This window comes from Triturus cristatus, chromosome 9 (assembly GCF_964204655.1).
Source record: "Triturus cristatus chromosome 9, aTriCri1.1, whole genome shotgun sequence".
In the NCBI taxonomy this organism is placed as follows: Eukaryota; Metazoa; Chordata; class Amphibia; order Caudata; family Salamandridae; genus Triturus; species Triturus cristatus.
This window is the reverse complement of record NC_140592.1, coordinates 248,016,839-248,088,927: the sequence shown is the minus strand read 5'-3', so window position 1 is coordinate 248,088,927 and position 72,089 is coordinate 248,016,839.

Sequence of the window (72,089 nt, the reverse complement as noted above, 5' to 3'; positions counted from 1 at the left end):
GTCAAGGTATCTGTACCCTGACCCCTTCTGTCACTTACATTTCATTTCCCCTCCTGGTAACCGTATCCTGATGCACAAAAAGGTGGCCTCTACTTTCCTCTCATGTTCAGGCCAGCAAATCACAGCACTTCTGTTGGCGTATGTACCGTGATCCACAGAGGGTCTGCGGCAGATTTGCTTCTCTAGATATAAATAAATACTTTTACTTTAATAGCTCCAGAACTACTGCACAGATTTACATCAAATTACAAAGGGCACTTCTTTGAACCAATATCGACCTTTCTGTCACATTTGGAATTCTGTTCAGTGGTTCGGGCTGTATATGTGTCTAAAACTAAGTTAAAGTGTTTACTGGCACAAACACCAACCCTCTGCAACACATTTTGGCCAACAGGCCTTGATCAAGCATGAGGGAAACTGATAACCATGCACCCTTTATCACCAAAAGTAAAAAGACATGGAAAGAAACATCAAAGATGGACTAGCCCAGCAAACTAAACAGCGTCGGTCATCTTAAAAGGGAGACATTTTTAAGTCCATCTGCAGGCCTCACTTTTGGTGACAAAGGGTGTATAGTTTTCAGCTTTCCTGTGTGTTATCAAGGCCTGTTGGGGGCTGGTGGCTGTTCCAATAAACACTTTAACTATCCTTCCGAGTGCACGTACATTTGAGATTTCATCAGTGATGTAATATGTGACTTCATCAGCAGTGCATTGGGGGCGCGTGAGTTATAGTTAGCTGAACTAACTATAACGGGGTCATTTCACTGGTTTTGTACAAGTGAAATGTCCAACTAACTATAACGCCCCTGAAACCTATATTTTTTTTCAGTGAATTTCTAAGGTTTTTTAAATGCTAATTTCTAACTATAACGTGCCTGAAACCTATGGTTTTTTCAGTGAATTTCAAAGTTTTTTTTAAAATGCTAATTCCTAACTATAACGTGCCTGAAACTTATGGTTTATTAAGTGAATTTCAAAGGTTTTTTAAATGCTAGTTTCTAACTATGCCTACAGAGGTAGGACATGTGAAGAAAGAAGAAAAAACGCACAAAAAACAGCAAAAGAAATACAGAAAGAAGCCACAGAAGTCCTCAAAGACAAAGAAAAGTGTAGGAAGAAGCAAGACATGTGCAGAAAGAACCAACAGAGGAGCAGAAAGAGGCCTTGTTACAAAATCATCCTGTGCCCACAACTTTTTCAGACGGGTACTGGTGTTAACTGACTCTGACTAACCAGGCCTAGAGCAAGTGGTATGCTAAAAGACACTTAGAATACAGTTAAAACACCTACATACGCTAGGGAACACTATGTGTTGGGGTACCCCTGTGATTAGCATGACCTCCTCTGTAAGCCCCTAGTACATAATAGGGCAGGGGGATTAAAACTACCTCTTAAAACGCACCACGGGGTGCATTTGCACACTGGTGAAGGGAGGGGGGCCTGAGGTGAAATGTGTGCAAACACGCCCTGTGGGCGTTCTCAAGTTGGGGGATGAATTCCCCTTGAATCCTGAGGGTCCCTGGGGGCCAACTAACCCACCAGGTATGTCCAGTAAGTGCCACAGAGTTGCATTGCAGAGAGGTGTAAAATGGAGCATGGCCTCGGACCACCTCTCTGCAATGCAGTTCGCTGGTGCTTACTGGAGGTACATGGTGGGCTAGTTGGACCCAGGGACTCTCAGGATTAAAGGGGACTTAATTCCCCAACGTAAAATGCTCCACAGGGTGTGTTAGCAAACGTCACCTCAGGCCTCGTCCCCTCCCTTCACCACTGTGTAAACACGCCATGTGGCTGTTTTAAGTTGGGAGATTAAGTCCCCTTGAATCCTGAGGGTCCCTAGGGTCCAACTAGCCCACTAGGTAGCTTCAGTAAGCGCCACAGAGCTGCGTTGCAGAGAGGTGTAAAAAGGGGCATGGCTTGGACCACCTCTCTGCAACGCAGCACAGTGGCGCTTACTGGAAGCACATGATGGGCTAGTTGGGCCCCAAGGGGCCCTCAGGATTCAAGGGGAATTATTTCCCCAACTTAAAACGCACCACAGGGCGTGTTTGCACACGTCACCTCAGGCTCCATCCCCTCTCTTCCCCACTGTGTAAACGCGCCCTGTGGCCGTTTTAAGTTGGGAGATTAAGTCCCCTTGAATCCTGAGGGTCCCGAGGGTCCAACTAGCCCACTAGGTACCTCCAGTAAACGCCACAGAGCTGCGTAGCAGAGGTGTAAAAAGGGGCACAGCCTGGACGACCTCTCTGCAACGCAGTGCAGTGGCGCTTACTGGAAGCACCTGGTTTGGTAGTTAGCCCCCAGAGGCCCTCAGGATTGAAGGGGAATTATTTCCCCAACTTAAAATGCTCCAGAGGGCGTGTTTGCAAACGTCACCTCAGGCCCCATCCCCTCCCTTCCCCACAGTGTAAACATGCCCTGTGGCCGTTTTAAGTTGGGAGCTTAAGTCCCCTTGAATCCTGAGAGTCCCTAGGGTCAAACTAGCCCACTAGGTACCTCCAGTAAGCGCCGTTGCATAGAGGTGTAAAAAGGGGTACGGCCTGGACCACATCTCTGCAACGCAGCGCAGTGGCGCTTACTGGAAGCACATGATGGGCTAGTTGGGCCCCAAGGGGCCCTCAGGATTGAAGGGGAATTATTTCCCCAACTTAAAACGCACCACAGGGCGTGTTTGCACACGTCACCTCAGGATCCATCCCCTCCCTTCCCCACTGTGTAAACGCGCCCTGTGGCCGTTTTAAGTTGGGAGATTAAGTCCCCTTGAATCCTGAGGGTCCCTAGGGTCCAACTAGCCCACTAGGTACCTCCAGTAAACGCCACAGAGCTGCGTAGCAGAGGTGTAAAAAGGGGCACAGCCTGGACGACCTCTCTGCAACGCAGTGCAGTGGCGCTTACTGGAAGCACCTGGTTTGGTAGTTAGCCCCCAGAGGCCCTCAGGATTGAAGGGGAATTATTTCCCCAACTTAAAATGCTCCAGAGGGCGTGTTTGCACACGTCACCTCAGGCCCCATCCCCTCCCTTCCCCACGGTGTAAACACGCCCTGTGGCCGTTTTAAGTTGGGAGATTAAGTCCCCTTGAATCCTGAGAGTCCCTAGGGTCAAACTAGCCCACTAGGTACCTCCAGTAAGCGCCGTTGCATAGAGGTGTAAAAAGGGGCACGGCCTGGACCACCTCTCTGCAATGCAGCGCAGTGGCGCTAACTGGAAGCACCTGGTGGGCTAGTTGGCCCCCAGGGGCCCTCAGGATTGAAGGGGAATTATTTCCCCAATTTAAAATACACCACAGGGCGTGTTTGCACAAGTCACCTCAGGCCCCATTGCCTCCCTTCACCACTGTGTTAACGCGCCCTGTGGCCGTTTTAAGTTGGGAGATTGAGTCCCCTTGAATTCTGAGGGTCCCTAGGGTCAAACTAGCCCACTATGTACCTCCAGTAAGCGCCACAGAGCTGCGTTGCAGGGAGGTGTAAAAAGGGGCGTGGCCTCTGAACACCTCTCTGCAGCGCAGCTACCTGGCGCATACTAGAGGTACCTGGTGGGCTAGTTGGCCATCAGGGACCCTCAGTATTGAAGGGGAATTCATTCCCCAACTTACAACTCACCAGGGGGTGCGTTTTCACAATGGTGAAGGAAGGGGGCGGGACCTGAGATGACATGTCTGTAAACACGCCATGTGGCGTGTTTTAAGTATGGGTGTGTGAGTGGCTGAGTGATTGACAGTAGGTGTGTGTGAGAGGTTGTATGGGTGTTTGAATAGGTGTGTAAGTTGCTGTGTGGGTGTGTGTATGCATTTATGGATGTGTGAGTGGGTGGGTGAGTAGTTTTATGGGGCTGTGTCTGAGAGGTTGAATGGCTGTGTCAGTGGGTCTGTGAGTGCTTGTATGGGTCTAGGAATGGTTGTGTGAGTGGTTTTGTAGGTGTGTGAGTGGTTGTGTGAGTGTGTGAACAGGTGTGTGACTGGTTGTATGGGTGTAAGTGGGTGTGTGACTGGTTTTATTGGTCTAGGAGTGGCTGTGTGAATGGTTTTGTGGGTGTGTGTGTGGGTGTCTGACTGGTTGTATGGGTATGTAAGTGGGTGTGTGACTAGTTGTTTGGGCATGTAAATGGGTGTGGGAGTTGTTGTGTGGGTGTATGACTGGGTGTGTGAGTGGTTGTATCGATTTGTGAGTGGGTGTGTGAGTGATTGTATGGGTGTGTAAGTGGGTGTGTGAGTGGTTTTGTGGTTCTGTGAGTGGGTGTGTGAGTGGTTCTGTGCATGATATCATCAGTGATATCACTGTCTATGTCATGAGTGATATAATATGTGAGGTCATAACCAGTGCAATGTGGGGCTGTGAGTTAACTCCTGAATTTCTGATGATGTGTGTGTGTGAAATCTGAACCTCGCTGTAACGTCCCTGTAACTTTTGATTTTTTCAGTGTTTTTCAAAGGTTTTTCAAATTCCATTTCTAAAGTGTTATGTATAATGGTTTGTTTTTAGTGAATTTGTAGGGTTTATCTTTAACACTGTGTATTACAATTAATTATGATTTTTTATTTCGTTTTTTAACTGTAGACTTTTTTTATAAACATACTTTATAGTCATTTAAATACATAAAAATTAAATATGTACTTATTGTAAAGTTTATGGAGTGTTGTATTGTAATTAAACACATTTTATTTTTCTATAACTTTTTGGGTGCCTTAAATATAGATGGAATACTACTCTATGGTTTTTAACCCTGATCAGGTGATCAGAATGAATCTGCAAATCTGAATCCACGGATTAGTCGAAAATTAAAAATTAACAATTAAAAAAAAACCAGATATGTACACCCCTCCATTCTCATTAATGAGATCAGTGTGAACATAGTTACAGGTATATATAGACAACATTCTATCTGTGTTTTCCAATAAAGTTACCCATTTTACGACTTTCACAAATCTGAGATTCTGCACGCCGAATTTGTGAATTCACACAAAACCAAATCCAGTCCTTGTGTTCTGACTGAATATATGAGGACCCTACTCATGCACATGGAAAACCACATCCAAAACCACCTACTTCTCCAGTGAAGTCTTTAGAAGGAGGACTGAAAACCATTGGTGCTCTGCTTTTACACAATGGTTGAAACTACATCCTCTGTCCAGGATGAGCATCCGCAAACTGTTGAGGATGAGGAGGAAGACACACCTTGTTGCAGAAAAGAAAGTGATGTCTGGAAGCACTTTACAATACATTCTGGTGAAAAGAAAGTAACAGCAAAATATGTGCAGTGCAATACTTGCAGCAAGAAGTTTTTCAGGGGCACTGCTAAGAAGTATTCACATGCGACAAGCTCTATGTGGAAGTACCTAAAAACAATTCATGAAAGGGTCTACAACAGGATGATGCAGGAGAAAGCAAGTGCAGCAGGACAGTCGATCTCTACATCAGACTTGGGAGAACCATCATCAGCTGCAGTCAGTACAATACCAACTTCCTGCGAAAAATTGAGAGACATGGTTATTCACTGTGTGAAGTGCCAAATGCTTGTTTCTGTAAAAGTGCATTCTGTGGGTGCATTCTGGGATACAGTGAAGAACCATCACTGTTATTTTTTTTTTTGCTTCCAGTGACCACATAAAGTTTTTTGAAGAATGAAACCAGTTATTTCTTTGCATTTACCTATCCTTATGCTTTTCAATACCCTATTTACTTTTTGTTCAAAACTCCTGCTAACCACCTCCTCTCTCAGTAGTAAAGTAGGTAAAATGGGTGGCAACCCTTTACCATGCGCTCTTACTTATGCTGCTCTAGTTTACAAATCACAGGCTTTCTTTCATCTTTCTTTTTTTGTTATACCACTTCTAAATAGTCAGTATTCCTTTAACCCTTTCCATGTTTCCTGTGAAGAAGCCCAATTTGGCTGTTTTTTTCTGCTAATCCTCCACAACGCTCAGAAAGGCCCCACATGTAACTCTGCGGTGGATTTGCAAATCTATGCGGGAGTCCAGTAAACCATTAACAATACTATTATAAGTTTGTATTAACATTTAAGTTTTTAAGATAGTGCTGATTTAGAAAACAACTCCTCCATAATAAGGAATGTGTCTAAACCACTCTACTTTTATGTTTGAAAGTACAGTCTCTTCACTACCTTTCCCCCACACAGCTTTAGTTCAGTTTCCATAGCAACTGTGGGTGCCACTGTGGGTATGGGTGTGTTTGTCTGTGCTTGTCAGTGGTTGTGAGAGAGTTTGTATGGGCAGCAGAGTGGGTGTGAGAGCATCTCTCTGGGTGTGTCAGTGGGTGTGAGAGTATCTGTATGGGCATCACAGTGGGTGTTAGAGTGTCTGTTTGAGTGAGTTGTGAATGTGCGAGTGTTTGTATGGGATCAAGGTGAGCGTAAGAGTGGCTGTCTGTGTGTGCGTCACTAGGCATGAAAGTGTTTGCATGGTCATCAGAGTGGGTATGAGAGTGACGGTGTGTGAGTGAGTGTGAGTTTATCAGTATGGGTTTCAGAGTGGATGTGGGAGTGTCTAACTGGGATTTACAGTGGGTGTAAGAGGGTCTGTTTGGATTTGTGACTGGATGTGAGAGTGTTTGTTTGGTTGTCACAGTGAGTATGAAAGTTTCTGTATGGGTGTCAGAGTGGATGTATGAGTATTTATACTTATATTTTGATTCACAAGAAAGTTGACTGATCCATTGCTAATTTACATGGGGGCCACAATGAGCCCCACGATGGGTGCAATTTCCCATAGGGATTTTGAACATGACTACAGAATTTCACCAGATTTGAGAAATTTGACAATAATGTCTGAGACTAGCCTCTCAAGTGAGAAGGGCACTGGAAATCAAGTAAATAAAAATATGAAAGTGCTGCTCTTCATTCCATACACCATTGGCACTGGAGAGTATATCTGCAAATGTTTCTGGTCTGCACGTAGCTAAACATGGAAAACAAAATGAACATGCCAGCATGGTCCAGGGAGAAGGAGCTTCAGGAAACCAATGTCGGATCACACTGCTTCACCTCCCAGCGGGTCGCGCCTGAGCATTGTGGTCAATGCAGTTCACCAAGCATGTGTGCTTGTAGGATTGTCTCGAGTAATTACAAAGTTGTACTGGCCATCTCTATACACGTGTTTCTGGATCATTATCCATCATCAGTAGAGATTAGGCATCAAATATTTGGGGTTGCTGAGCAGGCTGCCAAAGTATTCTCAGGTCACAGTATCTCTCAAGGCGCGCAGGTGCCTCTCCATGAGCTTGTGAGCTCAACCGGCTCGAGGGAGCCTTTTAAACAGTAAACCAATGTGGGATCACACTGCTTCACCTCCCAGTGGGTCGCCTCTGAGCATTGTGGTCAATGCAGTTCACCAAGCATGTGTGCTTGCAGGATTGTCTCGAGTAATTACAAAGTTGTACTGGCCATCTCTATACACGTGTTTCTGGATCATTATCCGTCATCAGTTGAGATTAGGCATCAAATATTTGGGGTTGCTGAGCAGGCTGCCAAAGTATTCTCAGGTCACAGTACCTCTCAAGGCGTGCAGGTGCCTCTCCACGAGCTCGTCAGCTCAACCGGCTTGAGGGAGCCTTTTCAACAGGAAACCAATGAGGGATCACACTGCTTCACCTCCCAGCGGGTCGCGCCTGAGCATTGTGGTCAATGCAGTTCACCAAGCATGTGTGCTTGTAGGATTGTCTCGAGTAATTACAAAGTTGTACTGGCCATCTCTATACACGTGTTTCTGGATCATTATCCATCATCAGTAGAGATTAGGCATCAAATATTTGGGGTTGCTGAGCAGGCTGCCAAAGTATTCTCAGGTCACAGTATCTCTCAAGGCGCGCAGGTGCCTCTCCACGAGCTTGTGAGCTCAACCGGCTCGAGGGAGCCTTTTAAACAGTAAACCAATGTGGGATCACACTGCTTCACCTCCCAGTGGGTCGCCTCTGAGCATTGTGGTCAATGCAGTTCACCAAGCATGTGTGCTTGCAGGATTGTCTCGAGTAATTACAAAGTTGTACTGGCCATCTCTATACACGTGTTTCTGGATCATTATCCGTCATCAGTTGAGATTAGGCATCAAATATTTGGGGTTGCTGAGCAGGCTGCCAAAGTATTCTCAGGTCACAGTACCTCTCAAGGCGTGCAGGTGCCTCTCCACGAGCTCGTCAGCTCAACCGGCTTGAGGGAGCCTTTTCAACAGGAAACCAATGAGGGATCACACTGCTTCACCTCCCAGCGGGTCACCCCAGAGCATTGTGATCAATGCAGTTCACCAAGCGTGTGTGCTTGCAGGATTGTCTCGAGTAATTACAAAGTTATACTGGCCATCTCTATACACGTGTTTCTGGATCATTATCTGTCATCAGTAGAGATTAGAAACACTTGAAAATATCGGAGCGATCTACCAGAGACTGCATTACCCAGAATGCCAGGGGCGAACCTTGCCTGAGATGTCAGCGGTGTGCTCCCACATCCTGTTGTCTATTTAAAGTACTCCCGTGAGTCACTGAGCTGACGAGCTCGTGGATGAAGCACCTGCGCGCCAGTGAGAGGTACCAGACCGGATATAATGTTTGGCAGCCTACTCAGCAAACCCCAAAATACAAGACTGTATTCTCAACTGATGACGGTTAATAAACCAGAAACACATGTCTAGAGATCAGCACTATCTGCGCCAACCTTGGCGAAACACTTGAAAATATCGGAGCAATCTACAAGAGACGGCATTACCCAGAATTCCAGGGGCGAACCTTGCCTGAGAGGTCAGCGGTGTGCTCCCACATCCTGTTGTCTATTTAAAGTACTCCCGTGAGTCACTGAGCTGACGAGCTCGTGGATGAAGCACCTGCGCGCCAGTGAGAGGTACCGGACCTCATATAATGTTTGGCAGCCTTCTCAGCAAACCCCAAAATACAAGACTGTATTCTCTACTGATGACGGTTAATAAACCAGAAACACATGTCTAGAGATCAGCACTATCTGCGCCAACCTTGGCGAAACACTTGAAAATATCAGAGCGATCTACAAGAGACTGCATTACCCAGAATGCCAGGGGCGAACCTTGCCTGAGAGGTCAGCGGTGTGCTCCCACATCCTGTTGTCTATTTAAAGTACTCCCGTGAGTCACTGAGCTGACATGCTCGTGGATGAAGCACCTGCGCGCCAGTGAGAGGTACCGGACCTGATATAATGTTTGGCAGCCTTCTCAGCAAACCCCAAAATACAAGACTGTATTCTCTACTGATGACGGTTAATAAACCAGAAAGACGTGTCTAGAGATCAGAACTATCTGCGCCAACCTTGGTGAAACACTTGAAAATATCGGAGCAATCTACAAGAGACTGCATTACCCAGAATGCCTGGGACGAACCTTGCCTGAGAGGTCAGCGATGCGCTCCCACATACTGTTGTCTATTTAAAGTACTCCCATGAGTCACTGTGCTGACGAGCTCGTGGATGAAGCACCTGCGTGCCAGTGAGAGGTACCGGACCTGATATAATGTTTGGCAGCCTTCTCAGCAAACCCCAAAATACAAGACTGTATTCTCTACTGATGACAGTTAATAAACCAGAAACACGTGTCTAGAGATCAGCACTATCTGCGCCAACCTTTGCGAAACACTTGACAATATCGGAGCGATCTACAAGAGACTGCATTACCCAGAATGCCAGGGGCGAACCTTGCCTGAGAGGTCAGCAGTGTGCTCCCACATCCTGTTGTCTATGAGAAGGAGCTTCATTCAAGTCTATAGATTTGGGTTTTAATCCCCCTTTGAAAGAGTAACCACTTCTGGCACAAGTTCCAGAGGAAAGGCTGCTTTATTGGATGCATGCGAAAACGTTTGATAGACAGAATGCAGAACAATGTCATATATTCACCCCAATACAGAGATCTGGGCCTAAATCCATCGTTCTTTTGCTCACCATGCCATTCCAGTTTGAACCCAGGCATACGCACATCAGGCTTGACCCTTTGCCCAATGGCAACAGTACAGCCTGAACTGCCAGGCCAGGTTCTCCCTGGACTGGAAACAAGCATACTAGGACTGGTTTCGGAGTTTAACTCCTCATCAGCCAGGATAGCTTGACTCCAGTGGCATGGAGAGAACTAGGACATCTAGCACCCAACTTCCATGGCGTGAGTCTCCCTCATCTTCCTCCTGTTGTACTTCAGGTATGGAGAAATTTGGTGGTATAAAGTGCTGATTAATTTTAATCATGGTTAATCTCTCCTTGGGGTGAAGATTGGTCCTTCTCACTGTGACTACGGCACCTGCAGCACTGAAAACACCCTCAGTGGAGTCCCTGGCTGCTGGATAAGCCAAATAGTTTATTGCCAGCCTGCTGACCACTGGCCATTGACCCCTCTTCTCATACCAATACACCAATGGGTTTTGTTGGGTAATTCAGATAGGCCTGGAACATCCACTCACTGATCATTGGTGCTCCACCTTACTCAACCTCTTATGCCTTAACCTCTGCACTGCACTTAAGCCCTGCCAGCAGAAATTATTCTTTTGCAGATTTTGGGGCTGATGCTCTTGTTCTCGTTGTTGATGGTGTTCTTGTTGTTGGTTTTGGCTGCTGTGAGCCAACCGCACTGCCATCAGGCTCTGAACTTGAAGGATGCCCTGCAGAACTTGTGCCCTGGAGGAGTGGGCCTCTAATCCCGGCCATTCTTTATCTAGCTTACTGGCTTGCTTAGCTATCCATGTTTTTTAGTTTGCAACTTCCGTGTCTGAAAAAGGAATTAAACTAGACAGTAATGGTTTGTACCGTGGATCAAGAATTGTAGCACAGATGTAATGTTTGGTTGACACAATGTCTCTTTGCACCCTCACATTAACAGATAAGCTCTTCATCAACTCACACGGGGCCGCGGTGCTTTGTTCTGATTAAATACAGGTCCAACTGCTCCAAGCAGCTTCATCCTCGTTGACCGCCTATGTTTCTCCCCGTCTGGGGCCTCGCTGAACACGGTGCATCCCCCGCTGACTCGTGGGTTCCACCAAGCTGCATCGCCCTTCTGCTGACCAACACCGCGTTATTTCACAGCGGGTCTAGTGCCGACGGGAGCCTGCTGACGATCACACGGCCCGGGAAAAATAAAGGTACAAAGTGATAAAGCTGGTTAAATCATACACATGGAGCTGGGGAGTCTGGATGCAGCCTGCCTGACTTTAAAATGGCGGCCGCCGCTGACCTAAAAGCGCTGTGATGCAATTGAAGGAACACAGTATACAGCAACCATCGTCTCCTTTTCCTTTCCTTTTTACACACGTGTGGCTTTCTACTTCTTTTTCTTCCTTATTGCCCCGGCCATCTTGAGTAAAGGATTGCTCCCTCTTAATGCCTCAACTCGATCTCCAAAATGGTAGCAACCTGGAAATGCTAATAGAAAGAGGACTGTATATAGAAATAGAAAAGGACTTTACAGCTATTAGATGAGCTTAGGCCACTAAGACGACAGCCATCTTGGAATGACTCGCTATAGCGCCAATGAATGGAAATGTGGTTTGTGAAATGACATGAAATAGTACTTTTTCCATACACCCTAACCAAATGATATAGAATTAAATAAATTCTATTCCAGAGAAGGATATTTCCCAAACGATCACAATCTAAGGTACTAAAAGATAGCAAAGACATTGCAGAAACTACAGAAAGACCCAGGGGGCAAGGGGATACATTAAATTAGGACACAAGAAAACAAAGGAGAGGAAAGAAACCTACAGGAATGACATGAGACCTGCAAAGAGCCGGAGACAGGTAATGACATCAAAGTGAGGTCACCACTGCCGGAACACTCCGGAGAATTATCTAACACTGTTCAGTAAATATGGTTGGAACCAATTTAAAATCAGCAGGCATAAACTCTTACGTCATAAAGTACCCAACTAATCTATCTAAGAATGCAGCCAAAAAAATCAAACACAATCTAATTAGAAAAAACCCAGACACACTGATCTCTGGCCCCTACATTAATCTAAACAAAGGCATCATTGTAAATGAATTGATATTTTTCACCAGAAAAAAGGCTAAATGGCACACTTTCATTACGAAGATGCTCAACATAATAAATATAAGCGATATCCCACATGGTACAAAACTATTGATCGTCCCGTCACCAAGATTAAGAGTGGATCTATGCATACTATCTACAAGAACGGTATTGTGCTTATACAAGCAGCCAACAATGAGTTAGAAAAATTCAACAACCTGTTTTAAACTTTAAAAGAGTGTGTAGATAACTCAAAGTTATCTACTCAACAACACCTGACCACACAAGCAGCTACCCTATCCACCAACAACACTACCACCACAGACATCACAATACCTAGAGACCCTCAAGAACCAAAACCTACAATGCTGCCAGGAGACACAACTTTGACAGGGGGCACATTGGACGGGAGTGATACCGAGACAGGAGAAAAATCTATACTATATGCTAATACCGCCCCAACGCTGTTACAACGGGAAGAATCAGCGCCTCTCCCCCAGGACTTGACTTCTCCCACACGTAGGCCCTTCAACGGGAACCTCCATCCAGAAATAAAAAACACCCTATTTGAGGTGGTTTTCGAGGAGATTTGGATGCTTCTCGAGGAGAGAATCTTCCCCAGATTGCAGCCGCAGTACATCCTGCATGTTTGGGATCATGTACAGCAGAGAGCATCTGTCAAGGCATGCCCAAATAATGTGTTGGCAACAGCAAAATCTCACAGTTGCGTGTGGATGGCTAGCAAATCTCGCGGCAACCATGAACTGCTCTGAATCTCTCATGGGTGATCACGAGTACCTGGCAAGTCACTCCCACATGCGCGAAAAGACATTTCAAGTGCACTAATAAAAAAAAACTCTGCTCCATGCAGAATGCTGAGTTTATCTGCAATGCCGCATTCTCCGTGGAACACGGAGTTGCCGAATTGCGCAAACTCCATGAGTGGTGTGGAATTTTTCACCCGGATCTAACATTAAAAAACAACTTCAGCACTGAATCCAGAAGATATTTTTAACATTTGAAATAAGTGTTACCTTTGTGAAATGGCCAAACAAAGGAAACAGGCTTTCAGTTTATACAAATGCAATGTTGCCGTAATTGTTAACACACATTGATTCCTAATGTAATTTTAAAAATAAATCTGCTTTTTTCCTTGTACACACATTTTATAAAGGAATTTTTGCTTTATATTATTTTCTGTGACATAAGTTTACTTTTCAAAACAACAAATCAGAACCATTCTGAGGTATTATACAGTTCCTGGAGAGAAGTGAAAATGGTTCAAAGAAAAGATCATAAATGAAATCGGAGCGATAAGGGGAAATTACAAGACTATGAGCAAATAATTTGTAAAGATGCTCCCTACATGCATTAGATAACGATAACAATGAACCAAAGTTTGAAAGACTTGAAGCAGGTGAAATCAGAACATTTGGAAAATGTTTTGAGAAACAACTTCATGATCTGTTCTATTTACATAGATACAATAAAACTATTGCATATCTCTTTTCAGCATCTTCAGGAGCAGGTGAAGAGACATTGGCCACAAAGGTGGAGAAGCACCTGGCCACGGTGTTTCAGGTGGTGAGTTCACGGACACCGATGGACACAGTGGTATGGAGAGTGTGGGGACTGAAACGGCAGCCACCAACTTGTCAACATCTTTGGAAGCCTCCACATGTGACCAGTCCCTAGTGGCGGTGGACCCCACAGGAAGGTTACCAACTGCTTCCTTGTCCGCCAACAAGAGACCCACCTTCACCCTCCCTCTTGCTCCCCCATTGGTTAAACCCAGACCCCTAAAAGGGCTAGGGTCTCCTTCGCCACAAGCACCTCACTCCCTGACCATGTCACCCCAGCTGTGCTGTGTGAGAAGTACATTGACCTCTCACATAGCATCTCTGCAGGCCAGACTTCCATCATGAATAGCACCAGGGCCTTCGTTTGCTAAGATAAGCTCCTGACTGACTGCAGCCTCCTAACCAGCACAACCTTCTGCCCCAACTCAGGTTCCTTGCTCATCCCAAATCCAAATTCCCACCCCTATCCCAAGAACACTTACTTCTTTGAGGCACCCACTCAAACAGACACAAGGAACACACTCACACATCCATGTAAACACAAACACTCGAAGAATCCCAATCAAACACCCAAACAACAGACAACCACTAGTTACACTACACCCACAGGCACCATAACACCACTGCACCACAACCACCAGCACACCCACAAGCATCACAACTACCACCACACACACAACCACCACAACCACTATCACACTCACAACCACAAGCACACCCACAAGCACCACAGCCACCACAACCACACCAAGCACCAACAGCACAGTTATCTATCAAACACACTCACGGAAAGCACCCCTACAAACAAAACAACACCCACCAAACCCAAAGACACACACTCACCCAAATCCAAAACACTTGGCAAACCACACACATCCAAACATACAACAGAAACACATGCAACTGCAAAACATACACCCACATACACCACAACCACACCAACCACCTTAACAGCACACTCATCCAAAACAAGATACTCACACACAAGCATACCTACAAGCATAACAATACCCACCAAATGTACCTACTCATCTGAACACAAAACACCTGCCAAAAACCACACACCCAAACATAAACATACACAAAGCCCACATAAAACTGCACAAAATACAGACACAAAAGCATCACCTATTCCAGCTTTCTCTACCTCCCAAACCCAATCTTCTCTGATCCCTCCTACCTGTACTTCTCCTCCTGAATTTAGGTCTCCCAAACCCCCGTGAAACCGAAACCCACCCCTCCCAAGAAAGACCCTTGAGGTGCCTGCTCTGTGCCCACTAAATGTCCCTTCCTGAGGAGGTCCCCCTTAGGCAGTCAGTTTAGGAGGCAAGTTTTGAGCAACAGTCCAGCAGTCTCACTCACATGGACCGCAGTTGGACCCAGCAGATTACGCTTGCCTCTGTGCACCTTGATCTATACGCCACCCCAACTGCATAAGATTTACCTGCCTTGAGAAAGCCCTGGCCTGCTGGCCCTCGGGTGAAACACATGTTGGCTGTTTCTCCGTTTCTGCACATGTCTTCAAATAAAGAGGAAAAGAACACCATAAAAAGGAGTGTATATGACGTCTAGAACTGAATTGGGGGATTCAAGTACCCCTGAAATCCGCATTTAAAAGATCACAATACCAATCACACAGCTCATTCTTTTTAGTATAACTGCTGGGTAGACACTTGTGCAGTACTATGTAAGATTTTGGTCACCTTACCTAAATAAGTCATGATTATAGGGTTATTTATAATCTTTTTAATAATCATCTTTTATGTTTGTTTATTTTGATATTGTACTGAAACATCTAGTTATTATTGTAAATTATAATCTATATGAATGAATTTTCTATTTTGAAGCAACTTTGAAAATGTATTTCGTTTACTTCATTTTGTATATATTTACTATTCCAAGATGGCATTCAGTTTGTGAAGTATGTTGATATATTTGATGGAAATTGTCCTTCCTTTCTGCTTATTGCTCCATTTCTTAAAAAGTGTTTCTTTATCACTGTTACTCCACCCGTGAGAAGGGGTTTGACGAGACACATTGGATAACTGTCTCTACATGATTAAATCTTGACATTAATTCACCTCCATGAGTGTGCTTGTCTTTGGCTTGCTGCCATTCTCTGGATTTGTCATGAGTTACTATCCTAACATGACAATCTGCACCTCACTATTTAGGTCCGAGTGTCTTAAAATTAGATCATGGTTTATGGATATATATATATATGTATATATATATATATATATATATATATATATATATATATATATATATATATATATATTTATTGAAAAAAACAAAGGTTAAAATAAAGTTATAGTTAGGTGAATTTTTTAGTATTGAAGTAATATTTTAAAACTCTAAAAGCCAGAGAAATTCACAGTAATTATAACTTGTGCCCTAAGGTAATTATAACTCGCCCTACAGAATGCACAGTTTTCCCATCAATAATTTAAATGCAAATGTTGCAGTGATATTGTCAGTGATGTCATAGAAGAGGTCATGAATGGTGTAACGTGTGGAGAAATTAGCAGTGCATGGCGAGGGCACAAGTTATAATTACTTTAGAGCATGAGTTATAGTTACTTGAGATAGCAATTACTGCTGAATTTCTATGATTTTGTGTGTGTAAAATCTGATCCTAACTATAACGTCCCTGTAACTTTAGATTTTTTATTGACTTTCTATATTCTTTTAAATTATGTTTCCTAACTATAACATTCCTGAAACCTTTGTTTTTTTCAGTGAATTTCTATGTTCTTTTACTGCTATTTCCTAACTATAGCATCCTTGTAACCATTGGTTTTTAGTGAATTTCACAGTTTTTTAATATAAATTGTACTATGATTTGACCCATAAGTTCAATTTACTACTACACATGTTCACAAGTTGCTAAATACATTTTATTCACACATTCATTCTTATTTATATATTTTGAAACAATTTTTATTTTTTAAATAAGGTAAGATAAGTTAAGTAGTCTTTCTATAAATGCCATGCACCAATTCTTTTTATTATTTCAAATAATTTTATGGATCCGCAGATCTGTCATGAATCCTCATACAAATAAGGGGTCTGATGGTTATTTTGCACACATTTACTACAAACACATGCAATTTTAATTTCTATATGTCCATCACTGCCTATGTGTGGGAGTAGCCGAGTGAGTGACTGTGTGGGTGTGTGAGTGGCTATATGGGTATGTGAGAGGCTATGTGAGTGTGTAAGTGGTTGTGGGAGTGACTATGTGGGTGTCTGAGTAGGTGTATGAGTGTTTTTGTGGGTCTGTGAGTGGATGTGTCAGTGACTGTATGGGTGTGTGAGTAGTTGTGTGGGTGTGCGAGTAGGTGTGTAAGTGGCAGTTTGTGTCTGTGAGTGGACTTGTGAGTCTCTGAGTGGGTGTGTGAGTGGCTTTATGGGTTTGTGAGTTGTTGTATGGGTGTTTATGTGGTTGTATGAGTGGGTGTGTGAGTGGCTGTGTGGGTCTGTGAGGGAGTATGTGAGTGGTTTTGTGGGTCTGTGGGTGGGTATGTGAGTGGCTGCATGAGTGATTATGTGGATGTATAAGTGGGTGTGTGAGTAGGCGTGTGTAGGTGAGTGGGTCTGTTAGTAGGTGCGTGTATTTTTTTATTGGGGTCTGGATCCACTATTCCTCTTAAATCCATTTGCATGCGGTGGATTTGTGGATCCTCATGCCCTAAAAAAATTGCTAGACAATTATTTGCCCTTGAGGGTTGCCTTACAGAGCCCTCCAACAGTCCTATGGGGTCAAGGTATCTGTACCCTGACCCCTTCTGTCACTTACATTTCATTTCCCCTCCTGGTAACCGTATCCTGATGCACAAAAAGGTGGCCTCTACTTTCCTCTCATGTTCAGGCCAGCAAATCACAGCACTTCTGTTGGCGTATGTACCGTGATCCACAGAGGGTCTGCGGCAGATTTGCTTCTCTAGATATAAATAAATACTTTTACTTTAATAGCTCCAGAACTACTGCACAGATTTACATCAAATTACAAAGGGCACTTCTTTGAACCAATATCGACCTTTCTGTCACATTTGGAATTCTGTTCAGTGGTTCGGGCTGTATATGTGTCTAAAACTAAGTTAAAGTGTTTACTGGCACAAACACCAACCCTCTGCAACACATTTTGGCCAACAGGCCTTGATCAAGCATGAGGGAAACTGATAACCATGCACCCTTTATCACCAAAAGTAAAAAGACATGGAAAGAAACATCAAAGATGGACTAGCCCAGCAAACTAAACAGCGTCGGTCATCTTAAAAGGGAGACATTTTTAAGTCCATCTGCAGGCCTCACTTTTGGTGACAAAGGGTGTATAGTTTTCAGCTTTCCTGTGTGTTATCAAGGCCTGTTGGGGGCTGGTGGCTGTTCCAATAAACACTTTAACTATCCTTCCGAGTGCACGTACATTTGAGATTTCATCAGTGATGTAATATGTGACTTCATCAGCAGTGCATTGGGGGCGCGTGAGTTATAGTTAGCTGAACTAACTATAACGGGGTCATTTCACTGGTTTTGTACAAGTGAAATGTCCAACTAACTATAACGCCCCTGAAACCTATATTTTTTTTCAGTGAATTTCTAAGGTTTTTTAAATGCTAATTTCTAACTATAACGTGCCTGAAACCTATGGTTTTTTCAGTGAATTTCAAAGTTTTTTTTAAAATGCTAATTCCTAACTATAACGTGCCTGAAACTTATGGTTTATTAAGTGAATTTCAAAGGTTTTTTAAATGCTAGTTTCTAACTATGCCTACAGAGGTAGGACATGTGAAGAAAGAAGAAAAAACGCACAAAAAACAGCAAAAGAAATACAGAAAGAAGCCACAGAAGTCCTCAAAGACAAAGAAAAGTGTAGGAAGAAGCAAGACATGTGCAGAAAGAACCAACAGAGGAGCAGAAAGAGGCCTTGTTACAAAATCATCCTGTGCCCACAACTTTTTCAGACGGGTACTGGTGTTAACTGACTCTGACTAACCAGGCCTAGAGCAAGTGGTATGCTAAAAGACACTTAGAATACAGTTAAAACACCTACATACGCTAGGGAACACTATGTGTTGGGGTACCCCTGTGATTAGCATGACCTCCTCTGTAAGCCCCTAGTACATAATAGGGCAGGGGGATTAAAACTACCTCTTAAAACGCACCACGGGGTGCATTTGCACACTGGTGAAGGGAGGGGGGCCTGAGGTGAAATGTGTGCAAACACGCCCTGTGGGCGTTCTCAAGTTGGGGGATGAATTCCCCTTGAATCCTGAGGGTCCCTGGGGGCCAACTAACCCACCAGGTATGTCCAGTAAGTGCCACAGAGTTGCATTGCAGAGAGGTGTAAAATGGAGCATGGCCTCGGACCACCTCTCTGCAATGCAGTTCGCTGGTGCTTACTGGAGGTACATGGTGGGCTAGTTGGACCCAGGGACTCTCAGGATTAAAGGGGACTTAATTCCCCAACGTAAAATGCTCCACAGGGTGTGTTAGCAAACGTCACCTCAGGCCTCGTCCCCTCCCTTCACCACTGTGTAAACACGCCATGTGGCTGTTTTAAGTTGGGAGATTAAGTCCCCTTGAATCCTGAGGGTCCCTAGGGTCCAACTAGCCCACTAGGTAGCTTCAGTAAGCGCCACAGAGCTGCGTTGCAGAGAGGTGTAAAAAGGGGCATGGCTTGGACCACCTCTCTGCAACGCAGCACAGTGGCGCTTACTGGAAGCACATGATGGGCTAGTTGGGCCCCAAGGGGCCCTCAGGATTCAAGGGGAATTATTTCCCCAACTTAAAACGCACCACAGGGCGTGTTTGCACACGTCACCTCAGGCTCCATCCCCTCTCTTCCCCACTGTGTAAACGCGCCCTGTGGCCGTTTTAAGTTGGGAGATTAAGTCCCCTTGAATCCTGAGGGTCCCGAGGGTCCAACTAGCCCACTAGGTACCTCCAGTAAACGCCACAGAGCTGCGTAGCAGAGGTGTAAAAAGGGGCGCAGCCTGGACGACCTCTCTGCAACGCAGTGCAGTGGCGCTTACTGGAAGCACCTGGTTTGGTAGTTAGCCCCCAGAGGCCCTCAGGATTGAAGGGGAATTATTTCCCCAACTTAAAATGCTCCAGAGGGCGTGTTTGCAAACGTCACCTCAGGCCCCATCCCCTCCCTTCCCCACAGTGTAAACATGCCCTGTGGCCGTTTTAAGTTGGGAGCTTAAGTCCCCTTGAATCCTGAGAGTCCCTAGGGTCAAACTAGCCCACTAGGTACCTCCAGTAAGCGCCGTTGCATAGAGGTGTAAAAAGGGGTACGGCCTGGACCACATCTCTGCAACGCAGCGCAGTGGCGCTTACTGGAAGCACATGATGGGCTAGTTGGGCCCCAAGGGGCCCTCAGGATTGAAGGGGAATTATTTCCCCAACTTAAAACGCACCACAGGGCGTGTTTGCACACGTCACCTCAGGATCCATCCCCTCCCTTCCCCACTGTGTAAACGCGCCCTGTGGCCGTTTTAAGTTGGGAGATTAAGTCCCCTTGAATCCTGAGGGTCCCTAGGGTCCAACTAGCCCACTAGGTACCTCCAGTAAACGCCACAGAGCTGCGTAGCAGAGGTGTAAAAAGGGGCACAGCCTGGACGACCTCTCTGCAACGCAGTGCAGTGGCGCTTACTGGAAGCACCTGGTTTGGTAGTTAGCCCCCAGAGGCCCTCAGGATTGAAGGGGAATTATTTCCCCAACTTAAAATGCTCCAGAGGGCGTGTTTGCACACGTCACCTCAGGCCCCATCCCCTCCCTTCCCCACGGTGTAAACACGCCCTGTGGCCGTTTTAAGTTGGGAGATTAAGTCCCCTTGAATCCTGAGAGTCCCTAGGGTCAAACTAGCCCACTAGGTACCTCCAGTAAGCGCCGTTGCATAGAGGTGTAAAAAGGGGCACGGCCTGGACCACCTCTCTGCAATGCAGCGCAGTGGCGCTAACTGGAAGCACCTGGTGGGCTAGTTGGCCCCCAGGGGCCCTCAGGATTGAAGGGGAATTATTTCCCCAATTTAAAATACACCACAGGGCGTGTTTGCACAAGTCACCTCAGGCCCCATTGCCTCCCTTCACCACTGTGTTAACGCGCCCTGTGGCCGTTTTAAGTTGGGAGATTGAGTCCCCTTGAATTCTGAGGGTCCCTAGGGTCAAACTAGCCCACTATGTACCTCCAGTAAGCGCCACAGAGCTGCGTTGCAGGGAGGTGTAAAAAGGGGCGTGGCCTCTGAACACCTCTCTGCAGCGCAGCTACCTGGCGCATACTAGAGGTACCTGGTGGGCTAGTTGGCCATCAGGGACCCTCAGTATTGAAGGGGAATTCATTCCCCAACTTACAACTCACCAGGGGGTGCGTTTTCACAATGGTGAAGGAAGGGGGCGGGACCTGAGATGACATGTCTGTAAACACGCCATGTGGCGTGTTTTAAGTATGGGTGTGTGAGTGGCTGAGTGATTGACAGTAGGTGTGTGTGAGAGGTTGTATGGGTGTTTGAATAGGTGTGTAAGTTGCTGTGTGGGTGTGTGTATGCATTTATGGATGTGTGAGTGGGTGGGTGAGTAGTTTTATGGGGCTGTGTCTGAGAGGTTGAATGGCTGTGTCAGTGGGTCTGTGAGTGCTTGTATGGGTCTAGGAATGGTTGTGTGAGTGGTTTTGTAGGTGTGTGAGTGGTTGTGTGAGTGTGTGAACAGGTGTGTGACTGGTTGTATGGGTGTAAGTGGGTGTGTGACTGGTTTTATTGGTTTAGGAGTGGCTGTGTGAATGGTTTTGTGGGTGTGTGTGTGGGTGTCTGACTGGTTGTATGGGTATGTAAGTGGGTGTGTGACTAGTTGTTTGGGCATGTAAATGGGTGTGGGAGTTGTTGTGTGGGTGTATGACTGGGTGTGTGAGTGGTTGTATCGATTTGTGAGTGGGTGTGTGAGTGATTGTATGGGTGTGTAAGTGGGTGTGTGAGTGGTTTTGTGGTTCTGTGAGTGGGTGTGTGAGTGGTTCTGTGCATGATATCATCAGTGATATCACTGTCTATGTCATGAGTGATATAATATGTGAGGTCATAACCAGTGCAATGTGGGGCTGTGAGTTAACTCCTGAATTTCTGATGATGTGTGTGTGTGAAATCTGAACCTCACTGTAACGTCCCTGTAACTTTTGATTTTTTCAGTGTTTTTCAAAGGTTTTTCAAATTCCATTTCTAAAGTGTTATGTATAATGGTTTGTTTTTAGTGAATTTGTAGGGTTTATCTTTAACACTGTGTATTACAATTAATTATGATTTTTTATTTCGTTTTTTAACTGTAGACTTTTTTTATAAACATACTTTATAGTCATTTAAATACATAAAAATTAAATATGTACTTATTGTAAAGTTTATGGAGTGTTGTATTGTAATTAAACACATTTTATTTTTCTATAACTTTTTGGGTGCCTTAAATATAGATGGAATACTACTCTATGGTTTTTAACCCTGATCAGGTGATCAGAATGAATCTGCAAATCTGAATCCACGGATTAGTCGAAAATTAAAAATTAACAATTAAAAAAAAACCAGATATGTACACCCCTCCATTCTCATTAATGAGATCAGTGTGAACATAGTTACAGGTATATATAGACTACATTCTATCTGTGTTTTCCAATAAAGTTACCCATTTTACGACTTTCACAAATCTGAGATTCTGCACGCCGAATTTGTGAATTCACACAAAACCAAATCCAGTCCTTGTGTTCTGACTGAATATATGAGGACCCTACTCATGCACATGGAAAACCACATCCAAAACCACCTACTTCTCCAGTGAAGTCTTTAGAAGGAGGACTGAAAACCATTGGTGCTCTGCTTTTACACAATGGTTGAAACTACATCCTCTGTCCAGGATGAGCATCCGCAAACTGTTGAGGATGAGGAGGAAGACACACCTTGTTGCAGAAAAGAAAGTGATGTCTGGAAGCACTTTACAATACATTCTGGTGAAAAGAAAGTAACAGCAAAATATGTGCAGTGCAATACTTGCAGCAAGAAGTTTTTCAGGGGCACTGCTAAGAAGTATTCACATGCGACAAGCTCTATGTGGAAGTACCTAAAAACAATTCATGAAAGGGTCTACAACAGGATGATGCAGGAGAAAGCAAGTGCAGCAGGACAGTCGATCTCTACATCAGACTTGGGAGAACCATCATCAGCTGCAGTCAGTACAATACCAACTTCCTGCGAAAAATTGAGAGACATGGTTATTCACTGTGTGAAGTGCCAAATGCTTGTTTCTGTAAAAGTGCATTCTGTGGGTGCATTCTGGGATACAGTGAAGAACCATCACTGTTATTTTTTTTTTTGCTTCCAGTGACCACATAAAGTTTTTTGAAGAATGAAACCAGTTATTTCTTTGCATTTACCTATCCTTATGCTTTTCAATACCCTATTTACTTTTTGTTCAAAACTCCTGCTAACCACCTCCTCTCTCAGTAGTAAAGTAGGTAAAATGGGTGGCAACCCTTTACCATGCGCTCTTACTTATGCTGCTCTAGTTTACAAATCACAGGCTTTCTTTCATCTTTCTTTTTTTGTTATACCACTTCTAAATAGTCAGTATTCCTTTAACCCTTTCCATGTTTCCTGTGAAGAAGCCCAATTTGGCTGTTTTTTTCTGCTAATCCTCCACAACGCTCAGAAAGGCCCCACATGTAACTCTGCGGTGGATTTGCAAATCTATGCGGGAGTCCAGTAAACCATTAACAATACTATTATAAGTTTGTATTAACATTTAAGTTTTTAAGATAGTGCTGATTTAGAAAACAACTCCTCCATAATAAGGAATGTGTCTAAACCACTCTACTTTTATGTTTGAAAGTACAGTCTCTTCACTACCTTTCCCCCACACAGCTTTAGTTCAGTTTCCATAGCAACTGTGGGTGCCACTGTGGGTATGGGTGTGTTTGTCTGTGCTTGTCAGTGGTTGTGAGAGAGTTTGTATGGGCAGCAGAGTGGGTGTGAGAGCATCTCTCTGGGTGTGTCAGTGGGTGTGAGAGTATCTGTATGGGCATCACAGTGGGTGTTAGAGTGTCTGTTTGTGTGAGTGAGTGAATGTGCGAGTGTTTGTATGGGATCAAGGTGAGCGTAAGAGTGGCTGTCTGTGTGTGCGTCACTAGGCATGAAAGTGTTTGCATGGTCATCAGAGTGGGTATGAGAGTGACGGTGTGTGAGTGAGTGTGAGTTTATCAGTATGGGTTTCAGAGTGGATGTGGGAGTGTCTAACTGGGATTTACAGTGGGTGTAAGAGGGTCTGTTTGGATTTGTGACTGGATGTGAGAGTGTTTGTTTGGTTGTCACAGTGAGTATGAAAGTTTCTGTATGGGTGTCAGAGTGGATGTATGAGTATTTATACTTATATTTTGATTCACAAGAAAGTTGACTGATCCATTGCTAATTTACATGGGGGCCACAATGAGCCCCACGATGGGTGCAATTTCCCATAGGGATTTTGAACATGACTACAGAATTTCACCAGATTTGAGAAATTTGACAATAATGTCTGAGACTAGCCTCTCAAGTGAGAAGGGCACTGGAAATCAAGTAAATAAAAATATGAAAGTGCTGCTCTTCATTCCATACACCATTGGCACTGGAGAGTATATCTGCAAATGTTTCTGGTCTGCACGTAGCTAAACATGGAAAACAAAATGAACATGCCAGCATGGTCCAGGGAGAAGGAGCTTCAGGAAACCAATGTCGGATCACACTGCTTCACCTCCCAGCGGGTCGCGCCTGAGCATTGTGGTCAATGCAGTTCACCAAGCATGTGTGCTTGTAGGATTGTCTCGAGTAATTACAAAGTTGTACTGGCCATCTCTATACACGTGTTTCTGGATCATTATCCATCATCAGTAGAGATTAGGCATCAAATATTTGGGGTTGCTGAGCAGGCTGCCAAAGTATTCTCAGGTCACAGTATCTCTCAAGGCGCGCAGGTGCCTCTCCACGAGCTTGTGAGCTCAACCGGCTCGAGGGAGCCTTTTAAACAGTAAACCAATGTGGGATCACACTGCTTCACCTCCCAGTGGGTCGCCTCTGAGCATTGTGGTCAATGCAGTTCACCAAGCATGTGTGCTTGCAGGATTGTCTCGAGTAATTACAAAGTTGTACTGGCCATCTCTATACACGTGTTTCTGGATCATTATCCGTCATCAGTTGAGATTAGGCATCAAATATTTGGGGTTGCTGAGCAGGCTGCCAAAGTATTCTCAGGTCACAGTACCTCTCAAGGCGTGCAGGTGCCTCTCCACGAGCTCGTCAGCTCAACCGGCTTGAGGGAGCCTTTTCAACAGGAAACCAATGAGGGATCACACTGCTTCACCTCCCAGCGGGTCACCCCAGAGCATTGTGATCAATGCAGTTCACCAAGCGTGTGTGCTTGCAGGATTGTCTCGAGTAATTACAAAGTTATACTGGCCATCTCTATACACGTGTTTCTGGATCATTATCTGTCATCAGTAGAGATTAGAAACACTTGAAAATATCGGAGCGATCTACCAGAGACTGCATTACCCAGAATGCCAGGGGCGAACCTTGCCTGAGATGTCAGCGGTGTGCTCCCACATCCTGTTGTCTATTTAAAGTACTCCCGTGAGTCACTGAGCTGACGAGCTCGTGGATGAAGCACCTGCGCGCCAGTGAGAGGTACCAGACCGGATATAATGTTTGGCAGCCTACTCAGCAAACCCCAAAATACAAGACTGTATTCTCAACTGATGACGGTTAATAAACCAGAAACACATGTCTAGAGATCAGCACTATCTGCGCCAACCTTGGCGAAACACTTGAAAATATCGGAGCAATCTACAAGAGACGGCATTACCCAGAATTCCAGGGGCGAACCTTGCCTGAGAGGTCAGCGGTGTGCTCCCACATCCTGTTGTCTATTTAAAGTACTCCCGTGAGTCACTGAGCTGACGAGCTCGTGGATGAAGCACCTGCGCGCCAGTGAGAGGTACCGGACCTCATATAATGTTTGGCAGCCTTCTCAGCAAACCCCAAAATACAAGACTGTATTCTCTACTGATGACGGTTAATAAACCAGAAACACATGTCTAGAGATCAGCACTATCTGCGCCAACCTTGGCGAAACACTTGAAAATATCAGAGCGATCTACAAGAGACTGCATTACCCAGAATGCCAGGGGCGAACCTTGCCTGAGAGGTCAGCGGTGTGCTCCCACATCCTGTTGTCTATTTAAAGTACTCCCGTGAGTCACTGAGCTGACATGCTCGTGGATGAAGCACCTGCGCGCCAGTGAGAGGTACCGGACCTGATATAATGTTTGGCAGCCTTCTCAGCAAACCCCAAAATACAAGACTGTATTCTCTACTGATGACGGTTAATAAACCAGAAAGACGTGTCTAGAGATCAGAACTATCTGCGCCAACCTTGGTGAAACACTTGAAAATATCGGAGCAATCTACAAGAGACTGCATTACCCAGAATGCCTGGGACGAACCTTGCCTGAGAGGTCAGCGATGCGCTCCCACATACTGTTGTCTATTTAAAGTACTCCCATGAGTCACTGTGCTGACGAGCTCGTGGATGAAGCACCTGCGTGCCAGTGAGAGGTACCGGACCTGATATAATGTTTGGCAGCCTTCTCAGCAAACCCCAAAATACAAGACTGTATTCTCTACTGATGACAGTTAATAAACCAGAAACACGTGTCTAGAGATCAGCACTATCTGCGCCAACCTTTGCGAAACACTTGACAATATCGGAGCGATCTACAAGAGACTGCATTACCCAGAATGCCAGGGGCGAACCTTGCCTGAGAGGTCAGCAGTGTGCTCCCACATCCTGTTGTCTATGAGAAGGAGCTTCATTCAAGTCTGTAGATTTGGGTTTTAATCCCCCTTTGAAAGAGTAACCACTTCTGGCACAAGTTCCAGAGGAAAGGCTGCTTTATTGGATGCATGCGAAAACGTTTGATAGACAGAATGCAGAACAATGTCATATATTCACCCCAATACAGAGATCTGGGCCTAAATCCATCGTTCTTTTGCTCACCATGCCATTCCAGTTTGAACCCAGGCATACGCACATCAGGCTTGACCCTTTGCCCAATGGCAACAGTACAGCCTGAACTGCCAGGCCAGGTTCTCCCTGGACTGGAAACAAGCATACTAGGACTGGTTTCGGAGTTTAACTCCTCATCAGCCAGGATAGCTTGACTCCAGTGGCATGGAGAGCACGGGACCCACGTCTGGGCATTACCGTCATACTCGGGGTGACAAATGCAAAAACAACATTTGATGGACAGAATGCAGAACAAAGTCATACATTCACTCCAGTACAGAGACCTGGGCCTAAATCCATTGTTCTTTTGCTCACTATGCCATTCCAGTGTGAACCCAGCCAATGCAAATCAGTCTTAACTCTATGCCCAGATCTCTTGACTGGGGGTGAATGTTTTGATTTGTTCTGCATTTCATCCATCAATTGTGTGTCTTTTGCTTTCTCACCCTAAAAGCGCTGGGTATGCCCAGACGTGTGCCCCGGTCTCACTGTGCCACTGGATTCAAGCTATTCTGGCTTAAGAGGGGTGAAACCCCAAAACCGGTCCTAAGATGCTTGTTTACGGTCCAGGGAGGACTGAACTGGGGTGGCATGGTGAGCAAAAGAATGATGGATTTAACCCATATTTCTTGACTGGGGGTGAATGTTTTGATTTGTTCTGCATCCCGTCCATCAATTGTGTGTCTTTTGCTTTATTGGATGCAAGCAGACCTCACAATCTGCAGCTAGCCACATACTCTAATCCTAACAATATCTCTAAAATTGATAAATAATTCCATTTCTCCACCCCTTAACTTTACCCACCTCTAATGGCTCTACAGCTATCACAATGTCATCAATGTTCAAACCTAAACACGTTTCTTTAATAACTTCAGAAACTATATCATTTGTTGTTGCCTTTTGCTGCTTTCTTTCCCGCCTGCCAGGACTAGGCCCATGCTAACTCCTGTGGTAAATAATTTAATTACCGGGACTTAATTTGATACAGAAACATAATAAAATAGCTCAGTAAATAAGAGGCAGAATCCGTGGTATTAGAGGTTCGGAATGGGCTTTATTCCAATGGTCGATTATAATCGGTTGCTCCAGGTTCCAGCACCACGAAGGTTCAGGAAGTGAAGTACATACATTGTTGATAATTATTCACTTTTATACAATAGGCATTACAGTGAGGCCAATGCAAGAGGCGTAACAATTGATAGCAAAGATAACATTTCACATGCGTAGCTGAAGGAGGCGTAATTGGGTGTAACAAGGAAAACGTCATTGGTTATGATGTCACATATGGGTGGACCTATAAAATAATTTCGCAATGTCAGCAGAAATACTTGGCAGAGATGCGCGCGCAGCAGCATGACGTATGGTTGACGTGCGACTAGGGGGTGAAGGGGACTTGACATTTAGCTCTACATGTGGCGACAGAAGTCTGGAGGGTCAAGTCAACCTAATCCCAAATCATATCTAACATCCTATGTTTAAAGAACTATGTTATCCAGAAGAGAGGTCTCTTAGAGTAGAATCTTATTCTATACTGACTATACTGACTGTTAGTGCGTGTACAAGCGTCTAAGTGTCTACACTAGATGCGAGGGCAGAAATCTTCCATAATAATAAGGCTATGAATTACTTGCATAAAGACGGAGAAGCCGGGCCTTTGCTCGGTAGCTGGCAGGATGTTTACTTAAACTACTAGACAGGAATGCATTGGATAGGGAGTGGAGCAGATAATTTACGAAGGTGAAATACAGTTTCTTGGCAGGCAACAGGCTGATGTCAGGCTTCGTGAGCCGCGCAGGGAATGAGACAAAGTTCATGGTCACAGATGCAGGCTCAGGCTGGAGCTTTAGAGGCAGAAAACAAGAAAAGCTTGATGACAGAATCCGGGCCTACTTGCCTGGACTGTAAGATGGCATAAGTGAACCTTATAAAGCCGGTGGCCTTTCATACTTAGGAATGGAATATCCGGCCTATTCATGGCGGATCTGAAAGAGGACATGTTGATGGTGGACGCACATGTGTTTGCGTCTTCATGACTGGAACTGGAGGGAGCATACATGTACTTGTGATTCATACATGAAACCGTTGGGGTCCAAGATAGGGGACATAACTGATCAGAAAAATCCATATTTCCACATTCCCTCCTTGTCCCCTACTTGCCCGTCAAGAGATATCAATCTTCATCAATCCATTGATCTGTTCATATAGCATCATTTGTTCTCCTTTTTTCTTCTGGGACGAATGAAATCTTGGTGATGGGACACACGATGTGGCACACAGACCACAAATCGCTGGTCCACATTGTAGGCATAGACAGCAACTGAATAGTATGAGAAAGCCAATACCTAGGAAGGATAGGACCTTCCATCCAAAGGTAGATAATACATTCCAAAACCAACCGGACCAAGTCCAGGTGCCTGGATTCTGGTGTATCTGGCTTACAATCTTATGAAGGCGAGTTATGGCTTTATATACAGAGGGCGAATTTTCTGGTATGAAAATGCAACAACTTGATCCGATGACCCTACAAGCTCCGCCCCTATCGGCCAGGATGACGTCAAGGACAAGACGATTTTGAAGCACAACAATCCGCATAGCAGACTGCTCTTCTGTTAAATTGCCTAAGGCGGAAATAGTTTCGTTCACTACTGCTTCAAGGGTTCTGGTTAATCTACGTATCAGCTTACTATTAGTAACTGTACCTATATAGGGAAAGAGACCTTTATTGAAATCTGTGTATTTTTCCCATGCTGTTTCAGTGTAATCGACTATCGGGAGATCTCTCCTTACTCTAGTATATACTAAATGAGTATTTCTGTGATAATCAGGAGGAGCTAGAAAAACAGGCGGCAAAAGAAATCCAATGTAGCAAGTACCATCCCAATCTAGAGGCAAACGTACATATGCCGTCTGACCACATATGAAATAGGAATGGCGGAAAGCTCTAAATGTAGACTTGCCTTGATCACTAAATTCTACTACAGTGGTGCATCTACTATGGCCCATATGTATGGAACCATTCTTTCTTACACATAATTCACCTTTGACTGGAAATATTGACATAGCGGGCAAAATTGGAGTAGCTTCGGATTCGACATTTAGGATCATAAGATTAAGCGTAAAATTACCTAATCCATACACTTCATTTTCTAGATCAGTTCCTGTTCTCTGGGGAAATCCCTCCTTGTTAGGATAGCAGACCTTAAATAAAACTAAATTCAAATTTCTCCATACCCAGTTATCTTGATAAACTGCAGAATTCGAATCTAGGGAATTGATTAAGCTAAACCATGCTCCACAGGAACCGTTGTGTGTGAACGGGTATGGAAAGAGAGGTAGAATTTCTTTATAATTCTGATAGGGAGGGAGTCGGCCACATATCCAACAATTTGTAGCATTGCTAACCTGATGGGAATGATGTAACATACTAATAAACGTGTTATTGCGCAGCGCAAATCTATAAGACAACTCAAGCGGAGGTAATTCACTAAAAGAATGTTCAGCAGTAACATTATAAACGTGTCTAAAAATAGGATAATATATATGCAACAATATACTTGCAGTAATTATTAAAAGACTTAAGGAAAACAAAATTAATAACGTCACTGTACAATGACTACGCAGTGATTTACAGTACGCCTGTCGTTTCAACATTTTTCGGGTGTATTCTCTATTCAGGTCCAAGGGATACATGTCAGAGACAATTCAACCGCTTCACCTCGGAGAGGACTTAAACAATCAAATTGCTTGACTGATTGGACCTGAGTTTTAGTTTATAAAGTTCGGAATTACTCTTTTCAACAAAAGGAAGTTTTGAGTCAATGGGTGAAGACACACAAGGTGTGGTGTTTACGTCCGATGGTAGTCCATAAAATTTCTTGATATGACTTGAATGTATCCAGCCTTTTCTGCCCTCGATCTTCACGGCTGTCCTTGTGGTGAGCAAGACCAATTTCGGTGACTTCCACCTAGGATCCAGCTGAGTCTTTCGATCAAAGTTCCTCACTAAAACGAGATCCCCCGGAATTTCGTCATGGGGTTTCACCTCAGTGTTGTCGGGACAGGCTGCAGCTACCTGTGAACGACAAGATTGTAGTGCAGACATCAAGGAAGCCAAATAATCTGTCAGCATATTACAGTCAACATCAGTTATTTTGCGAGGTATAGGCGTCCCCCACATATTTGGTGGTCTGCCGAAGATCACTTCATACGGGGATAGCCCTGTTCGAGAGTGTGCTACCATTCTTGTGTAAAAGAGTGCAACTGGTAACGCTACTACCCAGTCGACACCTTTCTGTCTGCATATTTTGGACAATCTAATTTTCAGGGTCTGATTATGTCTTTCTACAAGACCTGCTGCTTCGGGGTGTCGGACACAGTGGAATTTCCACTGATAGCCTAACAAAAGTGAAACGTGTTTCATTAATTCGGATGAGAACGGCTGGCCGTTATCTGAGTGAACAACACGTGGTAAACCGTATCGTGGGAAGAATTCTCGAACCAACTGTTTGGCAGTAGTCGGGGCCGTGTAATCTGAAACCGGGTATGCCTCCGTCCAACGGGAAAGAGCACAGACAACTACGAGAACATATTTGAATCCTCGACATCGTTCCATCTGGATATAATCCATCTGGAGGACTTCAAAAGGGTGATCAGGAGGCTGAAATCCACCCTGTTCTACGGGAAGGGTTTTTCCTGGGTTGAACTGACAACAGATCATACAGGTACGAACTTTTTGTTTGGCTGCAGCTCGTAAATGTTTATTGAACCAAATGTGTTGAATGCTGTCTAGCATAGCTTTTTCTCCTAGATGTGCTGGACTATGTACAGTGTTAATTATAACCTGGACCATTGAATCAGGAAGGAACCACACAGACTTTTCCTTCATCAACCATCCTTGATCCGTTTGGATCCCTCCTAATTCAATCCATTTCTTTATTTCGTCTGGTGTAGCATGTGTCTGTATATCAATTACGTCAAGAGTAGGATCTTTAGCCGTCATACAATGTGTTGGCGTCGGGACTATTGTCTTTGTCATGTCGGATGTTTGAGTTTGAGCAGTCTGTTTAGCTGTTCTGTCAGCTAAATCATTGCCTTGAGAAATGATATCAGTAACTTTCGTATGAGCTTTATATTTCATAATTGATATTGCAGTGGGTAGATGTATTGCATCTAATAAAGCATGAATGAGGGGTCCGTGCTGAATGTGGGCACCGTGAGAAGTTAAATAACCTCTCTCTCGCCACAGCACGCCGAAGTCATGTACAACTCCGAATGCATAACGTGAATCAGTGTATATGTTGACTTTTTTATTTGTGGCTTGAATACAGGCTTGTGTCAGAGCGACGAGCTCTGCTGCTTGAGCGGACAAGGTATTTATGCAATTTGTTTCAATGATTTCAGTGTCTGTTGTGACTGCGTAAGCGGCCACTAGTTCTCCTGTACCTTTTCTCATACATGAACCATCTACATACAACGTCAGGTCTGGGTCTGACAATGGGACATCGGTTAAGTCTTGTCTGGGTTTCGTCGTGATTGTAATAACTTCAATACAGTCATGGGCTAGTGGGTCTGTTCCGATTACAGGTAAAAGTGTGGCAGGATTCAATGTGTTACAACGTCTGATTTCTATATGTGGCTGAAACAATGTTAGTTCATACCCTGTAAGTCGTGCTATAGTCAAATGTTGTGTTTGCGTTCGATTCACAAGAACCTCTACTGCATGTGGTACTTGAACTGTCAATGGGTGTCCTAACACTATAGCATCGCTTTGTCTGATTGCTAAAGCGGTTGCTGCCACTGATTTTAGGCATGCAGGCAAAGCCTGAGCTACTGGATCTAATGTACTAGAAAAATAAGCACATGGTTTGTGTGCTCCTGCTTGTTCCTGTGTGAGTACTGACAAGGCAGTACCTTCGCGTTCTGTAACAAAAAGTGTAAACTGTTTATTGTAACATGGTGTTGCTAAAACCGGTGCTTGACATAAAGCTTTCTTTAAGCTTTCAAAAGCTTGTGTATGTTCCTGAGTCCAAGGGAGAACAGTCGATGTGGCTGCCTCCTGTGTTGTCAACTGAATGAGTGGTTTTGCTAGAAATGCATACTGAGGGATCCATTGTCTACAATATGAAGTGAGGCCTATGAAAGCCCGTACCTCCTTTTGTGTCTTGGGTATTGGCATGTTAGCTATTAACTGAATGCGGTCGGGTGTAAGCTGCCTTCCCTCCTTGGACAGCGAGTGTCCAAGATAAACAACTCGCTGGACACAGAATTGCAGCTTAGAAGGGGACACCTTGTGCCCCTTTTCGGCTAGAAATTGTAAAACTGTCAGTGATGCTTTCTCACATTCAGGTTCGCTTCTGGCGGTGATCAGCAGATCATCGACATATTGAAGCAAGGCAGTGTTAACTGGCATGTGGATACTGTCGAGTTCTCGTTTCAGTGCTTGGCTATAGATGCTGGGGCTTTCTGTAAATCCTTGAGGTGCGCGTGAGAATTTGAAGCTACGTCCATTTAAACTAAATCCGAACAAATATTGGCTTTCCGGATCTATTGGGACGCTGAAAAAGGCATTTTTGAGATCAATTACAGTAAAGAATGTTGCTTCGGAATCAATAGCTGTCAGTAATGACGAGATATCTGGGACCACAGGAAATTGTGGCACAATGCATTTGTTCAATTCGCGCAAATCAATAACCAATCGATATACTGGCGGGGCCTTAGGATCTGTTCGTTTAAGAATCGGAATTACCGGTGAATTACATACATTGGAGTCTGTTTCTACAACCACTCCTTGGGCAATGAGCTCGTCAATGATTTGTAGTAAAGCCACTACAGCATCTGGTGGTAACTTGTATTGTCGCATTCGTGGTAGTACCACTCCTGCCTTTAGTGTAACTCGATATGGTGTAATATTCATGCAACCAACATCAGTAGGGCCTTGTGCCCATAGATGTGTAGGTAAAGTCTGTAGTCGGGGATCCATGTCTCTAGACACATAGTGACCTTTAAAATCACGTAAAAACAATCTTACTCCTTCCGGAGAACAACATATTATAGCTCCTAGAGCTTTCAGTGTTTTTATACCTAACAGGTTTTCTGGACATGATTTAGTAAGCAATAAATCTGTAGTTCGGGTCAAAGGTCCTATCGTAAGTGGAAGAGGCTGTGATACTTCATTAACAATAGGTTTTCCTGAAAAACCAAGGGAAATATTCTGTGAGCCTGAGAGGGGTGCCCCTGGAACTTCACTACGTTTTATGGTTGTTCGACTTGCCCCTGTATCGAGTAAAAATTTTCTGTCTTGACCTAATAATTCACTATGTACATAAGGTCCTTCTTGGTCTACAGGGATCTCGATAAGGGGTAAGTCAACTTCCCTCTCTAGGCTGTTTCATGCATATCGTTGATAATCAGGATAGTCGTACTGTGCGGTCTGGTACAGCTGTCGTGTCGTGGTTTGTGTGGCAGCAACCGGCAGCGCAGGTGCAGCTGGCACAAACTGTATAGACTGTTGTGGAGCTGGCATGGACTGTGCATGCTGCAAGGCTCCTTGTTCATTCTGATCCTGTCTAAGTGGCCGTGGTCTTTCTTTTGTAATACCTGTGGCGATATTACGCTTCAGGACTGGACAATCGTGTACATAATGACCTGGTTGTTTACAATAGTTGCATGTCCCTTTTACAGGTCCTGCTGAATCACCGGAATGTGTCATACCCTTTTTATGTCCTTCAGCTGGAACTGTCTGGGAGACTAGCATTTTCATTTTCGTGTCTTTCATGCGTCTTTGTTCATGATCTTGTTCCTCTCTAATTCTATTGTGATGATACTGTAACATTTGTAACATTTGTGATGGGGTGTTACCTTGCCAGGTACTCTCGAATTTTAATACTCTATTCTTCACTTGGGGCAAGGAATTTTCAACTAATTTTGTCACAAACAGATGTGGGTATGATTCGCTACTTGCTTTTATGCCACTATTTATACCAAAACATTTTTCAAATCGTGCATAGAAATCACTAGTGTCTTCATCTTGCTTTTGTTTACAGGCTGAAATTGCACCCCAGTCTTCCTTTTTCGTGGTTAATAAACGTGGCAGTACCTGTACTAGTAAACCTGGTAGTGCTTTAGTTTTGTCCCCAAGCCCCGAACCTGGACCTCGGGCCTTTTCTTCATTTTCTAATGCTGTCCAATCTATCTTTTGGTCTCCCACCTCCCACTCTTTTTCCTTGAGTTTTTCATAAATGCCAGCAGGCATCAATACCTTTAATATGGTCATAATGTCGGGATAGGTATACTCTCCCATGAGTAACATGTCTTTAATTTCTCGGTGGAAACCCGCTGGGTCTTTGTCATGACTGGGTACCACTTTCTTCATTTCTAACAATTCTATTTTCGATATGGGCGTATATACAAATACACGTTTAAACTCATTGTCCTCGCCTTTTATTGGGTGTACTTCTCGTAAGGGATTCTGTCTGTCCATGTAATACATCGGTCTTTCCTTGATGGGCAGTGAGACATGTTCTGGACATACGAAAAGAATGTACTGCTTTCTTGATTCTAGTATTTCTTTAATTAGCTTAGTACCTGAACCTCTCCATCTATTCGTGAGTAATTCAGTCAATATATCAGGTAAGGGACCAGGATCTGAATGTTGGCCTTTATATAGTATAAGAAGTTGTTGAATCATATAAATCCCAGCTAAACGCTGTTCACCTGGGGTGAGATTCAAAAATGTGTGTGCCACTGTATCATCATCATACTTTCCGGGACTGTCAACCCAATGAACGGCTGACCTGGCTAATTCTTGTTCATCCATAGAATCGAGAAAATGATAACCCCTTCGTTCTCGCAGTAATTTGTCAGCGGCTTGGAACGAATGCTCGGGGGACCTTATATTTATTATAGGTGTTTGAAAATTCCTGTTATTTTCTAGACATATCGGACGTATCGGGTCAGTAAAACATCTAGTACTATTACAAGATCTTCCTCTACCTACATAGGCTATGGTTTCTGACTGTCCTGTGGGCAGTCCTGATCCTTCCTCCTCCTCATTTTGTTCAAACTGGTCTACCGCTAATCTCTCTTCGTGTAGGCGTTCTATTTCTTTACGGATCTTTCGGCACATGGCTATTATACAGTTTTGCTTATCATGTCTCCCTTCTGATATGTTCTGGCTCCATCTGGTAAGAATTTGCATTGCTTCCGGGTCTACCCCCGGTCGGTCTTGATTTCTGATCACACAATTTATGAGGAAACGTAACAGTTCCCCCTGTATTTCCACTTTCTGGTATTCCATAGCTCTGTTAATACATTCAGAATCTCGCCCTGTTTGGACAAAATGGTATATATTATCTAGGTGCGCAGTCATTCCTGGTAACTTCCCTAAATACACCGCGGCTCGTCTGATACGTAATGATGCCAGGATCATTTCGTCCTCTTTGCCGGGCACAGGGTCATATCTACAATCTATAAGAAGTTCCTTAAGCGTGCGGGCATTTATGAGTTTGGGGGTACGTGAATGTGCAGATTCTTGAAAGGTAAGTTTATTTATTCTGGGTGGCATAGAAAAAATGTTGGTAGCACCTCCCGTAGCCCCATCTGGGGTATCGGGCGTGAAAGGATTCGTTGAACGCGATACAGCAACTATAGGTGTGGACACAGCTATAGAAGTAGCTGTAGGAACAGATGTGGAAACAGATGTGCTTGCCGGAACTTGTGTCGGAATTTGTTGCTGTAGAGATACAGATACTGGATCTCGGTGTTGAACCTCCCTGGCAGGTGGTCTATGTGGGGCGGAATTTGCGTACTCGGGAGCTGCGTCATCTAAATATGAGGAAAGGAAAACATCTTCTGCGGTTCTAGGATGCCCCTTGGGATGTACCTTTATTGGAAATAATGGGGGTGGCAAGCCTTTTGATATCCCCGCAGTAGCCTTAGGTAATCCCTCGGCCAGAAGGGGATACATACCCTTCATAAGGGCATGTCTTTGTCTGTCTACTTGTTCTGATTTCACTCGTGCACCTTCTTCAATTAATAGATTTTCTCGGACTTCATTTGAATTCTCTTTACTCTTCTCTTCCTGTCTACGTGCTTTTTCTGTACGTCTATACGATTCTTTACGCCATAATTCAATGGCGTCTTTCTGTGATTGTCTAGCTTTCGTTTTCCATAATTCTTCCTCTACTTTCACGATGCACTCTGCATCCCAGGTCCCAGCCGCGGGCCACCTCTGACTTTCTGGTAATTCCTTAGTGTAGTCTACCCATAAATCAAGAAATAATATAGCGTCTAAGCCGTGTTTATGATACATGAAGTACCCTGGAGTGTCCCTAGGAGGAATAGGAACAGCTTCTTCGAGTACCCCTTTTCTAGTTGTGATCTGTCTTAATTTCGAAAAGAGCGGCATTTTGAGAACTGATCTGATACTTGATTTTGAACAAACTTAATACAATAAACACGATAATGAACAGTCATTCATACCACAATATGCAGAACGTATTAACACATTTAACATTTAACATTTAAATGAGCAAACAATGATGATAACGATCTAAGGAAAACTTAATCTCTAAACATAATACTCGGCATTAACTGAGTTATTCTGAATTTATATACTAGATATACTAGATATACTGCTAAACAGTACAGATACACTGCTGAAACAGTGCAGACCGGATTTGTGTACCCAAACCCGTCTGGACCGGCACAACTTATGTGCACGCCAGAACGCCTCCCCAGTAATGGTACTCACCGGGTAGCTCGGAACGGAAGGCCTCGGAAACTGAACTGAACTTGAACCGGACTGGACTCGACTCGAACACTTCGGAAACTGGACTCGACTCGGGACTTCGGAAACTGGTGGGCCTCTGTATACCTCGGATCTTGCTCTCTCAGCTAGGCTCTGGTCGGGATACTTCGCACTTCTCACCGCCTCGTCTGGGTGTTGATCGCAGCCTCAGTCGCCCCCGCTTGACCGGAGGGAGATACAGGAAATCCTGCTGGTACGCGTTGTTGTCCGTCCAGCTGTGGCAGGAGACCGGGCCTGCAACGCACCACCGGCGCGTGAGATGAGAAAGTGTCCCTGTTCGGGCGCCATTCATGTGGTAAATAATTTAATTACCGGGACTTAATTTGATACAGAAACATAATAAAATAGCTCAGTAAATAAGAGGCAGAATCCGTGGTATTAGAGGTTCGGAATGGGCTTTATTCCAATGGTCGATTATAATCGGTTGCTCCAGGTTCCATCACCACGAAGGTTCAGGAAGTGAAGTACATACATTGTTGATAATTATTCACTTTTATACAATAGGCATTACAGTGAGGCCAATGCAAGAGGCGTAACAATTGATAGCAAAGATAACATTTCACATGCGTAGCTGAAGGAGGCGTAATTGGGTGTAACAAGGAAAACGTCATTGGTTATGATGTCACATATGGGTGGACCTATAAAATAATTTCGCAATGTCAGCAGAAATACTTGGCAGAGATGCGCGCGCAGCAGCATGACGTATGGTTGACGTGCGACTAGGGGGTGAAGGGGACTTGACATTTAGCTCTACATGTGGCGACAGAAGTCTGGAGGGTCAAGTCAACCTAATCCCAAATCATATCTAACATCCTATGTTTAAAGAACTATGTTATCCAGAAGAGAGGTCTCTTAGAGTAGAATCTTATTCTATACTGACTATACTGACTGTTAGTGCGTGTACAAGCGTCTAAGTGTCTACACTAGATGCGAGGGCAGAAATCTTCCATAATAATAAGGCTATGAATTACTTGCATAAAGACGGAGAAGCCGGGCCTTTGCTCGGTAGCTGGCAGGATGTTTACTTAAACTACTAGACAGGAATGCATTGGATAGGGAGTGGAGCAGATAATTTTCGAAGGTGAAATACAGTTTCTTGGCAGGCAACAGGCTGATGTCAGGCTTCGTGAGCCGCGCAGGGAATGAGACAAAGTTCATGGTCACAGATGCAGGCTCAGGCTGGAGCTTTAGAGGCAGAAAACAAGAAAAGCTTCATGACAGAATCCGGGCCTACTTGCCTGGACTGTAAGATGGCATAAGTGAACCTTATAAAGCCGGTGGCCTTTCATACTTAGGAATGGAATATCCGGCCTATTCATGGCGGATCTGAAAGAGGACATGTTGACGGTGGACGCACATGTGTTTGCGTCTTCATGACTGGAACTGGAGGGAGCATACATGTACTTGTGATTCATACATGAAACCGTTGGGGTCCAAGATAGGGGACATAACTGATCAGAAAAATCCATATTTCCACACTCCTCCTACCTCTCCCTTCACGGCTTTTCAAACCTGCCTTTCTCCGTACTCTGCTTCTCTATTAGTTTTCCATCTGTTCTCCTACTTTATCCTGAGATCCTCTTTAAACCACCAAAAAACTCTTCCACCGGGTGTTCTTTCTGTGCCCCCATCACTTTCCTTTTAGGGTGCCCCACTAACATTCCAGCACTACCATTAGTCTCAGTACATATGTCCTGTTTGCCAACAATTACAGATGCACTACACCCTGTGGAAATAACGTGGGCCTGCTGTAAACATCTTTGACATGGTTCACCGCACTAGTACCATTCATCCTGCAAAACCCTTCTAACTTCCTGTTCAGCTATTTTCTTGTTTTATTTATTTGTGCTGGGTTCCTCACCCTCTACATATGCATTGGTGTAGCAACTATTTCCACTATCTTTGCTTCCCCCAATCTGCTTTGCACTACTCTGAAGTCTTTCTTCATCATATTCAGCAGCTCTGATCTCATAAACTGCACCGGTTTCTCCCAAATGAATTAAAACCAGATCTAGTCTAGTCAACCCCCTAAATTCCAATAACATAGGAAGCTGACTTCACCTCATTCCTCTTCGACTAGGCCATTTGAACACTAGCTTTTCCTCATCCAAACCCACAAAAAAATTGTAAGAATAAAAAAGCATACTATAAATTGTTCCACTCACTTTACAAAAGGATGGTCATAAACCCACACTTCTTTCTTCCTTTATGACATCCACCTTCTGTCTGTTGGGAGATATTACCTAACAGTTAGTCATATCTTCCATGATCCCGCTTCTTAACATATTCCCGAACCCTTACTAACCTGCACCTTTACAGCCTTTTCAGACTACCTCCCTCCAACCCAATCAGTGCACCTCTGTCACTGCCCCATCCTAAATTAATTGTTCTAAAATCCTTTTCATGACATTCTCCTTTCATCAAACATTCGCTCAATAACCCTAACATCTGCTTGTCTGTCAACTTCTCTCTCATCCCACCTGTATAAACATCATACATTCTACTGCTTCCCTCAATTCTAAATACTCCTGACATGCTTTTACCTGGATAGTCTTCTTATCTTCCAATATTCCTAAGCCAATCCACTATCCCCTCAGTTTTTGATCCATCTTGCTCCTTTGAGCGCTTAGCTCTATACTACACATCTTCATTCAAATGTTCTCAACTCACAATCATCCATATTATTTTGCCTCCACCACTTTTGAAACTCTGAATGCTCATAAAAAACATGATTTAAAATACTGTTCTAAAAAGTATTTTTTACTAGACAGGCATGTACCTTACAGCAGAGTTGTGGTGCGGCGGTACAAACTGCTGAGCCGCCGCTTCTTTGAAGGTCTCTGCTGCCAGATTACCACTTTTCAGTAGTCTGGCGGGAAGGCGGCATGGCGGTGTCCCCTGCGGTGCCCTTTAAAAGGGCACTGCAATGGGAACGCTCGCAAGGTTCCGGCACGGCATTGACTTGAAAGCCCAGGCTGTGCAGGAACCTATGAGCATGCACACCGGGAGGCACATGTTATGCCCCCCTGTGTGCATCCACATATGTCAAAGTCACAGGGGGGCCCAGTTGGTAGAACCGCCATGAAAAGCTTGGCTGAGGGAAACCTCATAATATGCCTGGCGGGACCGTAGCAGTCCCGCCAGGCATATTGCAACCTCTGACCGTGGCTCCTATGCCAGGGAACGGTGGTTCCTTAGAGGAGCCAGCGGTCCAACTGCCTGAGTTGTAATCGGGCAGTCAACCCCGGTAGATCGGTGGCTTGATCCGCCACCGCCGCAACAACACGAGTCTGGCGGTCTGAGGACCTCCTGACTCGTATTCTGGCCATAAATCTGCTATTCTATTCTCTAGCCCCAGTATGTTTCTATCATGAAACAGCATATTGAAGCGTTAACATCTCAACACTTGCCTGCCTTAATATTAATAGTCTAAGCACTCACCTGTCATAAGTTTATAGCCTGTTTATCATTTGTACCTCCACTGCATTATCAATTACAAATGTCTCCTTTCTGTCAGCCAGTTCCCCGTCCCAACAGTTCTAGAGCAACAACACCAGAAAAAATCCAGTATGGCACTACTATGACATTGTCTAATCCAGTCTTCTGGACACCTTTTATCTCACCATTTCGCCACAAAAAAGAAGTGGTAGGATGGGTGGAAGAGGGTAGGTGATCACCGGAGGGCAACCACAGGGGGTTTCATTTAACAAAAAAAACAGACTTTGAAGCTGGCGGCTGCCTCTGTGTTGCTCTTCTTCATGGTCCCAGCAGATACTGGGACAGCATCAAAGACACCCTGTGCAATCCCCGTGCTGCTATCATACTATGAGAGCAGCACAGAGATTGGCCTGAGCGGGCTGGTTATATGCTCGTTCACGCACAGGGAGTCTGTGCTGTTTCTCCAACCCGGCTGCACAATGCAGCTGTGTGAGAGGGATGGGCGGAAATTAATCTCGGAGGCCTGAAGTGCGGCTCAATTGTGGCGTTTTTATTAAAGTTCTAAAGGTTCCAACAACACAATATAGAGTTAGGTCAGGATGAACCTCTTCTTGAGGTGAATCTTGCTTGCTTCTCTCCTTCTTCCACGTTTCCGCAGCGGGACGTCCCCCGGGTGCCGGAAAAGATGGCGGTAAGTATGCAGTTTTCCGACACTTTCGAATTGAGAGGTAAAGGAAAGCCACCACCATTCCTGGGAGTGCAGGAGGAAATAACGGCAGACCAGTGAGAGACGAATAACAAAATTAAGAGCTCTGGGGAAGTAGGCGAATCATCTATAGTCGGTCTCTCTATTGACCTCTTAACTTCAGGGGTCGCGGACTCGGCTCACATAAAAAGTGCCAGTTCCTGCTTTACCGGACGGATGCATGCGCAGCCCTGGCAAGCACTGTGCCTCATTTAGGTTAACAGAATTACATGTTGGTATGGAGATATGGCGAGTGCTCGTGAAAGAAGAACAAAGGAAAACAGGTGCCACAACACAAGTGATTCGGGTCTTCTTTCGCCCGATGCTGTTCTCATGCAGAAAACAAAACAAACAAACAAAAATAAAAAACAACAACAGCAGCCCCAGACCCACTCTTTACTCCCTCCCCAGTCTGGATTAAGTACCGCCGAGGCCGCAATTCTCCTGAAGTTGCGGCGGCGTGTGCGCATCATCCGGGGGTGTTCACCAGTCTTCGGACGAGCTCTTGGGGTTCTCGTCTCCGTCTTCCTCTTCTTCCCTCCTGGGTTCGTCCTCTTCCAGTCTTGGGCTGTCTCGACCCGCTTTCTCTTTGGCGTTGCTCCTCGGCGTCCATCCCCCGTCAAGGCTCCGTCGCACTTCCTCTGAGCTGGCGTCTTCCGGACTTCCCTTATGTGGAGAGTGCTCAGGCCCTCGCTTGGCCAACTCTCTCTCCCATTGGCTGGTGTTCTCTCAGGGCCGGTCTGTTTCCTGTGTGCGAAAGGTGTCCAGGATAGTTTACTCCTTTTTCCTGGTTCGGGCATGTTGGGACTGGGGTAACGTGAAAACGGGCTCGTCATGGGGGTCAAAGAGGGATCACGGGCCGGGTCCTCCTCACAAGCTGGTTTGGAAAAACCTACCTGCGCATGTATGTTTGGCCGACCTAAGACCGCTGGCCAAACAGACATGCGCACTCCACTCCTTCCTGCCATGGCGCGACCCCGCTCCTCCCTACACATGCTGGCTCAGACAGCAAGTAAAAAATAAAATGATAATAAAATATCAGTTTATTTTACAGCTGCTGGCTCTGAGCCGGTGCAACGATTCTCCTCCGCCATTGCGGACGAGAGGCCGCTGCTTCCTTCTCCAGGAAAACTTAAAGTCACCTACTCCCAACTTATCTATAAACATTTCCATAAACCATTTTTAAGGATCAGTGTCCAGTAAGATCATCACTCAATTGTACTCATCGAGAAATGTAAGCCAAATCAGCATGTCCTTTCTCACATTTTTCCTAATTCTGATCCGAAGGTGGAGTTTCGGCATTCGCTCTCATGGAAAAAGGTATAAATTGTTGCAAAGTTTCTGTGCAACTATCTCTTGTATATTCTGGAGCAGAATGTGTGTTAAACTCTTGACTAACTATGTGACCTGATTGGCCACTGGACCAGTGGGCATGGACTACAGACAATTAGGGACAATTTGCACCAGCCAAAGTGAGGTGATAGTGAAAATTAGTGTGTGCTTGCCTGCACTTTGGTACTTGCACAGGGATAAAAATATGCGATAGAATGCACAAGCAAAGTTTAGCAGTGCAGCCAATGACAAGGCCTACTTCCTGTCTAATAAAGCAAATCTTTGGACAAGTTCTATCCTGCAACACAACTAAACAACTTTTTATTGTGCCAACAATACATTCATGATTTTCAACGTTACCTACAAAAACACTAATCTACATAGTTGTACAATGGTGATATATTCTATATTAATGAAAAGAGAAAATTCATTGTGAATTTGTTAACTGTAGATTGTTCGGTCTTTCTGCTTTTATAGCAGGGTGTTTTACCTGGCAAATAAACTGAGCATTCATCTGCATCAGAGAATGTGAGCATATATCATTCTACATGCTATGGATAGTTGAAAACTTGTTCATCATTGGCAGCTATCTTCAGTGTGTCTAAGCACAATAGGTTTCCTGAAGAATTCATAATTAGAACCCTTGAAGTACTGTACACTGGGCCGGATGTACGTAGCCTTTTTGTGGTTGTAAATGATCCGCTTCGTAGAATCGGCTGTTTGCAACTGCAAAAAGGCCTTTTCTTACATAGAAAACTAAATTGTAAATCAGTAACACGTTACCAAATTGCAATTTATATTTGTGACCACATACCAATTTGGTATATGGAAAGGGAATGTTTAGGGCGTCCCTTCCAAATACTAAATAGAATTGGCATGTTTTAATGTTTTGCAACTGAAATCTGCTCACAAAACAGTAAGGGACTTATTTAAGAGCCCAATGCCCTGCTTGTGCATCACTTTTATTGGCATACCAGCAGCGCAATAGGCTTCTCCTATATTTACAATGCCATGTAAAGTCATCTGTGTGACTTTTCATGGTCTTGTAAATATGCTTCCCTTTCATGCATAACTCTGCGTGAAATGGGCATTCCATGGGTGCTGCTGTGGGTGTTCCCACGCAACATCTATGGAACTTGGTGCATTCCTAGATTTAAAACATTTTGCAAACTTGGGAATGAGTCAGAATCTTTCGCCTCTCCAGGGGAGGCGTAAGGAGGCTCAAAGAGAAGAAATACTTTTATTTCTCCTTGTTTTTTTTCCTTTCTATGCTTGCTGCATTCTGCAGCATGCACAGAAAGAGTAAAATGCCTTTAATGATTGTTTTTGTGTAGGAAGGTGTCACTTCCTGCACAAAAGCAATCATCCCCTTAGTGCTGTTTGTGCACTAGCGCAGGGGAGAAGTACATGAACACGCCATATCACGTAGATGCGATGCATTCCTGCCCTTTCATTTTGTAAATTGTAAATATTGTGAATGAGGCCCTAACAGTTTACCAACTAGTGGTAGTGGTGAGACATTCGAAATGGGAAAGGGTCCCCAAAGAACACCTTCCGACTTGATATTGTTGAAGAAAATATTTTTTTAAGATAGGCAGTTGTCCCACAGATTATTGCTTACTCTTAAAAATTTTAGTAACGTATATATTTTTTAACGCATCTATTTTTCCTGTAAGGAAAACGAGCTGCATTTAAAAAACAATTTGCTTTTTTCAAAAGCAAGCACAGACATGATGGTCTGCTGATTTCTGCAGGCCAAACAACTCTGTGATGGCAGACATTCTAAGTGGGTCACAATTGGTGACCTATCTCACTTATATTCATGGGATATGTAGAATTGTGACCCACTACCAATCAGTATTTTGCAAACTAACTTATCAGTATGTAGGTCAGTTTGCAAAATACCACACTGATCGCAAAAAAACCTCAAAATACGTGAATTGTAACCAGTGTCTTGCGACGATTGCTTTGTACATCTGGCGAATTTTGCTGGATTTTTGGTTCTTAAAGAGTGCAAATTTCTTACCACACGAGTATATCTTCGACCAAACGAAAAAGATCTTTTGAGAAGTGGCTCTAGATAGCGTTGTGATAAATTGGCGTTATAAGAACCCTTGAATTATTTTTTCTCTGAAGGTTTTATAGATTTCAAATAGCCTCATTATGTCAGGCATGAAAAGAAAATGATTTTATAAAACATTTCCTCTATTCACACCATCCATTCCTATTAAAATACTTGCAAGCCTGCTTTTTGAGATGAGGTGCAAAGAACAAGATGTCTTTTATTTTGCAAGAACTGACTGAGCAGACTAATAGCAGACAAGCGGATCATTAGAAGACATATCAGGCATTTGATGAGCATTCAATGATTTTTTCCCTTAATGATGACATGGGTTTAAAAGAAATGCATCTCTCAAGGAGCAAATTTGACGACGTATTTTTTGGGTTATTGGAAATGATATCTGGATCTCATGAAATCAGGAGTTCTAGGTTTTTATACCTATGAATAGCACCGACAGAGAAGAAAAATTACTTCAGTTTTCCAGCATATTGTATTCTTTCATAAAGGTAAATGTCATAGAAATGGAGCTAAAGCTGCAGTGCAGTAGACAGCACTAGTCGAAAGTAGAACAAGAAAAATGAAAAAAAGGGGACCCCTTCCTCTTTGTGAATGCAGGGGAAAATATTTTTTAGGCGCAGGCAGTGGTCCCAGGGACCACTACCTGCCCTTAAACAAGCATTTGCAATGCAATCGGTCTCGCCTTTGGGACCTTAAATGTATTTAGCTATGCAGCACATTAGCCTGGGTGCTGAAAAATCTACTGTTCTTAAACATGGAAGGAAAGTAAGCACCAAACTGCTTGATACGCCAGGTATGGGAACACATGGAGAGAAATATTGCCTTTCAGTGGGAAATGGTATAGTCCAAAGCTCTGTTTTTATTATGAAATCAGGACCTTTGGTGGTCATATCACTGAAAATACAAGATTTGAAAAATATATTATTGTCTATAGGTGCTCGTGGAAGACAATTTCTATGGATTGGAATCTAGAGAATGCGAAAGTGATTCTGGTATTCTGCTGACCTCTGCTGGTCTTTTCCTATCAAAAAAGTTAAATAGAGGCAGTTGCCAGAAAACTTTTAAAAAAGAAAGTCCCTCAGCAGAAAGCAATTCTGATATTTTACTGATCTATGCTTGTCGTTTTCTATCAATACAGTTAAATAGAGGCAGTTGAAAAGAATAAAAAGTCCCTAACTGGAAGCAGACAAGTCCTAGGGCTGATCTCCAGAGCCCACAAAGTACATACATATACAAGTATATAGTAAGTATATACTAAAGTATATACAAGAGGTCTTGAATGCTCGACCTAAAAATGAAACGGAAACGTTTCATTTTTCTTTTTTTAAATGCATCCCATTTTCCTTTAAGGAAAACTGGCTGCATTTAAAAAAAACTGCTTTATTTAAAAGAAGTCCCAGACATGGAGGGCTGCTGAGCCCAGCAGGCCACCATCCCTGTTAGGGCCAGCCATTCCCAATGGGGTCGCAAATTGCGAGTGCCTCATGAATATTGATGAGGCATGCAATTTGAGACCCCATTGGGAATCGCAAACAGTATCTCAGACACTGCTGTACATGGCATTTTGCGACTCGCAAATTGCGAGTCGCAATTGAGCGCAATTTGTGACTCGCAAATTGTCATGGTCGTACATCTGGCCCTAAATATTTTTTACTCCTTCTTCAAAGGTTGCAGACTTTGGAACATTGTTTTGAAATCACGTGCCTTTCTTTCAATTAAGTCTCAAATCTGAAATGATTCTTTCTAATGTTTAGCATTTACTTTAGCAGAAAAGCTAGATGCATGAAATAGAAAGCTACAGGATGGCATGAGAACTTTTTGTCACCTGCCACATTTCATAGGATAGGGAAGAAAATAGCATATTAATAATTTGATAAATTGAAACCTATCATAAGGCAATTTTAATATTTGCAGGTGAGACTTTCCTTTCCACTTCAAAACCAAAAAAAGGCCTAAAAGCCCAGATTAACTAAAACTTTGCTCCAGGATTACATCACTAAAGCAAACCTGACGCAAAGTGTTGTGGTGATATTTACTTTCCAAGGCTTCTCATGACTTGCATTGGAAAGTTGGCCGAAGTAGGGCAAAGTATCATTGCACCAAAGGGGTGTTATATGGGTGGTAAATGTGCATTGACATGCAACCACCCATGGATTTTTCCGCAAATCTCAATCTACTAACATTTCTAGAACATGTATTTGTCCTCAAAACTTACACCTTCTTGAGACAGGCGCAATGGCGGAGCAAGCTTGAAAACCCACTACATTTTTCCGACTTTGCATGTGTGATGCACTATACAACAGACATACAAAGTGGGAAAATAATGAAAGCATATATTTTGCACTGGAAGGTTCCACTTCCAATACTAAACATATGCTTGATAAAATGCACAGACTCTTGCACTGCTAAATCATTTATATATTTCATCATTCATGACATGTTTTATGACCTTATTGATAACATCAATGCAACATCTGAAATTACATAATTGATCACAACACTGTGCATCCAGGGGTGCAGGTTATAGTTACTTTAGGGCACATGTTATAGTTACTTGAGATAGCAATAACCATGATTTAGGTGTCGCAAAAAATCACAGCTGTGACATCTGGGTTGCCCCTTCCAACCATTGCCACTGCGCTTGTCAAGCCTGACCCCAGAGGTGGCTAAATCAGTGCCAAGAACACAGAGCCGGATCTGCATTCCTTATTCTCTGTCTGTTTTTCATTATACTAAAAGTGAATAATATTCTGTTCTTTTCTATTAGTGTGGTAAAAAAAAATAAAGCACACTTAGTTGGAAGGGAACATTTGGAGGCAGCTGTGCTGAGTTAAAATGGTTTAAATGTATGTTGGGTGCATGTTTGCATTTGAGAGTGTGTTGTTTATATAAGAAAGAATATGTCTATGTGTGAGCATGTGTGTTTGTGTAAGCATGTGTGTGTGTGAGTGAAAGTGAATGAGTGCGAGATTTTGCAAAATTGAGGCCCAGATTAACGATTGTTTGATGCGAGGCAAAGCTGCACCAAAGTTGGTTTTTCCACTTTGTATGTGTGCTATATAATGCTGCACATGTGCAAAGCTGGAAAAACAAAAAAAAATGACAACATATCTTGTCTTTACTCCTGCCTCGAGGAGGCATAAGATTTTGGTGTTCATTCCTGTCTAACAATGTCTGTATATAGAGATTTGTGTCAAAACCCGTGGGTGGCTGCATGGGAATGCTCCTATATCATTCATGCTTGCTTAACTTAAAATAATGCAAAGCAGCGCATAGTCAACTTTGTAATAATTTGGTATCCTCTGCCACTTAAATCCTTATTTCCATTGGATAGTAAATCCCACCTTAACAGTTTGCACTGGGTATGTGTCACAAAATTGGCACAAACCCAGTGCAAAGCATTTGTAAACCTAGGCCTCAGAGTCAAAAGTGTGAGAAATTGGGTTGTTGGTTGCCTGGGTTGTGAACACTGGTCAAGCAGCAACCACAATCCTTGGCAAGGTATGACACAAGCCGACCCTAAATTAACCTGCTCTCAATCCTATATTAAACTATTTGTGCAACTTCAAACAGTAATACAATGACAACACCACCCAGAAAGGAGCCCACACTAGGTTACAACAATAGTGTAATTGTTAATAAATAGAACAAGATGAACAATAACCAAAATCCAATCAGATGATCTTGAGATATGCAAGTTTAAAAATTTCAGTCACAAAAAAAGCACCAAAAAGCACTAAGCACCAACTGTAGATATCTGGCTGCACTGACTGGGACAAAGTCATAAGTTTAGGCCAACTGTGAGGGAGCATGGGACTGCTACAAGGGCCCAGTTAGACCCGCTAAACAAAGTACCTTAAATCCAGGTTTGCATAGCATTGCAAGGGTCCATGTCAAAGATGTATCACGCAGATAAACTGGTGCGTTGGTTAGGGACGTGGTGAAGTTGCAGTGCAAGGTTGTGCGTCGTCGTCAAGGATCCATCGAAAAAGAATTGAAAAGCGAAGTCCGGCATCAAAGATGTGTTGTGCTTTCGGGGCTATTCGTTGGTTCTGATTAACTGCAACGCTGTGATGTAGACTCTGACTTTGTTGTGGATACTGCAATCTATGAGTGATATGAGGGACTGCACAAGAATGCATTGCACAGTGGCCGTTCCCATGAGGTGGTGGGCTGCAATGCAAGTCTTTGGCATGAGAAGATCCATGCAGAGGGGATGATGTGTCGGTTCTCCCTGGGGTTGCGCTGTGCAGCAGAGAGGATGCGTCGGATATGTTGGATCCACAGAGGCTAGCAAAATGACTTAGGCCCACTTTCAAGAGTCCAGGACTTTGATGGCACCACTTGGTAGGGTAGACTCAAAGATGGCAGAATCCAGGTGGTTGGGGTGAGGCTGTTGGAGCCTTCTGCCATTGACCCTCAAGTCATAAGGACAGCTAACTAGCCCTTGGAATCATTTTGTGGTCCTAGGGTCAACAGATGTAGGTCCAGCTCTTCTCACCTAGGCAAGAATGCAGCAGGTCAAAACAGTAGGGAAGCAGTCTTTCAGAGCAGATGTCTAGCAGAGTGACAGTCCTAGCAGCAGTGCAGCAGTCTTCTTCCTGGCATAGTATTCACAGGTCCAGATGTTTACTGAAGAGTTGGTGTCTGGGTCAATAGTTATCCCTGGGCCATACTTTGAAGTGGGAGAAGCTTCTACAGGTTTCACTTTGAAGTCCCTAGGCATCCTGCCTTAACTCGTCCAGAATAACTACAGGGGGTATGCCGCCATTTGTATCGAGGCAGGACACAGGCTAATTAGGTGCAAGTAGGGCTGTGCTCAGCTCTGCGCTCCCATCCTGCCAGTGATGGCCCACCCAGGCACACCTAAGCTCTCCATTATGTGAGGCTGTCTATGAGGACTACACCCAGTAATGTGACCCAGAGACAGGCTGGAGGCCCTAAATGGCTAAGTCAGGAAAATGAAAAACAAAAAGCTGGGGGGGGGGGGGGGGCTAGGGAAATTTTAATACCTGCAAGGATTTATTCCCTGGCCAATACTGTAAAAAACACACATAATCCTTGGGTCTGCCAAGAACGGCTTGGTCGGTAAAGAGCGACAGAAGAAACTGATTTCAGTGTACCTCTGGAGGGGTTCCTTAGTTAGGAAGTAATCCCATCACCCACCGAGGTGGCATACTTGATCTTCTGGGATTCTCTGCTTGACGGGGAACCCTAGCCCCGCCAAGGGCAACAACCACCTCACTGTGAGGGAGGAGCTCAGGGATGTTTTTTATTTCTACAAGATTGAGGACATAATAAATCTTCCTGATGAGAAGTCACTTCAGCTGGATGGGTAGCAGGCGCAGCACAAATCAAAAGTTAATAGTGATATAAAATGTGAAGTTTAAAACTGACTAACAGGAGTGAAAGACACTTTATTAATAAGTTCTTAATGGGGGAGAAACCCTTTAGAAAAGGTCTGTTTACTCACTTTGTATGCTCATTACAATTCAGGCTAAGTATTATACCACAAAAATTCAAAGATCATGTCAGCACCATAATATATGCGATATCTAAAATAGGCATTTGTCTGTGTTATACTGTTATAGTAATGATGTAATTATAAAAAATCATAGTCAAAGTTCTTATAAATAATGTCACTTGCTTCTATCTATCTATCTATCTATCTATCTATCTATCTATCTATCTATCTATCTATCTATCTATCTATCTATCTATCTATCTATCTATCTATCTATCTATCTATCTATCTATCTATCTATCTATCTATCTATCTATCTATCTATCTATCTGTCTGTCTGTCTGTCTGTCTGTCTGTCTGTCTGTCTGTCTGTCTGTCTGTCTGTCTGTCTGTCTATCTATCTATCTATCTATCTATCTATCTATCTATCTATATATCTATTTGGCAGCAGCCACTCTGTCTTTATACTTAGGATTCTCAGGTATAGGAATTCCTTAGAATTTTGTTTGCTAATAATTTTGTCCTAATTTGACCAAACTCCAGGAATCTTTCCAGACCTATAGCTTTTCTACATTGTCGGATGATGGAAAGTTTTGCGGTGATTGGTCAAGGGGATGAAAAGATAAAAGGGGGTCCCAAAACGCATTTTTGTGCCAATGCATTTTTATAGATATTTATTTTTCCCTCAGGCCAAAAATGTCCGAATGGATTAGTATGAATTTTGGCAGGACTCCACATTATGGTACAAAGATAATCCTTTTGGGTACTACAGGTACGTTTTTTTTTAATTTAAAGGCATTTAAACTTAGTGATATCTGTTATCACAGTTTTTCGTGAAATTTATTGCAATTTTTCTGGATGTCACAGAAGTATCATGATGCATAGCAATTTACAAGGCATTATGTGATTGTCTAATTACTGGCTTTACAAAAGGTAAAGGCAGCATTGTTGTTTTTGGGCACACATTGGCTGTGTTCTGCATTTCGCCCTTAGATATAGGTAAGAATTAGATTTTATTTTTTCCCTGCATAGTACCACTTTTTTAAACTGGTAATATGAAGGAATACATATTTATAAGCTTCTACAGTTCTTTTTTAAATGTATGGGGTACAGTGGAAAAAAAACAATTTTAATATGTAAAATGCAATCTACTACCTTGGATTTGATAAATACAGTGTATTTTCTATTTTTAACATACTTAAATCATCACAAAAACTGCAGTGTCGCAATAATAGCTACAAATGTCCTCGCTTCCTAAATTATTTTTTTAATGCCCAGTACTTCCAAAACTGTTGAAAATATGTAGACAATTGTAAAATAAATTTCCCTACCTATTATCACTTTGGTACTAGTCAGGGAACACCAATTAAACCCACTACTTACCTAGTCAAGTCAAGAAAGCTTTATTCAGCTATGCAAGTCATACTACTTAGCTATATCTAAGACCCTAACCCAGAACGCAGAAGAATGCAGCAAAACGCAGAACACAGCCAAACCATACTGAAAACTACCTGGCTGCATTTTAGGTTTCATAAACACAGCCATTAGCTAATAACATTCTTCCCAAACTGGTGTCAAAATATGTAGAAAATTATAAAATACATTTTCCTACCCCTTATCACTTTAATAGTGGGGTACTAGTTAGGGAACAACAAATAAACCTACTACTTACATCTATCTAATAACCTAACCCAGAATGCAGCAAAAAGCAGAATGCAGCCAAACCATATTTAAAACTACTGGTATAGCTATTTCAATTACCACACTTTACTCTATATCACTCCACTATATGTCACTCCACTGTACACCAATCGACTGTATGCCACTTCACACTACCAACTCCTCTCTATGCCAATCCACTCAACACCACTAAGCTGTGTGTTCTTACAATCTATGCCACTCCATGTTCTAACACTCCAGTGTATGTCACTACACTGTACACTCCTCCACTGTACACAACTCCACTGAATGCAACTCCATTCTATGTCACTCTATACTATTCCACTCTATGCCACTCCACTGTACTTACCTTCAGTGTACAACACTGTACTGTACGTTAATGCACTGTACACCAATTCACTTTATGCCACTCCACTCTATGCCAATCTACTCCACCCTACTTCACTCTATGCTAGTCCACTGCATGACACTCCACTCCACTCTACGATACTCTGCTCTATGCTATTCTACTCTATGCTATTTCACTATATGCTACTCCACCCTACACTTCTACACTCTATGCTATTCAACTGTATGCCACTTCACTATGCAACACTCCACTCTACATTACTCCACAGTATGCTATTACCCTGTATGCCACCAGTCTACCCCACTACACTCTACCCTGCTTCACTTTACAACTCTACACTCTATCGTATTTCACGCAACAGCACTCCACTCGATGCCACCACACTGTATGCCACTCCACTCTACGCCACTCCATTGTATGCTATTTTACTGTACGCCACAACATTATATCTCACTCCACTCTACGCGATTCCTTTTATGTAACTCCACTCTTTGCCAGTGCACTCAACCCCACTGCATTGTATTCTATTCCACTGTATGTCATTCCATTATATGCCACTACACTCTACATTACTCCACACTACACTATTCCATTGTGCACCACTACATTGTACCTCACTTCACTCTAGGCAGAATGACAGGCAGGTCTAGGCAGCTCCACTCTACAACACTCCAATCTATGCCACTCCACTGTACGTCACTCCATTCTACGCTATTCCACTGTAGATCATTCCAGTTTAACACACTCCACTGTATGCCACTGTTCTGTACACCGCTCCACTGTACACTATTCCACTATATGAACTGCACACTCTCCAGTCTAGACCACTCAACTGTATGCCAATATACTGTATGGGAATCCACTCTACACTATTCCACTGTAAGCAACTCAACCTTATGATATTCCGCTCTATGCTATTCCAATCTATGGCAGTCCACACTCTATGTCATTCTACTGTGGTCTACTTTAATATACACTATTCCACTGTACACCACTTTACTGTATGCCACTCTACCCTATGCCACTCAACTCTCCCCACTCCACTCAATGCCACTCCACTCTATGCTAATTCACTCTATGCTATTCCACAGTATGCAACTCAATGTTCACCAATCCAGTCTATGCTATTCTACACTACACCACTCATGCGCCATGACATGCTATGTTATTCCACTGTATGACACACCACTCTACAGCAATCCACTCTACGACACTTCACAGTACACCACTCCACTTTATGCCACTCCAGTCTATGCTATTCCTCTCTATGCCACTACACTAAACCTCATTCCACTCTATGCCATTCTATGCCACTCCACTGTACGCCACTTCACAATACACTATTCCACTCTATTCAATTCCACTCTATGCCACTCCACTCTGCCCCACGTCCGGTGTACATTATTCCACCTTGTGCCACTTCATTCTACATTCTACACCACTCTTCTCTATGCTATTCCACTGTACACCACTATGCTGTACCTCACTCCCCTCTAAGCTAGCTCACTTTACAACACCCACTTTATGCCACTCCATTCTATGCTACTCAACTGTATACCACTCCACTCAATGCCACTATGCTGTACCTCACTCCACTCTAAGCCAGTTCACTTTACAACACTCACTTTATGCCACTCCATTCTATGCCACTCAACTGTACACCATGGCACTCCACGCTATGCTTTTCCACTGTACACATTTCCACTCTAACACACTCCACTGTCTGCCACTGCACTGCACAGTACTCCACTGTATACTATTCCACCGCATGCTAATCAACTGTACGACACTTCGGTCTAGGCACTCCACTGTATGCCACTCCAGTCTATGCCACTCAGCTGTACACCACTCTACTCTATGTTTTTCCACTGTACACATTTCCACTCTAACATACTCCACTGTACACTATTCCGCTGCATGCTAATCAACTATATGACACTCCAGTATGGGCACTCCACAGTATGCCACTACACTATATGGCAATGCACCTTAAACTATTCCACTGTATGGAACTCCACTGTACAACATTCCACTCTATGCTATTTCACACTATTTCACTCCACTCTACCCTACTATACTGTATTTCCCTCAAATATATGTAGGCTTTCCTGTTTTCAGTTTCTATTTTTGATAAATTCTGGTGGTTTTTTTTCAGTGTTTTTAAGTGATTTCAATACCTTAAAAAACAGTGGTTATCAGTTGTTACACATTTTCGCTCCATTAAAAACAACAAAAAAAGTGTTTTTCCCGGGTTTATGGAACATTTTTCTTTTATTATTGCTTGCTTTCTACACTGATAATGCATGGTATATAGACAATGTACGTACAGTGTAGATGAGCTCCAAATACATTTTTGCAAATCAAACCTATTGTAGTACACCATACAATACTTTTTCAGTGAGTATTTGGTCATGTGCGCTCGCTTTTTCCTTCCCATGTAAACTTTTTTTCTGTGAAAAGGCCCTCACAACATTGACACTTGATAGGGGCAATGCCAAAACAGCCAATACACAATTTGCTATCTCTGGCCACTGACATAGCTTTCCATGCCAATATTGGTGCACTTGAAGATTGTGATTCTCTGGGCAGTTTCTGCAACAGTTGCGTTGAGCTGGGCATTTAACCCCTCAGAGTTATTGAAGCGGCCAAAAATGAAGCGGCACTTTTGAAACTACAGAGCAAATTCTATGCATCTTTGCAAGCCATTTCTCTTACATTGTAAAATAAAAGTTTCTGAATTGCTCTTCAGCATTGCTTTGTTTACCAAGTGGCAAGCACTCTGACATGGAACATGTTGCAGTGCCAAAGTCACTAAAGATGTTGCCCAGCTACTCTCAAGGAGATGTTTCACATCTACATCAATTATGCTGAACACTTGTCAGACGAGGTTGTTTTCAGACTCTTGTTTTTTTATTAAGTCCACTATAGTAGTTATGTTTTCCTGTAAAAATCTAAGAATGCAGTAGAGTGTACTTTTTTCACATCACTATCAATATGCAACCAAAGATCCTGACATTTCTTGCCTTTGGCATCCTCAATCAGCAAAGATTCTGTAAACGGTTGCCACATGGATAATATAGCATTCACAGTTCCTTGGGATGAAAACCATCAGCTAAGTGATACAGTTGAGATGACTCTTTCTTTGATGCCACAGAAAGCACAAAATTAGAAATATTTGTGTTTTAGTTCCCGCGCATAACAAAACAGTGCTCCAGAAAAGCATTCTTCATTAACTATGAAGATTGTAAAAATCCTTTCAGTATACCATTCAACAAGTGGCAAGGTTCTCTTACAGGGAAGCAGTTCAGGTATCGATTTTGACAGGCCATCACACAACTTTTTCATATATACACGTAGCTGAATTCCCGCAAATGAAAACAATATCACTCCAATCTTTGTTGAACTTGGAAAGAACCTTTTTGCAGCAGCATTCCAAGTGACACTGTGTTCCATGTTACATCCTGATATGTTTTTACCACTATCCAAGATGCTTGGTGATAGCACTCTTTTCACATATACTTGTCACTATACCTTGCATTGAATGTTTAAAGCCTATGGTGTTGGCAATTCACCTACTATCAATACTGACTCACTAGAAACTGGGGCTGACATATCAAGTGTTTTTATCCATTCTCTGTGGGTAAATGTGATGGCACATATTGGGAAAGATTCTTCTGAAACCTGCCATTTTACCTATCACTGAAAGAATCAAACGCAGCCAAAATATCAAACATGATTTTGATAGTTCCTGATTCTCTACAGTTTATAAATAATTAAACAAGAACTAAAACACACTTCTAAACCCTGCATCTTTTGACCAAAGACCACAAAACTGAATAAAGCAAAAGGAAGAACAAACAGTGTTTTAGTGACATCCATAAACAACAAAACTCAAGCAGAATAATGTTAGCCCAGTCTTTCTTGCTGCTAACTTGTATAACAAAATACATTGTATTGGCCACTTCAGGAAGTAAAAAATGACTCTTTCACTCTCCTTTTCCTATCTTTGAATGGCATTTAGTCTGTGGTTATGCAGGTGTTTTTTCAATGTTTATATGTTTACACTGGTGAGGACTATTTCCCTTTCGGTGCGGTTTCATCAGTTATTATAGGTTTAAACCTAAAACCGGACAGCCTAAATATATGCTATTCTTCTATATGCCACTCCACTATATGTTACCCACTCTAAACCACTCCACTCTATCCAACTCTACTGTATGACACACCACTATACACTATTTCACTCTATGCCACTACTCCCTACCTCACTCCACTGTACGCTGCTCCACTCTATACCACTGCACTATACACTACTTCACTGTAAGTTATTACATTCTATCATATTACACTCTATGCCACTCCATTCTTTGCTACTACACTGTACGCTGGTCCACTGTACACAAATCCACTCTATGTCACTTCACTCTATGCTATTGCACTGTACGCAACTACTTTCTATTCCACTCAGCTCTAAGCTAATCAACTATATGCCACTCCACTCTACCAGGCTCTATTGTACATCACTCCACTCCACGCCACTCCATTGTATGCTATTCAAATCTATACCACTGCACTCTGCAGCACTTCAGTGTGTGCCACACCACTCTACGCTACTCACTTCACTCTCTTTTGGTGTATGCTAATATACTGTACGCTATTTCACTCTATGGCAATACACTCTAAGCCACTCCCCTCTACACCAGTCCACTGTATGCTATCTCACTGTATACCACTCCACTCTACCCCACTCACTCCATGCCACTCCACCCTGTCATTCCACTTTACGATACTCCCCTATATGCCACTCCACTTTACCCTATTCCACAGTACTCTACTCTAAGCCTCGGCAGAGTTCGCGGAATTCTGTTATGTGGAACTCAGCAAAGTGACTAAAAAACTCTTCCGCGCTACGTGGAGTTCCACCAGCTGCGGAGTGCGTTAGGATCATGCCGTTCGTGGTGGTTTTGAACACCCGGTGTTGTCCCACGCTGTAAAAGTGTTGTGAACAACACCATGCACAGCACAAGAGGGTGAAGCTTCCTTTCTGCTGCTCAAGTAGATTTTCTACTTTAGCGGCAGCTTTGTCAACACGAGCGACCTGCTATGCCACTTAAATTGAGAAATCTGACCACCAGCGTTGAGAAATCTCACCAGAAGGTTGATTTTCCATGTTCGTGCTCACCAACATGACTGGGAATAGCGGGAGCGGGGAAAACACAACAAACTCCACCCAGGGTTACTCTACTCCACGCCAATATATGCCACTCTCCTCTCCAGCACTCCGCAGTATGCTATTTCACTGTTCGCCACTCCACTTTATGCTACTGCAGTCAACACCACTACACGGTACACCACTACACTGTATGCTACTCCACTCTATGCTATTTCACTCTATTCCACTCCACTTTATGGCACTCTACTCTATGCTGTTCCACTCTATGCTATTGCACTGTACCTCAGTCCACTCCATGTCACGGCATTCTACAACAGTCCAGTGTACACTATTCAACTCTACGCCACACCACTGTACAACACTCCACTCTGCGGCACTCAACATACGCTATACCACTGTATGCAACTGAAAGCTTTGCCACTCAACTCCATGCTACTCCATTCTACACCACTCCACTCTACCACACTACACCATATGCCACTCTACTGTACACTATTCCACTGTACGAAACTCCACTATACCTCACTCCACTCTAGTCCACTCCATTGTATGCCTTTCCACTCTAAACCACTCCACTGTATGCTAATCTGAATCTATGCCACTCCACTCTATCACACTGCAGTGTACACCACTCAATCATACGCCACTCCACTGTATGCCACTTCACTCTATGATACTGTACTACGCTATTCCATTGAACGCTATTCCACGATACCCCACTCCGCTTTAGGCTCATCTACTCTACCCAATTCCACTCCACTATTCTCCACTCAACAACACTATACTTCACTCAACAACAGTCTACACCCCTCTACTGTACCACACTAAACTCTAAGTAGCACTGCAATGTACAACAATGTACTACTCTCAATGCCATTGTTCAGCACTGCACTCTATTCTCTACTGTACTCTCTGACATGCTACACAACCCCCTCTTTGCTACTCCACACCAGTTAATATTCTCTATTCTTTGAGACACTACTCCACTGTACTTCACAACTCACTATATCCAACTCCACTGTAGACTACTCATTGCCACTCAACTCTATGACAATCTATCTCATTCCACTCTAAAATACTGTACTGCACTCCTCGTCACTCCATTGTACAACAATTTATTCAAATCTGTCACACTCTACTCTACTCCACTTTACAACACTTTCCAACACTTTCCGACACTCTAAAACACACCACGCCACTGTACAACACACCACTCCACTCCAAAACACCTAACTCTACTATATACTATGCCACTCCACTCTAGCCGACTCCACTATATTCTAAAACACGCTACTCAACTCTATGTTACACTACTCCACTGGACTTCACTACATTCTACTCCACTGCACTACACTTTACCCCACTCTATGGTACTGTTCAACACTCTACTCTACACCGCATGACTATATCACACTCTACTCCATTCTATACAACTTCCCTCTAAAAGACTCTTCTACACTCTGGGCCACTATACTCCATTCTATGCCCAAACACTACACTGTACAACTCTCTACTCCACTCTATGCTCCTACACACTAATGTGCATCCGTCTATTCCACTCTACAACACTTTCAAACACTCTACAACACACCACTCCACTGTAATATACAAAACACCACTCCAAGTTATAACAATTTACTCATCTCTACCCCACACCTGTCCATTCTAGGGCACTTCACGACACAGAACTATACAACATGCCACTACACTATATACCAATTCCCTCCAATCCCCTTCACTCCACCTCACTGTACATCACTCCACTCTACCCCACTCCACTGTACACCACTAAAGTGTATGCTATTCCACTGCACACCACTCCATTATATGGCATTCCACTCTACTGGCATCTATTGCACTATACTCTGGCTACTGAGTGAAATACACTGTATATGAAGCTGCATCAGTTATAATAATTTGAAGTTGTTGCATACATTACAAATAAAGGCTTAAGTATAATTTTAGAAATGTACATTTTGTGTACTTTAACTTTTGTTTTTAGCTAAAGAATAAATAAGTTATATAAAGGTGGTGCATAAACGATAAATTTAAGGTATAACTATAACTAAACAATGTCTAATGTTTGTGGTTTTTAACTTTGGTTTGTATAGTACAATAAAGAAAGTTTTTCTAACTATTATAAATGTTAAATGTTTGCTGGTTCCATAGAATTTTAAGGGTTTTTATATTTTTAATAAATGAATTCATAGAGTTTACTATGGTTGAGTGTGGTGCTATTAAGTGGAGTATGATGGAGTGCAGTAGGGTGCAGTAGAGGGGAGTATTGTAGAGTGCACTGTCTTAGAGCACAGTGTCTAAGAGTGGGGTATAGTGGAGTACAGTATAGTGGAATGTGGAACGTGGAACAGTTAAGAGGCATACAGTGCAATAGCGTACAGTGGAGTGGTGTAGAGTGGAGCAGCATGGAGTGGAGTGTTGTACTGTGCAGTGCAATGAAGTGGAGTGACGTATAGTGAAGTTGCATAGAGTGGAAAGGTGTAGAATGGACGGTTGGAGAATAGAGTGGCGTAGAGTGGAGTGGTGCTCAGTAGAATACCATACAATGTAGTGGCAAAGAGTAAAGTGGCATAGAGTGTAGTGTGGTATTAGGGCCTGATTCACAAAAGTAAGCTTAGACCAAACGTATAAGTTTAGACCTAAAGTCTAACTTTACTACTACTAAAGATAGACTTTTGGTCTGGAGTGGCATAGAGTATAGTGGCATATAGTGGAATGTGGTAATTGAACAAGACATGGCGTTAAAGTGTGTTAACATATATAGAAGTAATGTGGAAGAAAAATATATTATTTGGTGTAAATTTTGGTAGTATGTGTGAATAGTGTAAGTAGCTTTAAAATTATACATGTTAAAATGCTTAGTTATATAGTGTGCCACGCTATGCTGAAGTAAGTTTGCAGTATAGAACAGCACATGTGCTTCCTAAGTAGGCCTGGGCTAAAAATCTGTTCCGCTCGCGGAAATTGCGATAATTTGACATTTTCGCGTTCCGCGGAGAGCTTGAAAATGTCAAAATTTCCGCAATCCGCATTTTACGGGAAATGTTTTGCTTGCTCGTGCTGTAAAATAATACATTCGCGCGTGCGCGCGATCGCCTTACCTGAATCTCCGTGTTCGCTGACAAGTTTTCCCGATCCGGTCGCGTTCTCCACGAGATGTTGGATTGTTGGTAGCCATTTGCGCTGTCTCGCGACAGTTTGCGCCCGCAGTAACGTCATTCGTCGCGCGATCACGTCTTTCTTCTCGCGTTCATGCACCGCAAGACAAGTGAAAACAAGATGGCCGCGCCTGCGAGCAACCGCATGGGTAAGTTGGCGAGCCGCGACCACGCAGAAAATACCGCGAACGGGCGGGAAAAAAACTTCCGCATCTACGCGATATTTCCGCGTGTTTGCGGAGATTTTTAACATTATCGTGATAATTTGCAAAAGTGAATTTCGCAAATTCCACCCACCCCTATTCATAAGGCAGTATGTGTTTGGCTAATGGCAGTGTTTAACAAAGTTAAATGCAGCTGTGTCGTTTTCAGCACATTTTGTCTGCGTTCTGTGTTTTACTGTGTTCTGAGTGAGGGTCTTACACCTTGGCAAGCAGAAGGTTTTCATTTTTGTTCCCTACCTATTACCACTTTATTAAATAGTAATAGGTAGAGAAATGTATTTATAATTTTCTATATATTTTTACAGCAGTTTAGTGAGAACAGAACTTTACCAGAAAAAATGTAAGTAGCACATTAATTTGTAAATATTACTGCCGTACTCCATAGACCTTTTACTAAATCATTAAGTATGTCAATAATGGAAAATACATTATAGCACACTATATTTTATAATATAGGGTACTACAGTGTATTTTTAATCTGTTAACATATTAATTTTTGTAATCACGGTACTCCTGAGGCAGTACTGTGGCAGTCTGTAAATTAAAAAAATATATATATAGAAACTTATAAATATTTTCCCCCACATAATACAACTTTAATAAAGTGTGAATAGGCACAGAAAATTATCAAACCTAATATGTACCTACATCTAAGGGTTGAAGGAAGAACAGGCAAAGTGTACCTAAAAACAACATGACGTTTGTAAAGGCCGTTATTAGCCACTCACATAATGACTTACCATTGCTATTTTCTGTAGTACTTTTGCGAAATACAGCAAAAGTTTACAAAAGTACAGCAGCCACAGATTTCACTAAGTTACAATACTTACCCTACTTACCTTCAGTACCCCAAAAGATCATCTGCACACCACAATGTCTAATCCTGTCAAATTTCATGTAACTCCATTAAGTCGTTTTCATTCTACTCAAGATACAAATGTCTATGGAAAAAGCATTTGTGGAAAGCTCGTTTTGGGACTTCCTTTTTATCTTTGACCAATCACCACAAAACTTTGCATCATCTGCCAATTTAAGAAGGAATAATAGGTCTGCAAATTTTTCTGGAGGGTTGGCAAATGGGTGAAGGTTATTAATGGCGAAAAATCAAAGGAACCACACGCACCTCCCCAACACTTCCCTTAACATACACAAGCACATAGATGACATTAAGCATAGTGTAAAGAATTTACATAAGATTCAAAACAGCGTTGATTTCAACGTGAATGGCATCTGGTCTTGGTTGTCAGGGATATTTGGAAATTTGAAAATTAAGAGTTTTGAGATTGCAATTGCAAATGGTTGTAGACATACCATTCCAGTATAACATCCTGTTTGTACACAACCTCAGACACAGTGAATGTGCGCTGGGCATGGCAGCACACAGAAAAGGTGATGGCTTCAAGGACAAATCTAGGTATTCCTCACTTTTGCCTAAACTCTTTCCCCCTCATTTATGTCAGTCTTCACTATACTTTCGATTTCGAAGTAAATTCTGCTCAGGCTAAGTTAGTTGATTGTATTTTCCATCAAACCGTGTGAGTTTTTGTACTGATCTGCTTCCATTATTGCACCTTTATCACAAAGCTTTAGAAAAATGATTTTGCACTGTGAAAAAGTTTCAATGCAAAATATATTTGCACTGGATAGTAGATCGCAGATGCTGCTTTACATGACACCATTGCTGGCACCTGATCTTAGAAAATCTGGCTTCAGTGTTTATGAAATTTCAGTGAGGCAGTGAAATGTATTGTGTGCCACTGCTCAACTTACATTTAGCAGCAAGCTTCATGGTATAGTGTATGTTTAATTGATCTGTGATCGTTGATATTGTATGCTTTGCTTATAGTGTCCATGTTTTTAAAATTGACGACTTTTGGATTTACCAACCTGTTTGGATTCTGTACTTAAGGTTTCTTCTTTGTTAAATATGAGAGTTACTAAATGTACTGTGCTGTCATAGAAGATGGGGACAGATTGGTTTAATAATTTTTTAGATCCTGTACTTGAGGCCCCATCCATCAAGCACCACAGTTCTTATTATTTTAGGGGCACATGCAACAAAGGTAGGAATTACGAGTCCTTAATAGCGATTATTAAGGAATCACTATTAAGGAGTCGCAATTACCTATGAATGTAGGTTTCACAAATAAAAATGTGATTCCTTCATATTCCTTAGTAGCGAATCGCAAATTGAGATTCGCTATTAAGGAATGGCTTCCCATTCGTTCCTATGGGCCTAGAATGGGATTGCATTCGCAATTTGCGAGTACCAAATAGGTACTGGCAAATTGCTCATGCAATTTCAAGGGTGCAGGAGGACCAAACGGCCACCCCGATACATCCCCAAAAAAGGTAAGTGGGCACATGTGGTGCACCACAATGCACTTTAAAAAATGCATATTTTTGCATTTTTCAATGGATTTGCAAATTACCATCAACTTGAAGTTCTTGGTAATTTGCAATTCCAAATTGCAGATACGCAATTAGCAAATGCATAATCCATCGCATTTAGGGAATCACACTTTGCCATTCCCTAACTGCCTTTGCAAAATAGGTAATCGCTAAATTTGCGATTACCTATTTTGCTAATTGCTTTTGGGTTGATGCATCCCAAATGGCAAATTACAGGTCGCAAAGTGCCCGATTCTGCGAACCGGCTCGTTAGTGACTGGCATTTTGCTTGATGTTGATACATGTGGCCCTAAATCATTTTGATTTAAAAAAATAAATAAGATGCATGCTATTAATCTTTGAGAGTGGTGTGGCTTGAAACTAGCCACAAATTCCAGCAAGCAAAATGAACAACCCAACTTTTTTTAGAAAGGCTCAGTGGCTAAAAAGTCATGGATTCCGAAAGGTCACTCTTTAAAAATTCAAGCACTTTCATGGTGTGCCTATCAAAGGAAGTCTGTCTCTACAATCAGTTGACCCATTTTTTTCAAAATGTGTAATGGGTTCACCACAATGTCAATAATTGCCTCTATTATGCCAGGGCCGGCATTATGTCATAGGCGTCACATAAGAAATTGGTATCCCCTTAAACCAAGAATAACATAGACTACTGCAGTGCCAGAGTTTTGTCATCAATACTATTCATTAACCATGGTTGACCAAATGTCAAATATTACCCATAGAATTTGGGGCCAGCATTTGTTTATTGCTCCGTTCTCCCCCTCCAAATTTCATGGTTTCCTCTCCAGTGAAGAAAATAATATGCAGCATAGAAGCAGCAACATTTTGCCATGGGTGCCCCATGTGACAAGAACTACGCCTGGTCTGCCATTGCCAATATTTTAGCACTGTTTCCTCTTATGGCAACACTTTCCTTGAATATGTCAATGGCAACATTCTGCCATAGGGTGTCCAATTCACCAATAATTATGTCCAGTATACCAGCACCAGCATTTTGACACCAATTCCCTTTATGCCAAGAAATAAATCAAAAGTGTCATTATTTGGCCATGGGTTCTTCTTATGCCAAGAAGTACCTCTAAAATGCTAGCACCATCATTTTGCCATGGTTATCCAGCAGGAAATCCACTTTTGCATGGTCTCATCTAATTTTTCGCCTTTTGCTGGCTTCAATAATTTAACTTGCTTTAGAACTATCTGCACTACATCCCTGCTAACCTGCAGTAAAGTGTCTGTGCTCCCCCTTTTAACATGGTTGAAATGGCATATTTCACTTGCCTATAAGTCCGTAGTATATGGGCCTGGAAGTTAAATGCCACTAGTGGACTGTAGCATATATTGTGTCATCCACTGCAGTGGCAGTGCAAACATGGTTTGAGACCTACCATTGTAGCCTGACTGTAGCAGTGCAAAAACTACAATTCAACCTATCCAAATAAAACCTTCTGGCAAGTTGAAACCTCCCTTTTCAATATTAATAAGTAACCCCTATATAGCCCATAAGGCAACATGCAAGGTTTTTAAAAGTAGTAGAAATGTAAAGTAAACTTGTCCTTAAAGTGACCAGCACCCAAAAGTTATTTTCATTGTAGGAGGTGTGGCAGCTCAACAGAGAAAATCAGTACTGTATCTCTGTAAAGGGACTAGCTACAATAAAATTAAACAACTATTTTTAATTGTTATAAAAAATCAAATTAATTTGTGGAGTTAAATGTTTAATAAATATTAAGGAAAACTAAGTTTTAGAAAGTTACCTTTTCGTCGCCTGACACTCTTGGAGGCTATTTTGCATTTTCTCTCCAGCTTCTCCCAGACTGATTAGCATTTGAATTGGTGTGACAAAGGTGTGAAAGTCTCGAAGGAACAAACAATATGCTGGCCTAAATGAGCAGAGATGAATCCTCTGAACCTCTCAGAATATGCAGGGTAGGGATTTGGGCTTCCTTTTACCACCACAGAATTAAATCCTGCGTGTCACATCTGCTGAGCTACATTTAACACTTGAAAGGGAGGAAAAAGTATGCCAAGACAGTTCTTCTGTGTCTACTGTCTGGTTACTGAAGGATCCTGCTTTTGTCCTACTGGACTTCTGTCTCTGGGTTTTACATATAACGCTTGGGGCTCAGTTAGAAGGAAGAGAACGGGATGCCTAGACAATTCCTGTGTATTCACTCTCTTTTTGCTTAAGAATCCTACTTTTGTTCTACCACACTTCAGTCTCTGGGTTTGTTGTGGGCACAGTGGCTACTTTAAACTAGATTTTAGTGTTAGATTTGGGAGGGCATGGGGATTAGCATAGTACACTCACCACTCCCACTAGCAGAACTTTGTGCCCATGTTTAGCATGGCAGAAGACTTTTGTCATCTTCAAAATTCCCATAGTGGGTAAGGTTGGCCTGTGACCTTTTATACCACTAGTTAGGGCATAAACAGGAGGCATTTCCACCCACTAGCTAGTGCCAGGCATTAATGTGGCAACTCCAAGCATCCATTTGAGAACACTTTATGGACCTGAAGAAGAACAGAAGAGGACCTATATGTGACCTGAGAGGAACCCTGAAGCACTTGACTAAGGGTCATAAGGCTGACCTCCTGTTCAAGCTACAGGGATACAACAAGCTATAAGAGGACTTACTTGCAACTGCCCAACTGACAAGTGGCAACTAGACCTATACTGGACCCTTTTTTTCTTTTGGCCTCTGCCGGCACCACATGAGTCTCTGAGTGTCTCTCATGGGGTGCTATAGGGCTTTAGGATTGTACTCCTGTGGTGGATTGGGATGGGAAATGGTCAATCCTATTAGAGCTCCCAAAGGCCTAAAAAGAACACTGTCTGGACGGGGTGGGGAAGATGATTTTAATAAGGAAGCAAGACCGGACTTGGACTCTCAGATGAATAGAGCCCAGACTGTATACCTCCTCCCAGCAGCCGGCCAGTTGGTCCTAGTGTTAGGAAATGTACCTATACTGCGGGAGGGCCAATTAGAATCGACAACCCAACTAGTGACCAAAGCACTTCACTGGCTAACTCAAATGTGAACAAAAAGGGGGTAACGGGTAGGAATATTTCAGGCCAGTTGATCCTGATGGCAAGAAGAGTATCATGGGTGGGCTCAGCCAGGAAACAATTGCTGGAAGACTGTGTGGTTCTGAATTTTAAAAATGAATTTGTTGCTGGTTGCTTGATGGCACAATTAGCCAATAGCCCTATCAGAAGTTTAAATATAATTGTCCTACCACTGGGTTTTTTCTATAAACCTCCCATGCCACCACAAATAATGGAGGACCCATTTTGGAAAAACCCTGGGTCATCTGATTGGAGACTAGAGAATAGATGTGTGCCTCTGTCCGACCTTGATGCTTGTAACTGACTACAGTCAGCACAAACAAGCTCTCAAGGGAACTGTATAAGGCAACAAAGCCTGACTGAGGGCCCCAGTGAGAGTGTACAGTCACTTCTAATACATCAGAAGCTTCATAGAATGGCATTAAAAATAGCTGTGTGGAATGTGACCGGCATCGCCCCCAAACTAAGTGATACACACTGGCTAAAGCTATGGCAAGAGTATGAAATAGTATGTTTCCAGGAAACATGGGCCACAGAGCCAGTTTTTATCAATGGTTATAGATCTTTTCAGACACAAGAAAATCCATCTACCTCAGGGAGGGCGAAGGGTGGCATTCTGACCCTAATTTGGAACGATCTAGCCGTAAAAGTAAATATGCGTGCCAAATCAAATCTAAATTTTCATATCTTGATACTGGAGGTACAACAGGCAGGGACATGGTTATTAATACATTTTTATAATAACAGATTTGGGTCAAATATGCACTCAATTTTGGGGGAGGTTGACCAAGCAATTGCTGATACTATACGTAATATTAAGAATGCTAATATAAACAATATATGGTTAGGTGACTTCAATATACACCCCTGTAACCATAATGCAATGTCTGTCCGTGGCTTAGAGGACTCGGAGGGGAACCCAATACATCATTTTACACACAGTGAGTATGGCAATGGCTTAAACATGTTATTAGCTTCCCTTAATATGGAAATAGTTTGCGACCCAGACCCCGTAACAGATATGTTGCTGAAAACCTTTCACCGTAATGGGGTGGAGTCAACAATTGACTATATACATTTAACCCCAGCTCTTGGTGCAGGAGTCAAGAAGGTAGAAACTTTATTTAAGACTTTTAGAGATCCTGCTATTGTCTCAATAGTGTTGAAAATACCAATACAGGAGAGACAAAAGCGCAGCAATGTTGAAACACCGATGTTGCAAGGAAAAACGGGGTTCAGTTAATATGGGCACAAATAAACAAAATTAAGGTGATTCCAGAAGTTGTATTAAACTCACATGACAATATACTACTGTGCTTAGACCCAGAAGCTGACACAGTGGAAGTCGTGCTAGCTTTCTGTGATATCCTAGGAAAAATAAAAACAGCCCTTACAAGGAAAAGAGTGCCAAATAATGCAAAAGGTAAGGGACGGTTTGATTCATCAAGTACAAAGGCAAAGAGGGCTTTGTTGCATGAGTTAAAGGCTAGGCCTAGAAGCCAGGAGCTAATAAAAACATTGCGGGTATCGTACAACCAAGCACGAGAAAACATAGAAGAGGAAATCAGGGAGGACCTATGGGCCGGCCTTGAAAAGGCAGCTATTACGAGAAATACCTGTGACTTCTGGAAGTTGGTAAAATGCCCCATATTTTAAAAGCCCTCGTGATCTGTATGCAGACATAAATGTCGATGAGGAGGAATGGGTTTCCCATTTTGAGAATATTTTTGCCTCAAATCCTGATACCTTACTGTAATATGTGGCAGCGCAGGAAACACACCCTGAGTCTTTATCTTTTTCTTTTATCAAACTTAAAGTAGGGTTGGAATCATGTAGTATGGGAAGGGCTCCGGGACCTGACGGTGTCCCAATTGACTTTTTTCAAGAGAACCCAGACTTATGGATACCACTCCTAACAAATGTTATGAACAGCATAGCTTCAGCAGCCCCCCCCCCTTCATGGTCATGGGGGGTCATTGTACCCATTTACAAAAAAGGAGACAGGGCCAACCCCAAGAATTATAGACCTATTTCCCTGCTGGATACAACATCGAAGCTTATGGGCCATCTCCTCCTTTCCAGGCCAGAGGGATGGGCAAAGGAGAATAACATCCTAATCCAGGCCCAGTATGGATTCCAGCAGGGAAGGGGTACTGTGGACCAATGTCTGAATTTAGCATTGACCATTGAAAAGTACATGAGAATAAAGGATGGGAAAGTATACATGGCATTCATGGATCTGAGCACTGCGTTCGACTGCGTGATCCATGAGAAGCTATGGGACATAATGCAGACGATGGGGGTCGACACAGCCATATTAAACTTCATCAGGCAGTCGTATGTAAATGCGACTGCATCAATTTGTTACACCAAAACTGGAGATTGTACGCTTTCTTTTAAAATCTCCAGGGGAGTAAGGCAGGACTGTGTATTGGCTCCATTTCTCTTCTCCTTATATACAAATGGAGTAGAGAAAGCATTAACTATGACCACTAGGGATGTTCCCCTCTTTGAAAATCGAATGCTACCTATACTGGCCTACGCGGACGACGCGGTTTTAATTGCAAGAACAGGGCTTGGGCTGCAAAAGCTGATAACAGCGTATGTCTCTTTCATGGATTCTCTACAATTGAAAATGAACCAATCTAAGTCTTTTGTAATAGTTGCCAGGGCAACAAAAAGGGAAAAAATGCTGTATTTCCATGTGGATGGGAAAAGAATAGAGGTAGTGGACTCCTTCCCCTATTTGGGGATCCTCTTTGACAAAGATTTGTCATGGGTGAAACGGATGGAAGGAAGGAAGATGGTGATGGAGAGGGGTATCATTGCTGTAAAATCTTTTGCCAGAAAACTAGGTGCTAAACCCTTATTACTGATAACAAATATTTATCAGGCCAGAGTAAAATCACGGCGCTGGCGTTTGGGGTGTGGTAGCACTGACACCATTACAAACCATTGAGAACAATTTTTTGTCTGTAGTGGGTCTTCCTCCCTCTTTCACTAACTGCCTTTTACATGCGGAATCGGGGATGCCTTTTATTTCAGGTTATATACAATTAGCTTAAACAAAAAGAAGGTACGTTGTTCCTATATTGGGTCTAAAAAAAGGGGGGGGAAAGGAGAGCTAAGTACAGGAAACCATGATTACAGGGAGTCCTACTGTCATTAAAACAAGGGGAAAAAATTATTCCCTTTGGAACTAGGGCCCTCTCGCACCCAGCCAGCTAGGTGTCATGCTTCATCAATGGGCCCGCTCCTTGTCGGGTCGGCGCTGCAATACCCGACGGGCACCCAATGAGGGGCTCTTTGGCGCAGATCTTTAGTTCCATGCCGTATGATATTGTGGGGGTGAGGGACCTATTAAGTGTAGATGTGATATGCTGGTGAGTAAAAAAAGGGGGTTAAAACAGGTCAGGGAGTCCAGTAAGAGACCTTTATTCTGGTAGGCTCCCTACCTGATTAAAAACGAGAGAGAGTGTGGCATATATGACCATACTGGATCAACGTATTTGCGCCTTACTCTTACTTTACGGGTCAACATGTTTCTTGATTTAATCGTCGGGGGATCAGTAGCAATTCTTCAGGATCTTGGTGACAACTATATACACATCATGATCAGGTGGACACACCTACCTACCACTTGGTGAGACTACGGGAGAAGTACCCGCAGATATAGAGGACAACCTAATCTTTACAAAAGTATTGCCTCAGCAGTTACCGGCTGATAACGGACACACATGATGGAGTGCCCTTTGTATCGAGGACTCCACATAGTAAACCTATCCTTGAATTGCCGGAACCGGTCAGGAAAGAATAGAGGTAGTGGACTCCTTTCCCTATTTGGGGATCCTCTTTGACAAAGATTTGTCATGGGTGAAACTGATGGAAGGAAGGAAGATGTTGATGGAGAGGGGTATCATTGCTGTAAAATCTTTTGCCAGAAAACTAGGTTCTAAACCCTTATTACCGATAACAAATATTTATCAGGCCAGAGGAAAATCAGCAGCGACTTACGGCGCTGGCGTTTGGGGTGTGGTAGCACCGACACCATTACAAACCATTGAGAACACATTTTTGAAATCTGTAGTGGGTCTTCCTCCCTCTTTCACTAACTGCATTTTACATGCAGAATTGGGCTTGCCTTTTATTTCAGATTATATACAATTAGCACCACTCCTTCTTTGGCATTCAATCTGGAGGAGAGACACAGTGCCACTCACTCAGTTATTAATAAGGAGATGCTTAGCCATAGATAAGTGGAAGAGGTCTAGATGGCTCAGTTATGTAGAGCTGGTATTAAGGTAGATAGGTCTCCCGGAACTGTTTAAAGACCCATCGGCCTGTAAGAAAGTTTCCAAACAGAAGGTTACTAATATGTTTTTGCTGATGTCTGAGTACAAGGGCAAGGAGCAACATAAAGAGAAATACGCTGTCAGGACATACCGCCTCATTCCACTGTTAATAGAGGGGGGATTTTCCTATTTAGCGAATGTGAAAAGGCCGCAACATAGTTTTATATTGCTGAGGTTTCGCACTAACTTGATCCCTCTCATGATAGGCTATCCAGACAAAACATATAATCACTCGGATTTAAGCACATGTCCATATGACAACCTATCACCCCAAACAGAACTGCATTTAGTCTTATTTTGCAGGCTATACGAGAATGAAAGAAAAGTCTTACTCAAACCAATTAGAAAGAAAGGGAATTTTAAACAGTGCCGGGTAGCACTCTATTTTCTAAAATCATTACCTGACCCTTTGGTTTGTTACTCAATGGCGCCATTCCTATGGGCCTGCATAAGGAAGAGGAAGGGGACGGCGAATAGACCAGTTATATGAACTCATCTGATCTAATTAAGCACAAATGCCATAGATCAGCGAGAGACCTAGTACATGAAATGATTTAATGATATTAAGGCACATATGTTTTCTCTTTTACTTTAGAATTATTGCTGAAATTTTTGTAATTTTAAAAATCAAAACTGTGTATAATTTTTATGACGATGTATTTATTTGTACTTTTATGATAATTTTAAATCTGATCGAATAAAGAGAAATTGATTGATTGATTGATTGACTCTGGGCACTTTATCACTGCTGTCCAGTGTAAAGTGCATGTGCTCTCTTTGGTAAAACATGGTAAGATTGGTCTACACCTGTTTGGCGTATTTATTTTACCTATCAGCCCCTTGTAAAGTGGTATCTCAGATACCCAGGGCCAGTAAATTAAATGCTACTGGTAGGCTTGCAGTGCTGCCTGCGCCACCCACCAAAGTAGCCTTTCAAACCTGTTGCAGGTCTCTGCCACTGCAGGGCCTGCACGTGCAGTTTACTGCCGCTGTGACGTGGCTCTTAAAGTGGGTGCCACGTCTGTGACTTCCCTCTTCTACATATCAGTCACCCCTAAGATAGGCCCTAACTAGCCCTATGGGCGGGTGTGCTGTAGGTAAAAGGTAAGACATGTGCCTTAAGTGTGTAGCATGTCCTGGTAGTGACAAACAGAC